The sequence below is a fragment of the Myxocyprinus asiaticus genome, chromosome 3, assembly GCF_019703515.2.
Source record: "Myxocyprinus asiaticus isolate MX2 ecotype Aquarium Trade chromosome 3, UBuf_Myxa_2, whole genome shotgun sequence".
NCBI classification, from domain to species: domain Eukaryota; kingdom Metazoa; phylum Chordata; class Actinopteri; order Cypriniformes; family Catostomidae; genus Myxocyprinus; species Myxocyprinus asiaticus.
The window spans coordinates 4,995,721-5,067,809 of NC_059346.1; the positions used below are offsets into that span (position 1 = coordinate 4,995,721).

General features: G+C 37.0%; 3 protein-coding genes and 1 long non-coding RNA gene across 6 annotated transcripts; 3 read left to right on the forward strand and 1 right to left on the reverse strand.

Moving 5' to 3' along the window:
- Window positions 1-5,771: 5,771 nt before the first annotated feature.
- Window positions 5,772-22,097, forward strand: smad4b (SMAD family member 4b). Of its 3 annotated transcripts, none has more exons than XM_051676271.1 (11): window positions 5,772-5,822; window positions 10,633-10,980; window positions 11,591-11,765; window positions 11,919-11,948; window positions 14,500-14,703; window positions 14,944-15,048; window positions 15,156-15,206; window positions 16,528-16,711; window positions 17,475-17,643; window positions 19,293-19,431; window positions 19,713-22,097. In XM_051676271.1, the coding sequence occupies exons 2-11, from the start codon at window positions 10,741-10,743 to the stop codon at window positions 19,922-19,924; spliced, it is 1,509 nt and encodes a 502-aa protein (XP_051532231.1). In that variant the 5' UTR covers window positions 5,772-5,822; window positions 10,633-10,740; the 3' UTR covers window positions 19,925-22,097. The 3 variants fall into 3 exon arrangements, with proteins under 3 accessions (XP_051532231.1, XP_051532241.1, XP_051532246.1); XM_051676281.1 differs by having other exon boundaries at window positions 19,323-19,431; XM_051676286.1 differs by lacking the exon at window positions 15,156-15,206.
- Window positions 9,503-22,097, forward strand: LOC127428163 (uncharacterized). Its single transcript, XR_007895038.1, has 2 exons — window positions 9,503-9,572; window positions 21,177-22,097. It is a non-coding gene; the product is annotated as an uncharacterized LOC127428163 (long non-coding RNA).
- A 3,267-nt stretch (window positions 22,098-25,364) lies between these two features.
- Window positions 25,365-37,121, reverse strand: LOC127428198 (RNA-binding E3 ubiquitin-protein ligase MEX3C-like). The gene is made up of 3 exons (XM_051676383.1): window positions 36,983-37,121; window positions 36,349-36,857; window positions 25,365-28,830 (listed from the first exon to the last, which is right to left on the reverse strand). Exons 2-3 carry the CDS (start codon window positions 36,827-36,829, stop codon window positions 27,689-27,691), a joined length of 1,623 nt encoding a protein of 540 aa, XP_051532343.1. The 5' UTR covers window positions 36,830-36,857; window positions 36,983-37,121; the 3' UTR covers window positions 25,365-27,688.
- A 4,404-nt stretch (window positions 37,122-41,525) lies between these two features.
- Window positions 41,526-71,116, forward strand: stpg2 (sperm-tail PG-rich repeat containing 2). The gene is made up of 13 exons (XM_051676370.1): window positions 41,526-41,628; window positions 43,610-43,719; window positions 43,789-43,938; window positions 44,588-44,752; window positions 48,260-48,375; window positions 48,733-48,844; window positions 51,065-51,169; window positions 52,503-52,662; window positions 52,834-52,997; window positions 67,495-67,587; window positions 68,880-69,048; window positions 69,977-70,092; window positions 70,982-71,116. Exons 1-13 carry the CDS (start codon window positions 41,526-41,528, stop codon window positions 71,114-71,116), a joined length of 1,698 nt encoding a protein of 565 aa, XP_051532330.1.
- The last annotated feature ends 973 nt before the right edge of the window (window positions 71,117-72,089 follow it).

Below are 72,089 nucleotides of genomic sequence, written 5' to 3' on the forward strand. Positions count from 1 at the left end.
TATCACGTAGTTGTTTGGCTCCTTTTTAAATCATAATGATAACAGAAATCACCCAAATGGCCCTGATCAAAAGTTTACATACCCTTGAATGTTTGGCCTTGTTACAGACACACAAAGTGACACACACAGGTTTAAATGACAATTAAAGGTTAATTTCCCACACCTGTGGCTTTTTAAATTGCAATTAGTGTCTGTGTGTAAATAGTCAATGAGTTTGTTAGCTCTCAGGTGGATGCACTGAACAGGCTAGATACTGAGCCATGGGGAGCAGAAAAGAACTGTCAAAAGACCTGCGTAACAAGGCAATGGAACTTTATAAAGATGGAAAAGGATATAAAAAGATATCCAAAGCCTTGAAAATGCCAATCAGTACTGTTCAATCACTTATTAAGAAGTGGAAAATTTAGGGATCTATTGATGCCAAGCCAAGGTCAGGTAGACCAAGAAAGATTTCAGCCACAACTGCCAGAAGAATTGTTCGGGATACAAAGAAAAACCCACAGGTAACCTCAGGAGAAATACAGGCTGCTCTGGAAAAAGACGGTGTGGTTATTTCAAGGAGCACAATAAGACAATACTTGAACAAAAATGAGCTGCATGGTCGAGTTGCCAGAAAGAAGCCTTTATGCACCAATGCCACAAAAAAGCCTGGTTACAATATGCCCGACAACACCTTGACACGCCTCACAGCTTCTGGCACACTGTAATTTGGAGTGACGAGACCAAAATAGAGCTTTATGGTCTCAACCATAAGCACTATGTTTGGAGAGGGGTCAACAAGGCCTATAGTGAAAAGAATACCATCCCCACTGTGAAGCATGGTGGTGGCTCACTGATGTTTTGGGGGTGTGTGAGCTCTAAAGGCACAGGGAATCTTGTGAAAATTGATGGCAAGATGAATGCAGCATGTTATCAGAAAATACTGGCAGACAGTTTGCATTCTTCTGCACGAAAGCTGCGCATGGGACGCTCTTGGACTTTCCAGCACGACAATGACCCTAAGCACAAGGCCAAGTTGACCCTCCAGTGGTTACAGCAGAAAAAGGTGAAGGCTCTGGAGTGGCCATCACAGTCTCCTGACCTTAATATCATCAAACCACTCTGGGGAGATCTCAAATGTGCGGTTCATGCAAGACGACCAAAGACTTTGCATGACCTGGAGGCATTTTGCCAAGACGAATGGGCAGCTATACCACCTGCAAGAATTTGGGGCCTCATAGACAACTATTACAAAAGACTGCACGCTGTCATTGATGCTAAAGGGGGCACTACACAGTATTAAGAACTAAGGGTATGCAGACTTTTGAACAGAGGTCATTTCATTTTTTTCTTTGTTGCCATGTTTTGTTTTATGATTGTGCCATTCTGTTATAACCTACAGTTGAATATGATTCCCATAAGAAATAAAAGAAATGTGTTTTGCCTGCTCACTCATGTTTTCTTTAAAAATGGTACATATATACCAATTCTCCAAGAGTATGCAAACTTTTGAGCACAACTGTATATATATATATATATATATATATATATATATATATATATATACTGTATATATATTGAAATCACTGCACCAAACTTTATTTCAGTAATCTTCCTTATAATATTTTGACTGTAGACATAGATTTGAGGATGTAGAGGCATGCATATAATACACATTCATATTTTTCTTTGTATTTATTATATAATTTATTTGTCTATTACAACATGTCATATTTCAAATTTGTCATATTTCAAATCTGATATACCTTTTTGCCATCAAAAAACAAATATAATAATTTTCTTATAGATTTAACACTTTTTTCTTTAAATTATAACAAAGTTTACTATTTAGTTTTTCAAGAGGAAACAATAATATTATATATAACACTTTGTAAAGTTTTTGTCATATACATTTCTGTCAGATACATATCAGAGTGCTAATGGCATATTTAACCCGTAAAGCCTAATGTATCAAATTTGATACACATAATTTCAACATAGTAATTTATTTACTTAAACATAGTGCTTTGAAACAACAATAGACTAGTCTTATAAAGCAAACATTTATTGTCAAATGTCAATAACTTTAATTATAAAGTTGCCTTGAACTTTTAAAATAAGCTATTTATCGATTAAAAACATTAAAACCATGTTTTTTTTTCTCTCAAATAACCACTAGATGGTGCCATAAACACGTGAAACTTACATACCATAGGTTGTTTGGCTCATCAGCTTGAACAGAGAGTGAAACAGGAGCTGTCAAACATTGTGTATCATATTTGATACACACGCCGTTATAGGGTTAACTCACAAAAAACAAACTCTTCTTTTTTCCTGAACGTGGAAGTGTTCCACGATTTGCCTGTTTTCAATTTCCGGTCTCCAGTGTTTTCACCCGCATCAGCTTATATTCATAGCGGGTAAAGTATTACATTTGTAGAAATTGTCAAAAACGTGTGGCTCTATAGTGCTGATAATTCACAGAATTGCAGAATATTCACCAAGATTTTTTTTTTTTTTTTTTTTACAGTGCCTTGCCTGAGTATGTAGATGTCATGAAGCGATGGTCCAATGTTTGTTAGTTATTTACTACACTGCGAGCCATCACGTTATAATCTAGCTGCAGCAAACACACGCAAGAGGCGTGCGTCGCAGTTCAAGAGTGTGTGTCAGCCGGGTGCAGTTTCAATCTCTCCCCCTTAGATTGTGTCACTTCATGAGACTCATAGAAGTGGCTTTGACCGCACAGAGAAATTTCGGAGTTTGTTTATTTACATGACCCGCTTCCTTATTATTTGTACTTTAATAAAGGATACATTAAAGATATAACACCAATTTATTTCACGATGACACTGCTTCTGTATTTACTTATTTTTTCATGCTCTCATACTTTGTGATTTACATCACCTTTTAGGCTGTTTGGAAAGTTTGGAGTGTGTCTGGACTGTGAGCTGTGTTTTATTCCTCTCCTCAAACAGGCGCGAGCTGCAGTGCTGCTCTCGCGTGCCATCATTAGAGTTTCATATGATCTCATGTTACGTTAAATTAGATCAAACGACTATTCGACAATGAAAATATTGTTGAAAATGTTTTATTGTCGATGTTGTCGATAATGTCGACTTGTCGTTTCAGCCCTAATTTTCATAGGCGTCATTTATGGGTGGGTTGGGTTGGACATGTCCCTACTACTTTTTGAAATAGCTTTCGCCAGATAGTGTCTAATGCAGAAGAAACAATGCCAGTTCTTGTGCAGGAGTTTCCATTTCGTTCGTGTGTGTTCTAATAAGTGACGATCCGGCGCTGGAATATGTTATTTTGAATGTTGAGTGCTCGTAGCGGCTGTTATAAGTGACATTGAGTGACAGCGGGGAGCGATGTTCTCTCGTGCATCCAGACGTGCGCTCTACTCACTCTGCAGTTGCACAGCGCACGTTCTTGTCCAGTTAAATTGCAAAGCAAAATGCAAACAAACATGTCCTGATTTATGATATACTACATCCACTGACGTACAGATGTAAACTTGGTTTATTAAAATAAAAAGTTATACTTTGGCGGGTTAGAACCGGGAACTCCTTGTACTATAGTCAAAAACTTTACCATGAGACATATCAGTCACCATATGTAAGCAATGGGTGATCCATGTGTTTATCAACAGGCTAACAAAATCCCAGGACTAACAGTTTGTTTTCAAACTAATTATGTGAAATATTTATTGGAGCGGTTGTCCGTGCACAACCTAATTAATATTCATGTGTTTTGTGACATCACAACCAGCATGTCCCCGCCACTTTTTAAAACAAAGTGACACCCATGCCAACCGTTCCTCTGCGTAACTTGCAATTTAATGTTTTAACCACAGATGTTGGTAGAGAGCCCAGAATTATGTAGTGTCCCTTTAAGGAAAGTGCTATTTGTCTTTAGATGACCCCTGTAAAGTCATCTTTTGTCTCTCGCAGGTTTGAAGCCGGGTCCATTTTTTGGCCTTCTGAAGAATGGGCAATCCGTGATGCTTAAGAGTGGCCGTATATTGACTGCAAACAAGGTGCTGGAGCCACCACTGAAGGGCTGTAAAGTGTGTATGTTTGGGGACTGCAGCGTAGTGCTGGGGGAGGGGTTTAAAAGGGCGTGACAGGGGGCGGATGTGCTGGTGCACGAGGCCACGCTGGAGGGCAGGCAGAGTGACAAGGCCGTCGAACATGGACACAGCACTCCCAGTATGGCCGCTGTGGTGGTGCATGCTGGTGCTGTATCCAGGAACGTAGTTTTTGGGGGGATGGGAGGAGGTAACCCCCCCCCAATAATCAAAACAAGCAAGTACAGCCCCCAATATTTATACCATGATCAATGGAAACATGTAAATGCTTCACATTGCAACCCCCCCCCAATGTTCAAGCCAAATCTTCACCCTTGACTGTATCACTTCAGTCAACGCTACAAACCCGAAACTCTGCGGCATGACGGGGAAGTCGAAGACGGAGCTCAAGAGACAGGCTGAGCTTGTGCTGCAGGGGTCAGGCATAGAGGTCATTCTCGCCAAAGTCTTTCTCACGCTGCCTATTGCTGTTACACTTATGAATGTATGACATGTATGAATATGTTTTACGGTTAAAGCGATAGTTCACCCCAAAATAAACAAATTTGACACCATTTATTCACCCTAATGTTGTTTTAAAACCCTTCCTTTCTTTCTTGGAACACAAAGGGAGCCTCAGTCACCATTCACTTTTATTGCATGGAAAAAGGATGCAAAAAACTTTATAGTGCCTAACATTTCCCTTTGTGTTACATGGAAGAAAGAAAGTCATTTTGGGTTTGGAACAAAACATTTTTGGGTGAACTATCCCTTTAAACACTTTAAACAAAGGACATTTTTTTTTAATAAATACATTTTGATCACATTGTAGATTGATACGGAGACAGGGGTGAATTTGTGAGCGCACATGTATGTGGCATTAAGTGTCTTAAATCATTCTTAAAAATAAATAAATAAATAAATAAAACAGACTGGTGCACCAATGGCTTTGGGTCGATAAGGCTTCATTTGCTAAGGTGCAAACTATTAACATCATATGCAATGAACCAGGGGTATTCTAGTTTTTAAAGGAATATTCCAGGTTTAATACAAGTTAAGCTCAATTGACAGTATTTGTGGCACAATGTCGATTACCACAAAAAATTCATTTCAACTCGTCCCTCATTTTCTTTAAAAAATAAAAATAAATCTCTGTTACAGTGAGGCACTTACAATGGAAAATGAAATACATTTTTGTGGTAATCAAGGTTATACCACAAATGCTGTCGAGGCTATTTTTACTAGTATGAAACAATATTAAGTGTGCACTTTATTTTTGATCCAAGTTTATGTTAAAATGTAAATACAAAATAAGTTTTACCAGTTTAATCAAATAATGAATGTTAAAAAATTGTGTGCTCTGTTGTATATTATTGTTGGAATATCTGTTATATATTTTGGCGGGAAAAAGGAGATCATCCAGGTATTCCGTGCATAGAGAAGATTAATACCATGCACGATGTGTATATATATTATATACAACAAAAATAGTACGAGTAGCATGGTACTGCATATGGTCTTCCTGCAGAGCGTATTTCTTTTGGGTAGAGTTTAGTAGGATTGTGTATTAGTATCCTATAACACATTTTCTTAGTATAAATGTATAAAAATAGACCTTGGTTGACCTTTTATCTCGCTCAAAATCAGCTTTACACTGATAGTTTAAGCATATGTGTGGGCGGGGCGTATTCACGCACACGGTGACGTCACCCAAGCGGTGATGTCACGCATCTTACGTAGAGACAATGCCCGTTCATTTGCACTATGCATCGTAAGTGTTTTTCTCTGTATGTTTCCCTTCATTTTTACTTAATATTTTAATATAGTACCAACGTAGTCACTTTATTAGTTTATTCCGTCTATATTTCTGAGAATATCTGTGTGAGTTAGCCTGTTAGCTTGTTGGATTCTTAGTGGAATCGCGTTTGTTTTGCCATAGAGTGAAATGTGATTTATTAACCTGTTATTCACACATTTGACTGTTAGAATGTGTGTTATAATGATTATAATTAATATCTTGTTCTCTTAATGTATGTATAGGTCAGGGTGAGTTCTTGGTTTGCTATGTGATTCCAGTATATTGGAAAATCGTTCATAGACTGATCAACAATTCGCCTTTAATATGAACAGAAATGAGAGGATTTAGAACAGAATTCACTAAACATCATCAGTACTAATGATATATGTCGTGTTATTTTTTTTTTTTTAGAAAATACAATTTACTTTTTTACCTTTATTTGCCATACTGGATCTGTAATTAATAATAATAATAATAATAATAATAATTAAAAAAAATAAATAAAAATAGATGATAAAATTTACTCCTAATATCTGTCTGTCCGTCCGTCCGTCTTTCTTTTTATTTTATTATCTATCTATCTATCTATCTATCTATCTATCTATCTATCTATCTGTCTGTCTGTCTGTCTTTTTATTTTATAATCTATCCATCTATCTGTCTGTCTGTCTTTTTATTTCATTATCTATCTATCTATCTATCTGTCTATCTATCTATCTGTCTGTCTGTCTGTCTTTTTATTTTATTATCTATCTATCTATCTATCTATCTATCTATCTATCTATCTATCTGTCTGTCTGTCTGTCTTTTTATTTTATATCTATCTATCTGCCTGTCTGTCTGTCTTTTTATTTTATAATCTATCCATCTATCTGTCTGTCTGTCTTTCTATTTCATTATCTATCTATCTATCTATCTATCTATCTATCTATCTATCTATCTGTCTGTCTGTCTGTCTGTCTGTCTTTTTATTTTATTATCTATCTATCTGTCTGTCTTTTTATTTTATATCTATCTATCTGCCTGTCTGTCTGTCTTTTTATTTTATAATATATATGTCTGTCTGTCTTTTTATTTTATAATATATATCTGTCTGTCTGTCTTTTTTATTTTATATCTATCTATCTATCTGTCTGTCTGTCTGTCTTTTATTTTATAATATATATCTGTCTGTCTGTCTTTTTATTTGATTATCTATCTGTCTGTCTGTCTATCGTCTGTCTGTCTTTTTATTTTATTATCTATCTATCTATCTATCTGTCTATCTATCTGTCTGTCTGTCTGTCTTTTTATTTTATAATATATATCTGTCTGTCTGTCTTTTTATTTTATTATCTATCTATCTATCTATCTATCTATCTATCTATCTGTCTGTCTGTCTGTCTTTTATTTTATAATATATATCTGTCTGTCTGTCTGTCTTTTTATTTTATTATCTATCTATCTATCTATCTATCTGTCTGTCTGTCTGTCTTTTATTTTATAATATATATCTGTCTGTCTGTCTGTCTTTTTATTTTATAATATATATCTGTCTGTCTGTCTGTCTTTTTATTTCATTATCTATCTATCTATCTGTCTGTCTGTCTTTTTATTTTATTATCTATCTATCTGTCTGTCTTTTTATTTTATATCTATCTATCTGCCTGTCTGTCTGTCTTTTTATTTTATAATATATATGTCTGTCTGTCTTTTTATTTTATAATATATATCTGTCTGTCTGTCTTTTTTATTTTATATCTATCTATCTATCTATCTATCTATCTGTCTGTCTGTCTGTCTGTCTTTTATTTTATAATATATATCTGTCTGTCTGTCTTTTTATTTGATTATCTATCTGTCTGTCTGTCTATCGTCTGTCTGTCTTTTTATTTTATTATCTATCTATCTGTCTGTCTGTCTGTCTTTTTATTTTATTATCTATCTATCTGTCTGTCTTTTTATTTTATATCTATCTATCTGCCTGTCTGTCTGTCTGTCTTTTTTATTTTATAATCTATCTGTCTGTCTATCGTCTGTCTGTCTTTTTATTTTATTATCTATCTGTCTGTCTGTCTGTCTCTTTATTTTATAATATATATCTGTCTGTCTGTCTTTTTATTTTATTATCTATCTATCTATCTATCTATCTATCTATCTGTCTGTCTGTCTGTCTTTTATTTTATAATATATATCTGTCTGTCTGTCTGTCTTTTTATTTTATTATCTATCTATCTATCTATCTATCTGTCTGTCTGTCTGTCTTTTATTTTATAATATATATCTGTCTGTCTGTCTGTCTTTTTATTTTATAATATATATCTGTCTGTCTGTCTGTCTTTTTATTTTATTATCTATCTATCTATCTGTCTGTCTGTCTGTCTGTCTCTTTATTTTATAATATATATCTGTCTGTCTGTCTTTTTATTTGATTATATATCTGTCTGTCTGTCTATCGTCTGTCTGTCTTTTTATTTTATATCTATCTATTTGTCTGTCTGTCTTTTTATTTTATAATATATATCTGTCTGTCTGTCTGTCTTTTTATTTTATTATCTATCTGTCTGTCTGTCTGTCTGTCTTTTTATTTTATTATCTATCTATCTATCTATCTGTCTGTCTTTTTTATTTTATATCTATCTATCTGTCTGTCTGTCTGTCTGTCTTTTTATTTTATAATCTATCTATCTATCTATCTATCTGTCTGTCTGTCTGTCTTTTTATTTGATTGTCTGTCTGTCTGTCTTTTTATTTTATAATATATATATATCTGTCTGTCTGTCTTTTTATTTGATTATCTATCTGTCTGTCTGTCTTTTTATTTTATTATCTATCTATCTATCTATCTGTCTGTCTATCTATCTATCTGTCTGTCTGTCTGTCTGTCTTTTTATTTTATAATATATATCTGTCTGTCTGTCTTTTTATTTTATAATATATATCTGTCTGTCTGTCTGTCTTTTTAATTTATAATCTATCTGTCTGTCTATCGTCTATCTGTCTTTTTATTTTATAATCTATCTATCTATCTATCTATCTGTCTGTCTGTCTGTTTTTTTATTTGATTATCTGTCTGTCTGTCTGTCTTTTTATTTTATAATATATATCTGTCTGTCTGTCTTTTTATTTGATTATCTATCTGTCTGTCTGTCTATCGTCTGTCTGTCTTTTTATTTTATTATCTATCTATCTATCTGTCTATCTATCTGTCTGTCTGTCTGTCTTTTTATTTTATAATATATATATCTGTCTGTCTGTCTTTTTATTTTATAATATATATCTGTCTATCTGTCTTTTTATTTTATTATCTATCTATCTATCTGTCTGTCTGTCTGTCTGTCTTTTTATTTTATAATATATATCTGTCTGTCTGTCTGTCTGTCGTTAAAGTCAGAAGTTTACATACACCTTAGCCAAATATATTTAAACTCAGTTTTTCACAATTCCTGACATTAAATCATAGAAAACATTCCCTGTCTTAGATCAGTTAGGATCACTACTTTATTTTAAGAATGTGAAATATCAGAATAATAGTAGATAGAATGATTTATTTCAGCTTTTATTCCTTTCATCACATTCCCAGTGGGTCAGAAGTTTACATACACTTTGTTAGTGTTTGGTAGCATTGCCTTTAAATTGTTTAACTTGGGTCAAACTTTTTGGGTATCCTTCCACAAGCTTCTCACAATAAGTTGCTGGAATTTTGGCCCATTCCTCCAGACAGAACTGGTGTAACTGAGTCAGGTTTGTAGGCCTCCTTGCTCGCACACGCTTTTTCAGTTCTGCTCACAAATTTTCTATCAGATTGAGGTCAGGACTTTGTTGTCCTTAAGCCATTTTCCACAAGTTTGGAGGTGTGCTTGTGGTCATTGTCCATTTGGAAGACCCATTTGCGACAAGCTTTAACATCCTGGCTGATGTCTTGAGATGTTGCTTCAATGTATCCACCTAATTTTCCTTCCTCATGATGCCATTTATTTTGTGAAGTGCACCAGTTCCTCCTGCAGCAAAGTACCCCAACAACATGATGCTGCCACCCCCATGCTTCACGGTTGGGATGGTGTTCTTCGGCTTGCAAGCCTCACCCTTTTTCCTTCAAACATAACGATGGTCATTATGGCCAAACAGTCTTTGTCCCCATTTGCACTTGCAAACTGTAGTCTGGCTTTTTTATGGCGGTTTTGGAGCAGTGGCTTCTGAGCAGTCTTTCAGGTTATGTCGATATAGGACTTGTCTTACTGTGGATATAGATACTTGTCTACCTGTTTCCTCCAGCATCTTCACAAGGTCATTTGCTGTTGTTCTGGGATTGATTTGCACTTTTTGCACCAAACTACGCTCGTCTCTAGGAGACAGAATGCGTCTCCTTCCTGAGCGGTATTATGGCTGCGTGATCCCATGGTGTTTATACTTGCGTACTATTGTTTGTAAAGATGAACGTGGTACATTCAGGCATTTGGAAATTGTTCCCAAGGATGAACCAGACTTGTGGAGGTCCACATTTATTTTTACTGAGGTCTTGGCTGATTTCTTTAGATTTTCCCATGATGTCAAGCAAAGAGGCAATGAGTTTGTATTTATCCACAGGTACACCTCCAATTGACTCAGAAGACCTATCAGAAGCTAATTGGCTAATTGCCAATAAACTTCTGACTTCAACTCTATCTTATCTGCCTGTCTGTCTGTCTGTCTCTCTTTATAATAAATGATCTATTTATTTTGTATAATTATCTATCTATCTATCTATAGTGCAAAATAATAAAAAAACACTTAGTGTTTACACTCTCTCTCTTTGTGTCTGTAGACTGGTTCAGACCTCATTTTGACATAAAGGTGTGAAGAACAATGGTCAGAAGATTTAAAGAACGTTGATGTGTTTATTCTCACCTGCGTTTGAGTCCATTGGTGCAGTATGTCTGTGTCCAGCACCCCCACCAGTAATGATGCCTGTCTGAGCATCGTCCACAGCCTCATGTGCCATCGACAGGGTGGAGTGAGCGAGTCTTTCGCTAAGAGAGCCATAGAGAGTTTGGTGAAGAAGCTGAAAGAGAAGAAAGATGAGTTAGACTCTTTGATCACTGCCATCACTACTAACGGAGCTCACCCAAGTAAATGTGTGACTATACAGCGCACGTTAGACGGCAGACTACAGGTCTGTATTCATGCAGTACATCTAGACAGTCATTTGTATTGGAACTGTACTTAAAGGAATAGCTCACCCAAAAATCATTATTCTCTCATTGTTTACTGACCCTTATGCCATCACAAACTCACATGACTTTCTTTTTTCGGTGGAACACAAAGAAAGATTTATTATGTGTTGTTGTCTGTACAATGCAAGTCAATGGGGTCCAAAATTTCAAAAACTCCAAAAAGGACATAAAGGAAGCATAAAGGTAACCCATATGACTCGAGTGGTTTAATCCATGTCTTTTGATGGTATATGATGGTTCTGGGTATATTCACTGTAAATCTTGACACCTGCAGTTATTAGAGTAAATAATGAGAGAATTATCATTTTTGTTGGGTGAACTATCCCAAATAAAGTGCCGCCCTACATGTTTTTTCCACGTTGAATATTCTGTTTCACTTGGAAATACGGTAAAATAAAATAAGTTGTGATTGCTGTTCCATGTTGACTTGTAATGTATCAAGAATGTTACATTTTAGAAAGTATTGCTCCGCCTCTCCCTATATTTTCATTTGTGACCCGAGTTTTGGTGTGATTATGAGTAAATATGTTTGTTTGTTTGTTTGTTCAGGTGGCTGGTCGTAAAGGATTTCCTCATGTGATATATACACGACTGTGGCGATGGCCAGACCTGCATAAGAACGAACTGAAACACGTGAAATACTGTCAGTTTGCCTTTGACCTCAAATGCGACAATGTGTGTGTGAACCCGTACCACTACGAGAGGGTAGTGTCTCCCAGCATTGGTGAATTGTTTTCTGTTTTCTCTGGATGTGATGTGAAACTATGTCTCACAAATATTAAAGGAATTTAGATGATATCATTAAGGGTGTACTTCTAACGCAAGCATGTGTTTTAATTCTTATAATTTTAATGGTCTCTCTGTCTTTGATATTCAGATCTGTCTGTACTGACACTAGGTGGCCCAGGTGAGTGCTGCTCATGCATGCTCTAGTATGAATTAATATTATACATGGCAATTTTAAATACTTGATTCTGATAGGTCTATTGTGGCATTCTGTGGTTAAACCTTATATATATATATATATATATATATATATATATATACACACACACACACACACACACACACACACACACACACACACACACATACATATATATATATATATATATATATATATACACACACACACACACACACACATACATATACATATATATATATACACACACACACACATACATATATATATATATATATATATATAATAACTGTATAATTGATTGTTGTCCCAGGCAAATGATTTTTACATAGTGCCCTTTGAAATCCATTTTATTTTTTTATTCTGTTTTAAATTTCTGTTTTCCATGAATTTTTTTCTGAATTGTGTGTTTTTAGTTTAAATAAATTTTAGCATCAAAAAACAGTCTAATTAAAATGAATTCATAGAATCTTAATTAAATTAGAAAAAAAAAAATATATATATATTTTTCAACATACCATTACATTAATTTTTATGAAATTAACTGCTTCTATACAGATCTTCAGCACAATCAAAAACACAATATTGGAGTTATTTATTTATTTTTTTAAATAAAGTGCCACTTAATAATTATAATTATTAATTAATTATTATTTAATTATTATTATTATTATTCATTTCTATATTGAATATTAAATTTAACTCCACAGTAGTAGTTTATTGCTGTCGCAATTTCTTCAGTTTCATGTGTCTAGCTAAATTGAGCTTTTATTTTGCCGGAAAGCCAAATGAATCAGCTTCACACCTCCGAATATGCAGTTTGCTTTATGGCTTAAATGTGCTTATTTAATCCTAAAACCCTGCGATTTAATTATATAAATAAATAGTCTGCATGTGCTGCCTGCTTTAAGCTTAATGCACATTCAGCTGTCTGTCACCTATTACAAACACAGAGCACACGTGATGCTAATGCTTATGATGAGGTGTTATGAGTGTATGAGTGTCCGGCCTCACGCATTCATTTTGAAGTGCACAGCACATTCAGACTGTATATTTAATTAAGTCTTAGCCTTTTGTGGTTCAATCATCACACTTGGAAATATCCCGATTTGAATTTGATTAATTGAGCATTAATACATTAATTTGATCCCAAATATATAAAATTCTGTGACATTCCGTGTTTAATAGTTAATTCTGTTTTTATGATTGGATTCCGTCCATGTTTTCCATATCGTGGAAATCTTAGGGCCCTAGTTATATAGCTGTGTTAGTTTCATGTCTTGTTTCATTCAGTGGTCTCTTTCTTTTCACATAATCAGTTTTTTTTGACAGTTCAGAGTCATATTTTTTGTCAATGTATCAAACTCCAACCCTTTAACCAAATATTCAAATATTTAAAAATATACATGCAATATTTTTGAAATATAGCATATAATGGATATACTGAAGTATTAGCTACTTTATAGAAGTCACTCTGTTGTAAATTCTTCACGTTTAGACAATTTAGGATATTGCGTTACATGTGGCCTGTTTTTAAGAAAATGGCGTATTCACAACGCAAGTTGCGCATTCTGACTAGAGCGTAACTTCAGATGCTCAGCTCTTTCAGCTCCTGCAGCTCAAGCAGGGAAATCCCCAACATACTATGACTGAATAGATTTTTTGTTATTTAAAGAAATAATAAATAACGGGGTCTGGGTAGCTCAGCGAGTATTGACGCTGACTACCACCCCTGGAGTCACGAATTCGAATCCAGGGTGTGCTGAGTGACTCCAGCCAGGTCTCCTAAGCAACCAAATTGGCCCGGTTGCTAGGGAGGGTAGAGTCACATGGGGTAACCTCCTCGTGGTCGCAATTAGTGGTTCTCGCTCTCAATGGGGTGCGTGGTAAGTTGTACGTGGATCGCGGAGAGTAGCATAAGCCTCCACACGCTGTGAGTCTCCGCGGTGTCATGCACAACGAGCCACGTGATAAGATGCGCGGATTTACAGTCTCAGAAGCGGAGGCAACTGAGACTTGTCCTCAGCCACCCAGATTGAGGTGAGTAAACCGCACCACCACGAGGACCTACTAAGTAGTGGAATTTGGGCATTCCAAATTGGGAATATAAATAGAAATAATAAATAAAAAACAGTTGTTACTACATTTGTAATATCTCGCAGTGCAATTTTTTTTCTTGTCATATTTTCATCAACAGTATGTTTTAATTGAATACATTTGATTGCACTGTCATGATGCGTTTATTTTTCGACTTGTCTTCGTTATCGTTGACAAAATAAAAAAAAAACTTCTGCCAATGAAAATTTTCACCAGTAATTTCGTTGACGAGATTAACACTGCACATAATTTACTCTTAAATCAATATTTCATATCCATTTATTTATTTATTTGTAATAAGCTGGACAATGTGCAGTCTGCCTCTCATCACCTTGGCAGGGTTTTATTTTGAGATAATGATTGGCTGACTCCACATTATTCCCAACATATTTAATTGCAGATTGCTGAAGAAATTTTGTTGTGTATGTATATGTAGGCCCTAGTGGAGAACCGATGGTGAAGGATGAATTTGAGGGTCATTCTGCTGCTGATGGAGGTCACAGTATTCAAACCATCCAGCACACTGCTGCCTGCTCAGCCCCACCTGACACTTTTAACAGCCCCGCCCTCTTGCCCCCAACTGACTCTGCAAGCTCTGCCTCCACCTCTGCTTTCACCAGTTTGGCCACCAGACCAACGAGTAAGTCATCAGACTAAAATGAATATCAGAGCCGTGTATTTTAGATACTTTGTGGATTCATAGCCTATATTCACTATAAATTACAATTTACGTGTGATTGCCAAAAATAGACCATAAGATTGGCCTTTAAACTTGCATGTAATGTGGGTAAAAGAGGTTTGTTGCATCCTTATTTGTGTCTGGTTTACAGATTATTTTGCTTCGATGAATGTATGATATTTATGATTTTGTTTCCATTAGATGCTCCCACCTCATGGCCAAGAGGAAGCAGTTTCCCTCCCAATATCCCCCATCAGAACGGCCACCTACAGCATCATCCACCACTGCCCCAAACCGGCCAGTACTGTGAGTGACTCCCACATTATAACTACTAATGCTCTTGTAAATACCATTACTGTCTGCTTGAAGTCAGTTTGACTGTTGCTGAAAGTTTTTCTCCCTCTCTATCTCAGGGTCAGTTCATAGTGAACTGGCTTTCCAACCTCCAATTTCCACCCATCCAGGTGAGGAATAAAAAGACTAGTATTCCACATACTATCTGAACAATATACTATGCAAGATTAGGGTCAAGCATCCCAAATCATGTGTTAAAATACTATGCCAATGGTGCACAGATGGCATACTATTTCTAGTTATTTCTGAAGTGTGTTTCCATCAGTGTTGGATAAATTACTAAAAAAGTAATCCACTACAAATTACTAATTCTCTAAAATTGTAATTAGATTACTGACTTTAGTGACTACTTCATAGAAAAAGTAATTACATTGCTGATTACTTTTAAGGCTACGTCCACATTAATCCGGATACATTTGAAAATGCCAATTCCGTTTTAAAACGCTTTCCATCCACACTGCCGTTTTCAAACATTTTCCAAAAGTTGCTCATCCACACTGAAACATCTGAAAAGGCTTAAATCCCCTTATTGCGCATGCAAAAAAAAGCTGAAATGCAATTGTCTTTGTGTTCACCGCCAGACAGCAATTCTGAGTAAACTTCACGTCGGCTTTGAAGGAATGCACCGTGTCCGTGTCACATGGTCCACACATCGATTTATTGCTCCAAAAATACTTTATTGTCTTACCATCTTCTTAATGTTTTACAAATTAACATTTATCTTTAGCACGCTTTCAAAGTGGACATCCGACACAACAATGGAGCTACAACATGAGCCTCTGTCTTGATTGTTTTGGTTTGAATGGATCACATGACTGCGACACATGACAACATATACGTCATCGTTTTCGAATATCTTCGTTTTCCCTGTCCACACTACAACATGAAGACGGCGTTTTCAAATGTATCCACTTGGGAGAGCGTTTTCGAAAAGCATGCTTTTTGGGCTAATATTGCGCACAACCCCTTGTGTTATGGAAGAAGAGGAGCTTTTAAGATTTGAAAATTGGCGAGTGGTATGAAGCCAAAGCCGCCACAGCAGTTTTAAATGTATGAACCTAAGATTTCTTTTTTCAGATGTGCATTTATGCATTGGGTGGGCACTTTTATCCAAAGTGAATTGCAATGCATTCAAGCTTTACATTTTTTTTGAAAACATGCATTCCCTGGGAATCTATCCCATGTCTTTGGTGCTGCTATAGCACAATGATCTACCAGTTGAGCTACAGGAACACTGTAGTATGTCCAAATAATGTCATAAGATCTTATTACATTCTCAAAAGTATGTACTTTCCCAGACCTGCAAATTAGGATGCAACCCAAGTTTGACATCATATCAGCATATTAAAATACTTATTTCAGTATTTTGAAATGTTATAAAGTGTAACATGCTCATTGATTTGTAATCTCTGTGATCTCTCTCTGTCTCAGCTCCAGATTACTGGTGCTCTATCCCGTACTTTGAGATGGATATTCAGGTAGGCGAGACGTTTAAGGTGCCATCCAGCTGTCCCATCGTAACGGTGGATGGTTATGTGGACCCATCAGGTGGAGATCACTTCTGTCTTGGGCAGCTGAGTAACGTTCACCGTATAGAGGCAATAGAGAGAGCCAGGTGTGCATGTACATCCATCTGTTCTGACTTTACTATATGTAGGACTTAAAGATTAAAGGGTTTAAAACAAGTTAAGCTCAAACTACAGCAGTTGTGGCATAATGTTGATTAACACAGAAATAAAACCTCTTACTAACTTTTCTGTGTAAAGTTATATCCAATTTTACAACTTTTTTGCCATGACGACGTACACTGTAAACCCTAAAACACCAAAACGAGGATTAGAACAACTTTACAGCTCAAATAAAACATTTTTAACACAAGAATAAATGTAATTTTGTAAAATTAAAAGCTTCAAAAGCTTTAAAAAAAGGGGCCTGGGTAGCTCAGTGGTAAAGACACTGGCTAGAGTCACAAGGGGTAACCTCCTCTTGATTGCTATAATGTGGTTCGCTCTCGGTGGGGTGCATGGTGAGTTGTGCGTGGATGCCACGGAGAATAGCGTGAAGCCTCCACATGCGCTATATCTCCGTGGTAACGCGCTCAACAAGCCACGTGATAAGATGCAACTGAGATTCGTCGTCCGCCACCCGGATTGAGGTCTCACTACGCCGCCACGATGACTTAGAGCACATTGGGAATTGGGCAGTCCAAATTGTGAGAAAAAGGGGAGAAAATCCCCCTCTTTTTTTTTTTTAAGAAAAAAGGGACTAATCAAATTTTTCTTGTTGTAATCAGCATTATACTGTAAATACTTTAAATTCAGCTTAATTTATATTGAACCCGGAATATTCCTCTAATCTATCCCTGTCTCTCTCTTCAGGCTTCACATTGGTAAAGGAGTTCAGCTGGAGTGTAAAGGAGAGGGGGATGTGTGGGTGCGCTGTCTCAGTGATCACGCTGTGTTTGTCCAGAGTTATTATCTGGACCGGGAAGCTGGACGAGCTCCGGGAGATGCTGTCCACAAAATTTACCCCAGTGCTTACATCAAGGTAACACAAATACAGACATCTTTCACCCCCGACATGCTGGTACAGTTATGCGATTACAGTGTACTACAGTAATATAGCACAAATGTACCATGGTAATCAAGTATTCTAAATTGAAGTGAGAGCATGCAAAAAATACAAATATTATATGCAAATGTGCCCCATCAGCACATGCATCATGTCTCCAACTTCATATCTTGTAAAAACCAATAAAAAATGATTTTTTGTAGTTAATCGCGATTAATCGCAGATTTTGAAAATGCTGAAATTTGACACTGTTTATACTTATTTTCTTGTCAAAATTCATTTATTTCCATCTTAGGAAAGAAAACAAAACAATATGTAGCAATATAATGTTTTATAAACATTTTCCAAACAAAGCCTTTCACAGTATAACGATGTAGTGTGCACTAGAAATACACTAAAATATCACCAATTCAAGTAACATTAAACGTTTCCCAAAGTCTAAGTGGGAGTTTGAGTAACTAAAAGAACTAGTTCCCACATAGGTTGCATATTTATTGCAATGGGCATTAAATCCCTTTAACTCTCATCCTCCACAATATTAATTCGCCGGTAGACTGTGGCTATCCGCTTTGTTACAGCAATTGTGAAGCTGCGTTTATGATTCGCGTCAGAGCGTCAACGCCAGCATCAAGCGCCACTTTGAACTCACTTTCAAAAGCGCTTGCTGACAAAAAAACGTCTAATTTGGTGTTTCAGCGATAGTTAAGATTTGGTGTGATTCTGTGGTAATTCAAATGTGCCTTACATAGGCAGAAAAATACTTGATTTCTATCACAAGTCCCAGCTGGGCTTGTTTTGTACATCAATTTGTGTTAAGAGCTCCTTTCTCCATCATTTTATCACTGACAGGGAAGTGTTGTCAGAGATTATTTAATTTACTGAGATAACAACCTCCGCGACAGCTCTGCCCATATCCCGCCGCGTTATGCTATTTTATGCTAAGCTTGTAGGCTATTTTGGTAGAAGGGCTCTGGTGCTGTTGCGTGTGCCTCAGTGTAATGACTTCTAGCGGACACATTACAAAGGTTCCGCCCTTCACACCAGTGTTTATTCTATATTAACGGTAAATGTGTTAATCACGATTAAGAAAAATTAACGCATTAAACTTTTTTAATTAATCGCATGCGTTAACGCGTTAATTCTGACAGCTCTAATATAAATATATTTATTATTATTGTTATTTATGAGATATTAATCTTGTATATATACACAAAATCCTCCATATGGTGAATATATAGGCTATAAAAAGCTTAATTTGGTAAATACTTAGAACATTGTAACGCAGCCAAGTCTTTGTCATTTCACAATAAGAGTCCCCGGTGTATTTTTGGCTTGTTTATAGTTAAACGTCCCTGGTTATGCACCACATCTTCATTTTTTCATAGTAAGGAAAGACAAAAAAAAAAGAAAAAGAAAAAAATACAAATTTGTTTTAACATTATATAAATTGATTGTTAAAAACTGTCAGCCAATTAATAGGTTATCGGCCTTTTCCACCACCTTAGTTATCGGCATCGGCAAAATCCACAATTAAATGTAATCGTTTAATAGCTCCACCCTCTACTGAATAAGTAGAAAGTTTGCATTTCAGATCTGATTTTAATTGCTCTGTGTTACTACGGCAGGTGTTTGATTTACGCCAGTGTCATCGGCAGATGCAGCAGCAGGCAGCTACGGCTCAAGCTGCAGCAGCTGCGCAGGCGGCTGCAGTGGCAGGAAATATCCCAGGCCCGGGGTCGGTGGGCGGCATTACTCCTGCTATCAGTGAGTCTCATTAACATTCAGTCATTCATAGGATCATATTACATCAGGTTTCTGCTATTTTTAATGCAACTAAATTGCTAATGAATAAAAATAACATTAATCATTTTATATAATATTATTGTTAATAGTGATATTTTCTAATAATTTACTAGTATTTTGTTTATATTTATTAATTAGTATTAATTAATAATTATTAATAATATTGATAACAGTGCACAATGCAGTGTGTGTTTAAAGGAAGATTTTGTAGGTTTAACACAATCTCCTCTGTCTATCCTTAGGTTTGTCTGCCGCGGAGGGTATCGGCGTGGATGACCTGCAGCGTCTCTGCATCTTGCGCATGAGTTTCGTGAAAGGCTGGGGACCAGATTACCCTCGCCAGAGTATCAAAGAGACGCCATGCTGGATCGAGATCCATTTACACTGGGCTTTACAGCTCCTGGATGAGGTTCTGCACACCATGGCTATAGCCGACCCGCAACCTCTGGACTAATGCTGAAACCCTCATAACCTTATTAGAATACATACAGCTCAAAACGACTCAACTGACCTTCCGCAGCAGCTGACAGATTTGTTACACCACCTCTGTTGGAACATTGAAACCAGCAGAACTACAAAACCAACACTAACTCTTGTTGTTTCAAACAGGACTGTTTATCAAAACACGGCAAAATTACACTTTTAAAAATTCTAACTAGACTATTACCTTTGATGATCGAACAAAATTCTAAAGAGTCAGGGCTCTCTTTGGGGTCAGAATGAAGAAGTTCAGAGACTTGCATTATTTTGTGTCATGAGTTTACTTCCATAAACATACAGAGGCCACGTACACACTGCAGCAAAATATGGTTGTCACTCCTCGTAATCCTGTTCTGTACACACATTGGCTTTAAGATATACAAGCGCAACAAATTTCCAATCTTGTAAATTTTGCGTAAAACCTTTCATATGTAAATTGCTTTCAATTCAACATGACAATGTATGTATGTTTTTTACGAATGATTTACACAGAAATTCATTCAGCTAGTGTTCTATGATAGTTTGTAACACCATTCTTGCATAAATGGATGCATTCACTGTTTACACAAGGAGAAAAAAAAAAAAAAGAATGTGAAATGTCATGGCCTGGGTAGCTCAGCGAGTGAAAACGCTGACTACCACCCCTTGAGTTCACTAGTTTGAATCCCAGGGTGTGCTGAGTGACTCCAGCCAGGTCTCCTAAGCAACCAAATTGGCCCGGTTGCTAGGGTGGGTAGAGTCACATGGGGTAACCTCCTCGTCGCTATAATGTGGTTCACTCTCGGTGGGGCGCGTGGCGAGTTGTGAGTGGATGCCGCGGAGAATAGCATGAAGCCTCCACACGCGCTATATCTCCGTGGTAACGCGCTCAACAAGCCACGTGATGAGATGCGCAGGTTGGCGGTCTCAGACGCGGAGGCAACTGAGATTCATCCTCCGCCACCCGGATTGAGGCGAGTCACTACGCCACCGCGAGGACTTAGAGCACATTGGGAATTGGGCATTCCAAATTGGGGAGACAATCCAAAAAAAAAAAAAGAATGTGAAATGTCATCACATTCCCAGTGGGTCAGAAGTTTACATACACTTTATTAGAATTTGGTAGCATTGCCTTTAAATTGTTTAACTTGGGTCAAATGTTTTGGGTAGCCTTCCACAAGCTTCTCACAATAAGTTGCTGAAATTTTGGCCCATTCCTCCAGACAGAACTGGTCTAACTGAGTCAGGTTTTAGGCCTCCTTGCTCGCACACACTTTTTCAGTTCTGCCCACAAATTTTCTATCGGATTGAGGTCAGGACTTTGTGATGACACTCCAATACCTTGACTTTGTTGTCCTTAAGCCATTTTGCACAACTTTGGAAGTATGCTTGGGGTCATTGTCCATTTGGAAGACCTATTTGCAACCGAGCTTTAACTTCCTGTCTGATGTCTTTAGATGTTGCTTTAGTTTATCCACATAAATTTCCTTCCTCATGATGCCATCTATTTTGTGAAGTGCAGCAGTCCCTCCTGCAGCAAAGAACCCCCACAACATGATGCTGTCACCCCCATGCTTCACGGTTGAGATGGTGTTCTTCGGCTTGCAAGCCTCACCCTTTATACTCCAAACATAACGATAGTAATTATGGCCAAACAGTTCAGTTTTTGTTTCATCAGACCAGAGGACATTTCTCCAAAAAGGAAGATCTTTGTCCCCATGTGCACTTACAAACTGTAGTCTGGCTTTTTTTTTTTTTTGGAGCAGTGGCTTCTTCCTTGCTGAGCAGTCTTTCAGGTTATGTCGATATAGGACTCGTTTTACTGTGGATATAGATACTTGTCTACCTGTTTCCTCCAGCATCTTCACAAGGTCCTTTGCTGTTGTTCTGGGATTGATTTGCACTTTTTGCATCAAACTACGTTCATCTCTAGGAGACAGAATGCATTTCCTTCCTGAGCAGTATGATGGCTGCGTGGTCCCGTGGTGTTTATATTTGCATACTGTTGTTTGTACAGATGAACGTGGTACCTTCAGGCATTTGGAAATTGCTCCCAAGGAAGAACCAGACTTGTGGAGATCCACAATTTTTTTTTTAGGTCTTGGCTGATTTCTTTTGATTTTCCTATGTCAAGCAAAGTCACACTGAGTTTGAAGGTAGGCCTTAAACTACATCCACAGGTACACCTCCAATTCAGTACACCTCCTATCACAAGCTAATTGGCTAATTGTCCAATGGCTTGACATAATTTCTGGAACTTTCCAAGCTGCTTAAAGGCACAGTTAACTTAGTGTATGTAAACTTCTGACCCACTGGAATTGAGATATAGTCATATAAAAGTGAAACAATCTGTCTGTACACAATTGTTGGAAAAATTTCTTGTGCCATGCACAAAGTATATGTCCTAAACGACTTGCAAAAACTGTAGTATGTTAATATGAAATCTGTGGAGTGGTTAAAACATTAGTTTTAAAGACTTCAACCTAAGTGTATGTAAACTTCTGACTTCAACTGTATTGTCACATACACAGTGTACACAAGAATGGTTTTACGAACAATTTACACATATGTTTACCTCATGTTTCATGAATGACACACAAATTTTGTTTGTTTAACCAAATTCATTTCTGAAAAATTCAGGTTGCGACAACTGCATTTACGCTGTTGGACATTTACTTAAATGCACCAATTGTTTAACTAACAATTTGCAAAGAAAATTACTCTGCTTGTGCACATGGAATGGTTAAAATGTGGCTGTCTCTCCCAAAACTTTGTAGTGTGTGTGTGGCCAGAATATTGTCCTTTGTGTTTTTATACTCATAATGTTCACTCATTTGTATCAAGCACTTAGTTACTTCATATCGCCTGTAAAGACTGTTTTGTATCCTTGTACTGATTCAGGGGCTCCGTCTCAATATTATGAGTCACTACTCTAGCCTCTAGTGCTGCTTCACTCAGATATCAGACAGATGAGAGCAGTCACAGACGGATTGAATTAGATATCTTTAATACAGAGTTACTGATTGTTATTTTACTAACAAAACAGTTTTGTACTGTATTTCTTTCCGTGTATGATTTTTTTTGACAGACGGAACAACCTGTGATTATTATCATATCAAACAGTAGGCAACAGTAGTATAGAATGGCATACTACTATACTAATAAATTTTTGCAGAATGTATCTGTTAAAAGTATGCAAATTTTCTGCACGGTATACCCGGATGACCTAGTTCTACATTTGTACAAATGTTTAGTATACAATGAACACACTGCACTGATTTGAATAATACAAAAAATAAAAATAACTGTTTAATCTTCAACATATAACTGAGCTCGCAGAATTAAACATGCAACGTAGTAAGGTCATGTGACAGCCAGTGTTGTGTGTAATTTAATTACAAAGTAATCAGGTACTGTAATCTAATTACTTTTGTAGTCAGAAGTAGTGTAATGCATTACATTTTAAATTATTGTAATCTGATTACAGTTACTAACTTTCAATTACTTATAAGTACATGATAAGGTTATTCTCATTTCTTTTTTTTTATCCCCAATTTGGAATGCCCAATTCCCACTATTTGGTAGGTCCTTGTGGTGGCGCGGTTACTCACCTCAATCCGGGTGGCGGAGGACAAGTCTCAGTTGCGTCTGCTTCTGAGACAGTCAATCTGTGTATCTTATCATGTGGCTTGTTGTGCACGACACCGTGGAGACTCACAGCATGTGGAGGCTCATGCTACTCTCCACAATCAACGCACAACTTACCATGCGCCCCATTGAGAGCGAGAACCACTAATCGTGACTACCAGGAGGTTACTCCATGTGACTCTACCCTCCCTAGCAACCAGGTCAATTTGGTTGCTTAGGAGACCTGGCTGGAGTCACTCGGCACACCCTGGATTCAAACTCGTGACTCCAGGGTAGGTAGTCAGCGTCAATACTCGCTGAGCTACCCAGGCCCCCAGGTTATTCTTTTTTCTAATATATTGTTTATGTAAAATACATGAATAATGGCCCCATAACAATTCATTGTGAAGGAGAAATGCGAGGCGCTGAGTGTATGAATGTAACAATGAACATTATTATTTTAGAAATACAGACATTATTTTGATTTTTTTGTATGGAAAACTGTTTCACATTGAAGTCAAAATATTAGGGTCTCTAGTTTCATCTGATATGCCATTTTTTAAATTATCGCGAAATGCCACACTGCTAAACATAACGTACACTAATATGTACTTTAGCGCATCGTTTCCTCAGAAATCCTATATTCACTGTGCATTATCACATTAAGAATCAATGGGCTCATCCAAAAGCTGAAAAATGTTGCTTTCAGAGGCTTTATATGGAGTTAGGATGAAAATAAGGTACATTTTGAACTGTTCCGAGACCAGTGCAGACAGACAGCACACTGGAGGTTAAATCGTTCACTACTTAGGGAGCATCCTATAGCTATCTATGCAACTAAGTGCATTCAATCCAAACTTCCTATCAAAAGTTCAGTTTCAGGCTGCAGATGATGTTTGGACCACTCAACATGTTTGGCAGACATGGGACAATGGTAACCAGTACATAGATTCAGAATTTATAATGTATAATTTTATTTTAACATGATTGGCAGTGATTGGATGATGCTGGACATTACTTTGAATCAGAATTATTTATGCTAATTTCTGATGTCTGTAACATCTCAAAAACATGAATAACCAACATTCCTGGAAATGTAAAGAGTTTGATTTTAAAAAACAATCTAAGTTTCTATAGCTTGGTATTATGTCCCACTGTCCACATATGTTGCCATCAGTTTTTAGGAAAACGATTTGCTCTAGAATTATTTATATATTTTTTAATTAGGTGCTACTAGTTACAAATCAAAAAGGCAAACGGAAAATGCACACAGCAATCAAGCTCGGGTCTCAGGAGGTTAAGCATTTGTTATTGCATTCTGCTTACACGAGTATTCCTGTGTGTCGACAGAGAAGTGTGTGGACATGTGAAAGACGAGTTAAACTGGTTGTTCTGGCTGGGGGAAGAAGACTTTCAATATCTGTTTCTTCAAATATTAGAGCTTTATCCATATTTTAATACTCTTTTATCTGTTAATGTACATCAACGTCATGGACCTTATCTGCTCAACAGAATTGTCAATATTACCACAACTGCACCATACTATCCCAGTACTGTATATATGAGAATACAGTAATTATATTTTATTACCTTCAGTCACAAGTGTCATTTAACACTAGAATGCAAAACTTTCTCTCTGAAACAAAGGGCCATTTGACCACTAAGTGTCTTGTTACAACATTGACAATGAACACAAAATTAATAAACATATATATCTCAAATTGTGCAGCTTGTTGAGGAGAGTTGATACTTTTAGAAAAAAAACTAGAAGTTAAAACTCATCACATACACACAGAACACTTAGTGAATTACATTTTAAATGAAACAATTTATTAAGGAACTTCAATATCAGAAAAATAAAAATCTTAATTTTTTTTTTTTTTACAGCAAATATATAATATCAGTGCTTTGGCCACAGGACAGTAAGGCCATTTATCATAAAATCTATTTTAAACTTTAAGAATAAAACTTATTTGCCTTAATGTCCCTGCATATATATACATAATAAAAGAACAGTAAAATGATCAAATACAGAAACATTGTAGCAGTGTGATGGTAAAAATCTGTTTGATAAACAAAAATTCCAAGTAATGTTTAACATAGGACTTTTATATTGATCATAATATGGTAGTATGCAAACCTAATGCAGCGTATACACTGTATATATGTATTGGATCCTTGGCTTTTTTGTCTCAGATTAGAAATCGTTAGATATTAAGAATGTGCAGGTGTGCGTATTCCTGCTCTATAGTACCTATTGTCAGTTCTCTACAAGCTAATACTTATGCAAACAGCAGCCAACTGCTCACCAAATAGTCTTATATTTAATCTTGATATATATATATATATATATATATATATATATATATATATATATATATGAAATATAAACTCCAGAAATACTACAAAATTGTAAAAAAAAAAAAAAAAAAATTAAATCTTGAGAGGTTATGGATCACTGATGCCTTAAATTTTCTCTGAATTTAGTGTTTAGTGAGTTTAGTTCTCAGAGATTACGAAAAAAAAAGTCGACAGTAGCCGTGTCCAAACCTGCACTTTAAGAAATTACCGTAAATCTTTTCATTCTCTGACACAAATAACTCAGCTGGACCCGTTCAGTTAAGGCAATGAGAAGAGTTGTTCAAAGAACACATACCAAAACAGTAATGCGCCTCATTCATGAAAAAATTATTCGTAAAATCATTCTAATATAAATTGTCACATTGAATCGAATACGACATTTGTCCTTATCAAACACGAGCAGAATTTCTGTGTAAATCATTCATAAAACCAATGTAATGTAGTTCTAGATTACGTAAATCGTAGCATTAAATTAAATGCGACAATTTACGCAAGAATGGTTCTATGAACCATTTAAACAGAAATTTGTTTACCTCGTGTTTCATAAATGAGGCCCAAAGTTCTGTTTTCATGGAAGTGACAACCATATTCCACAACCGAATTCACTCGCAAAAAATTCAGGTCGTAACGGAATTTTCGTTAAATATGAACGATTGTAATCTCTCAATCGGTTCTAACGAAAATGATCGTATTGAATTCAATGCAACTATTTATAAGAACGGATGATCGATTTACACAGAAATTTGTTCTGCTCCAATTTCAGGAATGAGGCCCAATTTACAGTAAATAAGAATTACTTTACATACAATTTGCGATGAAATTAATTCTGTTTGCATTTCGTGAATGAGGCTAAATTATTTTGCTATAGAGATGTGCAGTCATTTTATGACCTCCAAGTTTTGTAATGATTATGGAGATGTTTAAAGTACAGGCATCAGGGTCGGAAGATGAAAGTCAGGAGGACATCTGTCTCTCTCATTGGACCTCAAGCTTCTCTGCTCTAGTGTGGGAGAAACAGAAACTAGAGGCCACAGATGCTTGTACAGAGTCGTGTCTAGATGTTAACTCTTGTTCTGCAAAGTCTTGCAAGACTAAGGCCAAGTCCACACTAACATGTTTAAGTATGAAACATGTTTTCAGTTTACAACGTCACCGTTTCCAAAGTATGTGGTAATGGAGAGCGTTTTCGGAGGAGGAAAACGGCATTCTTGTGCAAATGAAAGGCATAAACAGCTAAATTAATGCACTTTCAAAAGAAAACGTATTGGTGTGGAAGTGGCCTTACATGCAACATCCATACACGGTATACCTGGAGTCCTGCAGAAACCCTACACCTAACCTCGGTAGTGACAAATGCAAATCTTGTGAGAGTTTCAGGGAACGAGGTTTACTATCTAAACACAAACCTTTTACAGAGTTTTGCAGCAACACTGCCAGCCCATACCACTGTTATGTAACGCTGACATGGAATCAGGCACATGTATAATGTAAACACAGAATCGATACCTTGGAAACGAGAAAACAAAGAGAACATGTAGATGAAGGTAGACAAGCGCGACTTAACCCCTGCGCAACTTTAATATTTATCTAAACCTGCATTTCCCAGTTCGATAAACATAATTAAAGGAAATAGCATCAATGTAAAAAATAAACAAGTTTACTTGTGATCCCAATTTATCATTAGTTTTCACCCTTCTCTGGTGTACGTTGACGGCTTCTCTCTCTTGTATGTTACTCAGATGTTTTGAGCCACAAACAGATGGGAAAGACTCTATGCGATCTGCAAGATGGAACTGGAACACTTGGGACAGAGAAGGTTCGCCCCACCCAGGACAAGTGCCGCCACGTTGTCTCCGCTGCCGCAACGTACACACATAGGAACGTGGCTGCGTTTGGAGTAGGTGCGCACGTTCGGCGGGGAACTGGAGCCTGTGCTGTCGCTAGACGGGGAGAATGCGGAACCAAAGGCTGGGAGGCTCTGGGAATTCTCCTGCATCAACCGAACCAGCGGATGATCCAAAGCCTTGGGAAGAGATGGAGACATACGGGCAAGGAGGGAAGGAGAAAGCCGTGGTGTAGCTGGCAAACTGGTGCCTCCACGCTCGAAGGTGCTCCACAAGGTCTGCTGCTGATTGGAGGATGGAGCAGTCACTGACAGCCCGTCGTATCCTGCAGACTCTTCGGATCCCAGGGGTATCTGGGTATCACCAAACCAGAGGGTGGCACCACCACTGCTGGGGCTGAGATCCGCCTTTCCGCTACCTTTGCCACTGTAGTAAGACTCGCTGGAGTTGCTTCCGAGGGAGCTGGAACTGTCGTTGCGGTACCCTGCGCCGCTGATGCGGAAGCTGCCATAGTTAGCGTTGAAGTTTGACACACCGCTGGAGAAGAGCCAGGCTCCGTTGCTGCCCGACTCAAAGCCGACATCCTTGCCGTTGTAGTGGAAGTCGTTGTCATCTACGATAGTATCCATGCTCCCGGCGGTACGTAGAGCGATGTGGGCCTCAATTTCCTCCCGTGCTCGGTCTACGTTCTCAGGCATGCCGGACACCTCAAACACCGGTTCTTTATCACGGCTTGGCGTGACTATGTAGGTGTGGGTCTGTTGCTGAATCCTCTTAATAGTTGCTCCTTTTGGTCCAACCACAAGCCCAACCATTCGATACGGCACTCTGACCTGGATGGTGGTCTGGCCTGGATGGCTAGAAGGGATACTGCTGAGCCCCGGGGCTGGTGACAGCTTGTTGCGTGATGCTCGGATAAGGGAGAAATGTTCGGCCGCCGATAGAATCTCGCGTTTGGCCAAGACGACATCCTCCTTCCTTCCGGTCACTACGAACACTGGCTCCTCTCCTCTCACGGGAGTTTTAATGTAGGTGTTGGTCTTCGCTCTTAAAGCCTTGATCTTACAACCTACAGTGAACGGAGAGACAAGTCAATCAACCAATCAATCAATCAATCAATCAATCAATCAATCACAATGATAGACAAGTGATCTCATCTGAGAAGTAATTAGAGATCTTATTGGGGCATACAGAAAATGGGCACCAAAGAGGAAACAATGTAGAACATTTGGATACCAGTAGTTGATAATTACATTATAGAAAATAACCAATATGATGGCTGATATTATAAATATATACAAGTGATAGACCAACACAGGTCAGGCAAGTTAATCCGCCAAAATCTGCCTATTCTGAAATTGTCATTATGAAGCTGTCATTCCAAAATCTAAAGACAGTCTTGTCAATAGATATATGCACCTTTTGTGTTTTTAAGATACATTTTTTGCGAATTTTGTGGAAACACTGTGTAAAAAAGGTGTTCCTGGAAAATTCTGCAATTTTGTGAACATCTTATTTATTTGTCTTTAGATATCAGTATATCAGAGAAAAAACAAAAAAACATTGGTGAACCACTAATCTCTACAGTTTTGTTTGAGTCATTCAGTGACAACTCAACCAGAGGTCCGGTCCCCAACTCAAAAGTGTGTTTTTTGATCTATTTTAGTAGTTTTTTAGTTTTGTTTTGTACTGGGAAAAGATCAACATAAATGATGATGAAAGCCAAATATTAAATTCCATGGTTCAATATTTACAGAGTAATCCATTATTTTCATAATCCATAAAATTTTTGCCTATTATTTTGGAGCAAAACTACAGGTTAAAAAACATTACTATAAAAATGTGCCAGCACCATTATTGTATTTTTACATAGAGATAGGTTGGTCTGTTATTAAAATCTGTTCTTTTTTTGTTGTTTTTCCAATGTTAAAGTGCCAATAACTCGGCAGAAGTATTAAAGACATATTAATGTCCTTTCTGATTCTGAACAAAGTTTCCTTATTGTACCTTAATTTTTAAGGCTCTATATGGTTATATCCTAGATGTGTGTGTGTGTGTGAGTGTGTGTGTATATATATATATATAGTACATACACTGATCAGCCACAACATTAAAACCACTTGCCTAATATTGTGTAGGTCCCCCTCGTGCCGGCAAAACAACACCAACTGAGATGCGGATCTCAGAATAGCATTGAAATGATAATTCTTTTCACCACAATTGTACAGAGTGGTTATCTGAGTTACCGTAGACTTTGTCAGTTCAAACCAGTCTGGCCATTCTCTGTTGACCTCTCTCATCAACAAGGCATTTCCGTCGGGGGCCTGGGTAGCTCAGTGGTAAAGACGCTGGCTACCACCTCTGGAGTTCGAATCCCAGGGAGTGCTGAGTGACTCCAGCCGGGTCTCCTAAGCAACCAAATTGGCCCAGTTGCTAGGGAGGGTAGAGTCACACGGGGTAACCTCCTCATGATCGCTATAATGTGGTTCGCTCTCGGTGGGGCGCTTGGTGAGTTGTGCGTGGACGCCACGGTGGATGGCGTGAAGCCTCCACACACCCTATATCTCTGCGGTAACGCGCTCAACAAGCCACGTGATAAGGTATGGGTAGACGGTCTCGGACGCGGAGGCAACTGAGATTTGTCTTCTGCCACCCGGATTGAGGCGAGTCACTACGACACCATGAGGATTTAGCGCACATTGAGAATTGGGCATTCCAAATTGGGAGAAAAAGGGGAGGAGGAAGAAGGGAAAAAAAAAAAAAAAAAGGCATTTCCATCCACAGAACTGCCGCTCACTGGATGTTTTTTGTTTTTAGCCATTCTTTTTTTGGCCATTTACATCATTCTGAGTAAATCCTAGAGACTGTTGTGCGTGAAAATCCCTGAAGATCGCAGTTACAGAAATACTCAAACCAGCCCATCTGATACCAACAATCATCCATGCGATTATCTAATCAGCCAATTGTGTGGCAGCAGTGCAGTGCATAAAATCATGCAGATACGGGTCAGGAGCTTCAGTTAATGTTCACATCAACCATCAGAATGGGGAAAAAAATTTTATTTCAGTGATTTGGACCGTGGCATAATTGTTGGTGCCAGACGGGCTGGTTTGAGTATTTCTGTAACCGCTGATCTCCTGGGATTTTCACACACAACAGTCTCTAGAATTTACTCAGAATGGTGCCAAAAACAAAAAACATTCAGTGAGCAGCAGTTCTGTGGACGGAAATGCCTTGTTGATGAGAGAGGTCAACAGAGAATGGCCAGACTGAGAGAGAGAGAGAGAGAGAGAGAGAGAGAGAGAGAGAGAGAGAGAGAGAGAGAGAGAGAGAGAGATACAGCTCTGGAAATAATTAAGAGACCACTGCAAAATTATCAGTTTTTCTGGATTTACTATTTATAGATACAGGTGCATCTCAATAAATTAGAATGTCGTGGAAAAGTTCATTTATTTCAGTAATTCAACTCAAATTGTGAAACTCATGTATTAGATAAATTCAATGCACACAGACTGAAGTAGTTTAAGTCTTTGGTTCTTTTAATTGTGATGATTTTGGCTCACATTTAACAAAAACCCACCAATTCACTATCTCAAAAAATTAGAATATGGTGACATGCCAATCAGCTAATCAACTCAAAACACCTGCAAAGGTTTCCTGAGCCTTCAAAATGGTCTCTCAGTTTGGTTCACTAGGCTACACAATCATGGGGAAGACTGCTGATCTGACAGTTGTCCAGAAGACAAACATTGACACCCTTCACAAGGAGGGTAAGCCACAAACATTCATTGCCAAAGAAGCTGGCTGTTCACAGAGTGCTGTATCCAAGCATGTTAACAGAAAGTTGAGTGGAAGGAAAAAGTGTGGAAGAAAAAGATGCACAACCAACCGAGAGAACCGCAGCCTTATGATTGTCCAGCAAAATCGATTCAAGAATTTGGGTGAACTTCACAAGGAATGGACTGAGGCTGGGGTCAAGGCATCAAGACACAGACATGTCAAGGAATTTGGCTACAGTTGTCGTATTCCTCTTGTTAAGCCACTCCTGAACCACAGTCAACGTCAGAGGCGTCTTACCTGGGCTAAGGAGAAGAAGAACTGGACTGTTGCCCAGTGGTCCAAAGTCCTCTTTTCAGATGAGAGCAAGTTTTGTATTTCATTTGGAAACCAAGGTCCTAGAGTCTGGAGGAAGGGTGGAGAAGCTCATAGCCCAAGTTGCTTGAAGTCCAGTGTTAAGTTTCCACAGTCTGTGATGATTTGGGGTGCAATGTCATCTGCTGGTGTTGGTCCATTGTGTTTTTTGAAAACCAAAGTCACTGCACCCGTTTACCAAGAAATTTTGGAGCACTTCATGCTTCCTTCTGCTGACCAGCTTTTTAAAGATGCTGATTTCATTTTCCAGCAGGATTTGGCACCTGCCCACACTGCCAAAAGCACCAAAAGTTGGTTAAATGACCATGGTGTTGGTGTGCTTGACTGGCCAGCAAACTCACCAGACCTGAACCCCATAGAGAATCTATGGGGTATTGTCAAGAGGAAAATGAGAAACAAGAGACCAAAAAATGCAGATGAGCTGAAGGCCACTGTCAAAGAAACATGGGCTTCCATACCACCTCAGCAGTGCCACAGACTGATCACCTCCATGCCACGCCGAATTGAGGCAGTAATTAAAGCAAAAGGAGCCCCTACCAAGTATTGAGTACATATACAGTAAATGAACATACTTTCCAGAAGGCCAACAATTCACTAAAAACAATTTTTTTATTGGTCTTATGATGTATTCTAATTTTTTGAGATAGTGAATTGGTGGGTTTTTGTTAAATGTGAGCCAAAATCATCACAATTAAAAGAACCAGAGACTTAAACTACTTCAGTCTGTGTGCATTGAATTTATTTAATACACGAGTTTCACAATTTAAGTTGAATTACTGAAATAAATGAACTTTTCCATGACATTCTAATTTATTGAGATGCACCTGTATGTGTTTGAGTAAGGAATGAAATGTCCCTCATTTTGTTTTATTCTTTAAAGTACTGACAACATGAATCTTCCCGATTTCAGCCTTGCTGAAGCACCCCCAGATCATCACCGATCCTCCACCTGGTCGTCTAATAGTTAGACGGAGACCTGGAGAGGCCTACAAGCCACAGTGTCTCGCACCCACTGTGAAATTTGGTGGAGGATTGGTGATGATCTGGGGGTGCTTCAGCAATGCTGGAATCAGGCAGATTCTTCTTTGTGAAGGACGCATGAATCAAGCCACGTACAAGGTTATCATGGAAGAAAACTTGCTTCCTTCTGCTCTGACAATGTTCCCCAACTCTGAGGATTGGTTTTTCCAGCAGGACAATGCTCCATGCCACACAGCCAGGTCAATCAAGGTGTGGATGGAGGAGCACCGGATCAAGACCCTGTCATGGCCAGCCCAATCTCCAGACCTGAACCCCATTGAAAACCTCTGGAATGTGATCAAGAGGAAGATGGATGGCCACAAGCCTCAAACAAAGCCGAGCTGCTTGAATTTTTGCGCCAGGAGTGGCATAAAGTCACCCAACAGCAATGTGAAAGACTGGTAGAGAGTTATTCCACCAAATATTGATTTCTGAACTCTTCCTAAGTTATACATTAGTATTGTGTTGTTTAAAAATGAATATGAACTTGTTTTCTTTGTATTATTCAGGGTCTGAAAACACAGCATCTTTTTTGTTATTTTGACCAGTTGTCATTTTCTGCAAATAAATGCTCTAAATGACAATATTTTTATTTGGAATTTGGGAGAAATGTTGTCAGTACTTTATAGAATAATTTTTTATTTTTTTTTTTTCATATTACTCAACCACATACCTATAAATAGTTTTTCCAAAGCTGTAAATAAATATATATATATATATATATATATATATATATATATATATATATATGTGTGTGTGTGTGTGTGTGTGTGTGTGTGTGTGTGTGTGTGTGTTTGTAAATATTTCTCCATGCATTTAATATTTTGGCTTTCATCATCATTTATGTTAATTTTCTTCAGAAAAAGTATTAACAAAATAAATTGCAGTCGGGGGGAAGTTTCTGAAATTTGGTTGATTTGACACAGAATAACCCTTGTATGTTTGATTGTTAAAAAAAATGCATTCACAACTAAGCTCCGACTAAGACTAGACTTGCTTCCAGAAATTGTGCCTCAAAACACAACAATATACATCCTTTATCACTTCACTGATAACCCTGTTACTTCCAAGTCAAAGAACATAAAATCCTGTACTGCCTACTGTTCAAAATACATCATACACTTTGGAAGTGAGTTTGTTTACGTGACAGTGGGGATCATTGCTTCACAGTTAGTGCATAGTTCCAATAAAGGAACGTCATTACAGATAAGTAGGGCAGCTATATACATGACACCAGTTCAATGAGGTCAATGAATACTTATACTGTAAAACCTATTTTCATCAAGTTTTGAATTTAGGGATGCACTGATATAGAAACTTTGTCGAATAGCAATAGCCAATAATTATGTTCATGACGACCAATAACAGATATGATGGCAGATGTTAGAATCTATAGTGTTTTAAAACAATGTAGTTCACACTGAAGCTCCAATCTAGAATATTACATTATTTAATGTAACATCAGGCATCAAGACATTATTATGTATAGTAGATAAGAAGGATAACTGTTTAGTACTTTTGAAATCTGCTATAAGACAGAATGCTTTTTGAACTGGGAAAAAGCTATGAAATTATCTGCTTGCAATATTGATCTAATTAAACAGATCCAATAATTAATGAAAAATGTAAATATTGGTCAGTACCAATTTGATGCATCAATATATTGGCTATGTTTTTTACTCACAAAGCTGACATCCTTACGTCTTGTTTTACTTCACATGAAAGTATTTAAAGCAGAGTACACCTAAAAAATGCAAATTTCCAGTTAAAGGTTTGGACACACCTGCTCATTTTTTATTCTATTTTCTACCTTTTAGTATAATAGTAAAGCGATTACAACTATTAAATACCACAAATATAAGTATGGGAATAATTGAGTGATCAAAAAAGTTAAATCACTGCAACTCGTATATTGTAGTTTCTTCAAAGTAGCCACCCTTTGTGTAGATTACTTTTTAATCAGTATTAAAGGAGTTGCCATGTATGCTGGCACTTGTTGGATGTTTTTTCTTCACTATCCAATCCAACTCATCCAATATTAAAAAATAAATAAGTGATGCACCGATGTGTCAGCCTACGATAATTATTGGCCAATTACTGACCAAATTAACACCATCAGCGTATCGGTCATAAGCATGAAAACACCGATATGAAAAAAACAATGGTTTATTTATAATTATGTAAATGTATTGCATTGTGCAATAAATAATATTTTTTTTATATTGGTATAACAAGAAACACCTACCAATATAAATGTAATTCGAAAAAAGCATGTCGAATGTTCATATGCTTGATATGAATTTTTAATGTTCTATCATAATATGTCAAGTGTGAGTTCCATTTAGGCACACACAGATGTATCGACTGTCGATATTTATCGGCCAATTATTATTATTATTTGGCTTTTCTCCCCTTTTTCTCCCAATTTGGAATTCCCAATGTGCTTTTAAGTCCTCATGGTCGCGTAGTGACCTCAATCCGGGTGGCGGAGGGCGAATCCCAGTTGCCTCCGGGTCTGAGACCGTCAACCCGCGCATCTTATCACGTAGCTTGTTGAGCGCATTGCTTAAGTGAGCACCGTGTGAGCAAGCGGCACCCTCTAGCGGTCTGGACTGCATTATCCAATATATCTATTATACTACTATAATACAGAATTTAAAAGGGGGGGGATTGTTCCTTTGGTTAAAACCTTTTATTTTTCTATGATGTATTTGACATTTCCATATGCATATATACTTATGTACATATGCACAGTATGAATATGTAATGTTCTATTATACAGTATACAGTACAAACATGTTAAATGTGAGATCTGTTGTTTTGAACGGCAAAAACAGAAGTGCAAAAATGTTTTAGAAGTACAAAATAAAACATTTTCATATCATGTTTTGATATTTATTATTTTTTTTTTTTTTTACCTGTTTACCTTCTATTCATCTTTAATTGTGGCTGTCTTTAAAACTTTAAAATGTTCAATGGAAATTATTTATTGGTAGAACAGAAAAAAAAGCTTTTGTAAATTTTTAAAGCATAATTCCTAAGTAAAACAATGATTTGATGACAAAATAAGGTATCAAAATATCGGTATCGGTTATTGTATCAGCAAAAATGTTTCATATCGGTGCATCCATAAAATACATATTGTTTTGTAATAAAAATTCACAAGTAACCACAGTTTATTTTTGTCAACCAAATGAATTTAAATAATTTGAGCACTTGATCAAAAAACTTTCGGTTAAGTTAACTGGAACACCAGTCAACGGAGTCCAAACTTTTGACTGGTAGTGTATCATGACTTTTAGCTTATTATTAATTTCCATGATTTTTACTGGCATTGACAACTCAATTTTAAATGCTAGATAAGATACTGCACAATATTATAAAAAATTCCATACAAATGAGCAAACAAACCCACCCTGTCGGCCAACTATTTCTGCCACATGTTCAGATGTTGGCACCATCACACACTCAGTAGTGTTGACACTCTTCCTCCTGCTGTTGAGTGAAGAAGTTTCACCCTCCTGCATCATCATCATCAACATCATCATCCTCCCCTGATCCTGGTGGCCCTGAGACTCGCCCAGCCCGTCCTGGTAGAGCCCGCCCGACCCTGGGGCCTCCATGTCGGTGAGTTCTAGAGCCAAGGCCCTGGCCCTCAGCTGGTCCAGATCACCATCATGTCTGATAATGTTGTTGTTGATGGTCTCATCTTCTGAGCCAGTTTGGGACAACGGCTGGAGGTCCAAAACCGCACCCAGTACACCCAGATGAGACGAATCATGTGGTTCCAGTTGATACTCATCATCTAGTAGGCTCAACCCGCTCAGGCTCTGTACCAGTACCGGGAGATCCGGTTCGGTATCGTCAGACTCCAGAAGTTGAGTGTTACTGGGCATGCTCGACCAACAACGTGTCCTGCTTTTACTGCAGAGAATAAGTAAACAAACAAAAGTGCTACACTAATGAGTTTTGTGCGGTTTGGTTACTGTATTAAAGTGTACTTAATCGGAGTGTGTGATCCATAAAGTGTGAAATGTGTTTAAACTTACAGCTGATGTTTACGGCAGCAGGCGCTGCGGTTCCGTGACCCTGTTCTGCTGGATCTCTTTGTTGACGGTTCTTCGGGGATTCTAGTACAGGTGCATGAACAGCTGATCTCACCACACCGCGCCCCGGCTGGCGTGGAGGAACACTCAAGCCCCGTAAACACCAGCAGCGACTTAAACGCTTGATGTCGCTAGTCTCTGTACTATGAAGTCGCTAGTGGGCGTTCAAGTATGAAGGTAAATCAGTAGCAAAAATCGAGAGCTTGCATATTTGGATTTGAAGAACGTGTACAATAAATATGTGTACTTGCAGGGTTGGGGAGTAACGGAATACATGTAACGGAATTAAGTATTTCAAATACAAAATATAAGTAACTGTATTCCACTACAGTTACAATTTAAATCATCGGTAATTAGAATACAGTTACATTCAAAAAGTATTTTGATTACTGAAGAGATTACTTTGCACTTTATTGTAAATTGTTTGATTTAATATTTAGTCCTTTCAGATGGAAAACATTTATACATATAAATGATGCAATCCAAAGTGCATTTGAACAGCGGTGAAACACTTTCTTATGATGTGTTACATTCATACGAGCAGACAGAGAAGTACGTTTGAAGTACGTTTGGAGCAGAAGAATTAGAAATAAACCTTGTTTAAATTGTCAGCTTTACGCTAAGCTAAAATGCTATTTCTAGTCATTTTACATGCACGTTACCAGGCACGGTCATATTTTTTAGCAAGAAAATTCTCGTTTGATCATAATTTCTTTTTTTCTAGTAAGACCTTTGATGTTAGGGCAAAAATTGTATTCTTGATAATAATTATTGGATTGTTTTCCTGTAAAAATATCTAAAAGTCTTTAAAACAAGATCAATTTGATTTATCTTGTTTTAGAAACAACACTGCATAAATTTAGGTTTTTCAGAGAATGTATTTTCAACATGTGTATTTTGTCTTACTGTACTGGCAGAGTTTTTATAGTCAAAACACGTGAAAAAATCTACCAGTGATGAAGAAGTAATCCAAAGTATTTAGAATACGTTACTGACCTTGAGTAATCTAACGAAATACATTACAAATTATACAGCACATTTTACAGCATGTGCATGCATGTGAATAATTTCACTTGCCTTTTCAGCAGATTCATTCAATGTGAACTGCCAAGGAGCAAAGAAAAGACGTTTTGCACATTTAAAAAATGTTTTTGGTAACATTATTAACCAGCTTTGTTTCATTGATGTCTGTTCTAATGAATCTGACACAGTTTAAGAGCAATTTTAACAGTTTCACAGGGTAAGATGGTTACCTATGTTGATGTGGGACATTGGTTTGAATATGAACTGGTGATTACACTTGTTGGAGCAGTAATTCGCAAGTGGAATTATTTTATTTGCAAAATTTAGGCATCAAAGGCTGAAATGTCTCAATAATTGGCCTATACACTTAAATTACATTTATTTATTTATGAAAAACAATAGTTTGATAAAACGATTGATAACTTTTTGTTGGTCTAGTGGCAGTGTGTCTGTTAACCCTGTATATCGACCTGGGTTCAAATCTCCTGTGAACATTTGTATTTAATTTACATTGTCATAACATCAATCTTTACTTTTCAAAGGTTATGTGCATGACAATGTGGTATGTTTATAACTACCAATGACACTGCCAAAAGATGATCTTTCAGAACAGCACAGTAGTGTAGTCTAGAGCATACGCAGGCATACGCCGTATGCCCACCTATCTTTCTTAGGATTTTGCGTATGCCCACCTAAAACACGTGATGATACGTATGTCCGCCAGAACAATGAGTAAGCTTTTGACCCGGAACTTTTGCAATCTACTAACGTGATGCCACAGCACCATTGAGCGAGTGTTTTCTTTTTTTTTTTTTATGTGTACAGAGATTCTTTCTAAACGTGCACGGAGCTGCGGGAGCGCAACTGATCCATCCATCCATCCATCGTATGTGTGTGTGTGTGTGTGTGTGTATATATCGTTGTCTGTCTTAGTTGACAAATAGCAGTTCCCTGTCTACCAATCACTATGGGCGATTTAAAAGAGCACGCTAATAAAACATGATGTCATCCATAGCAATGAGGTCAACTCTGCCTTACACTTATCTTAAGATTTCCTTACTAAAACTTGCTCTTAGCAGTTTGCAAAAACTCCTAGCTAGGAACTCTTTGGAGAACTCCTAGTGGTAAGATAAAATTCTTTGTGAAACGGGCCCTGACTCACAGTAGCACCATCTTAGATTTTTTGCCTACTGGTGGCTAAGGGACCCTCTGAAAAGTCCACACATAAAACGTGATAAACCTCTAGAGGGGGTGGGGTGAGGGATGTTCTGAAAACATCAGAAAATTTTTATTGTCTACTGAAATTTCTTGGAAAGATATTTTTTCCAATGTTTTGCCAGCGTAACCAGTGTGGCCCGCTTCCAGAACGAATGAGTCATGAGAGCCGTGTTAAGAGTCAGTCATTGAATCGTAAATTCTGATACATTACAAAGCACATTCATTTACGAGTCACAATCGAAACAATGGAAGTTAATGAGAATGATTCATTCACTAAAAAAGATTCCTTCTAAACCGCCGATTCGATCATGAATGAAACACTACTAGTATTTTAGGCCTCAAGAAAAGCAGAAAAGATTGGACGTAAGGATGAAATGATGAAAAACAGTACATAAAATACGGATCCACATGCACCATTCTAAATTACGAACCACGTATACTGTGTTGCATGTTCCAAAGTGTTTGCAAATGACACTGTGAAACTCATGAGACAAACAACGTACAATGATAAGATGATTGACTTGCACGTCAAAGAATCAGGGTTGACAAACCAAAAAACAATCAAACTGTGGTGTGGCCGGTAAGCCATGCATATTTTACATATTCATGTTAAAAACAAGTACCGCTAACATTTCTTGACAGTGGAGTATGATTTACGACTATGTATTGAGTATTAAACCACGGATTAACATTATGTGCTCTCAGAAATAGGCTAATTTATACTTCTGTGTCCAACCTACGCTGTAGGCTACGTGTAGCTACTGCGGTTACGGCATTGAGTGTAGCCTGACATGCACCTCTTCAAAAATGTAACTGCATGTCGACAAAGACCACAACAGTTGTGACTGGTCCGAGAGATGGCCTAGGACTGTATGTTTTTTGTGTCAGCATGCGTATGTATAACTTTAGTTATAACATTTAAATATAATCTTATGTCAAAGTTGTTAATACACATTTCTTTCTTAAATAATTTTGTGTTGACTTGGTTACCCCTGATGTATATGATCAAATATATGTATTATTTGCTGAAATGTTTAACTTTAAATACATATTAAAGATACATTTCATATATTGAGAATATGATATATTTAGTGTATATTATTATTATTATTATTATTATTATTATGTCAATTTGAGAGTTTATTAAATGAATGAATATTATTTAAAGGAATTAACACAAAATACATATTTAATCATGTTTTATATTTATTTTAGTGTTGTTTTTTTTATTTTATTTTAGTCAAAAATATGAATGAGGGGACGATTTTTTCATTTTTAATCTTAAAGGTGCACTCAGTAACTTTTGTCTTTGTGTCATCTTGGACTTACAGTGACACCTAGCGGCTTGGATGCAGCATCATTTAAAATCAATAGTTTTGAGTTTCAGATGCCATTGTAGAAATGTAGTATTCACAGTCAGCCATGATTACTTTAATCAATGAGTGAAAGTGTCAACTAACAGGACGGTTACTGAGATTAAGTGAGTTGCATTCAGCTGGTCATGTGATGCTAACATGGCAGCCCCCATGTGCGGACCCTCTCCATGTAGAATAAAACAGCTTTTATAAGGTTACTGATATGACTAGAGTTTTCATTTTAATGTGAGTGCTCATGATTTCATACATATATTGCAAAATTACAATTAATGTCTTTAGGAGTTAAACCTTTTTAATGCTGAAAAAATGACTGAGTGCACCTTTAATATTCGAAGAAAGCAACATGATGAAAAGACATAATGGAAAAAAAAATGTATACCTCTTTTTTTTTGTCAGTGCTTTTTGATGTGGTGATTAGGGTTAGTCATTTTTATTGTTTATTATCCTATTATATTTTATTTTACTGTTGTATCATTTACAAATATAAAGTTCAGTTTTGTATCATGTTCAGTCTTATTATTCATTTTTTTAATACATTAAATTTACTCTACATAGTTTTGTGTTTTTTCTTTCGTTCTTTTTCAATCCACTGATCTCTTTTTGACCGCGTGTCAGTGTCCAGGCAACGAATTAGCTCATGCATATTAAGTGGCTAGATGCTTCAGGAAGTTGTGAACGTCTGAACGTCTCCATTACTTAATTAATATTAATGAGCAGAGAGTAGCGTCCAGGCAACGCCGAGACGCGCTCCAGTTACTGGAGTTTGTGACTGAGGGAGACGCTTCATTGCCCTCATGTTAGTAGTAGGTTAACTACATCAATTTAATGTGCTCGCTTTTACTACATTTAAAAATTAATAATTAATAAGCATGTATGATCGAGCGCCCAGGATCACACATAAAACATCAAGCAGCACCTCGCCTGAAATTGGACCAGGATCCTATAATATCAGCAGTTCTCAGAGCAAAAGAGGTGAGTTTTTTATTTTCTTTTTTCTTTTTTTTCTTTCTTTCTTTCTTTCTTTATTTTTTTATTAATGAAAGCTGGTAATTTTAAAAACTTTAACACCAGTTTTACATTTGCAACAAGTTTTTTTTTTTTTTTTTTTTTTTTTTTTTTGTGATGTCTCAGCAGATTTAAAAATAGCTTATTCCCAAAAACAAGCTTCTAGGGTTCTTGAGTTACTATTTAGTACAAAGAGATGAAAAAAAGTTCTTAATGTTACATTACAAGTTCTTCAGATCAGTGTTTTTTTTCTGGGTGTGTAATGGGTAAGAGTATGTAGATGGTTTCCCTGTTAAATCAGGCTGTAAAACCTCTTTTTCTTGTGGAATTTTTATTTTTAAGAGTTTTGGCACATTTTTCAGTGTGATCATGTACTAGTGCATTCATACACTTATGAGCCAAAACATTGTGACCATCTGCCTAATATGTTGTTGGTCTTCCGCATGCCGGCAAAACAGCACCGACCCACTGAGGCATGGACTCTACAAGACCCCTGAAGGTGTCCTGTGGTATCTGGCACCAAGACATTAGCAGCAGATCCTTCAGGTCCTGTAAGTTACGAGGTGGAGCCGCCGTGGATCGGACTTGTTGGTCCAGCACATCCCACAGATGCTCAATTGGATTGAGATCTAGGGAATTTGGAGGCCACAGCAACAACTTGAACTCCTTATCATGTTCCTCAAACCATTCCCGAACAATGTGTGCATTGTGGCAGGGCGCATTATCCTGCTGAAAGAGGCCACAGCCATCAGAGAATAGCATTGCCATGAAGGGGTGTACCTGGTCTGCAACAATGTTTAGGTAAGTGGCACGTGTCAAAGTAACATCCGCATGAATAGCCGGACCCAGGGTTTCCCAGCAGAACATTGCCCAGAGTATCACACTCCCTCCACCAGCTTGTCATCTTCCCACAGTGCATTCTGGTGCCATCACTTCCCCAGTTAAATGGAACAAAAGTACACGGCCGTCCATGTGATGTAAAAGAAAATGTGACTCATCGGACCAGGTGACCTTCTTCCACTGCTCCAAGGTCCAGTTCCGATGCTCGCGTGCCCATTGTAGGCTCTTTCAATGGTGGACAGGGGTCATCATGGGCACTCTGGCTGGTCTGCGGCTACGCAGCCCCATACGCAGCAGGATGCAATGCACTGTGTGTTGTGACACATTCCTCCCGTAACCATCATTAAAATATTCTGTGACTTGTGCCACAGTAGATCTTCTGTAGGTTCGGACCAGACGGGATAGCGTTTGTTGCCCTCGCGCATCGATCATCCTTGGGCGCCCAACACCCTGTCGCCGATTTGTGGTTTGTCCCTCCTCGGACCACTGTCTGTCAGTGCACTTGCACTGACCCAGTTGTCTGGCCATAACAATTTGGCCCTTGTCAAAGTCGCTCAGGTGTTTCCATTTCTCCTGCATTCAACACGTTGACTAGGAGAACTGATTGTTCGCTTACCATCTAATCTACCCAGACCTTGACATGTGGCCTTGTTAGGAGATGATAATGTTTTGACTCATCGGTGTATAACAACAATAGTAAGTTGTGGACTCTATGTGTGACTTTGAGGCCTTAGGTTTACAGAAAGTACCATGGTATAACCAAAGTTTTGGACATGTAACCATTGGTAATACCACAGTGAAAAAAAAATATTTTATGGTAAAGTAAATATAGCAGAAAAGATTAAATACTTTCTACACAAAGAAAAGTTATGATGTAAAATGAACATGAAATACTGAGTACATGCTGTAATTAAAGCGAACCTGAAGTTTACATTTTCATTCAATTTGCTATGCTGATGAAAATTATAAAAATTAAAATAAAAGCTTTTTCCATGAGTGGTTTGGACCCCAGTGTACAATATAACCCTAACCCTGAGACAGTCGCTGTACCATTGTATTGCCAAAGTACTTTTTTGTTAGAGTTATTATTTGTTGATCTGTTTTCTAGATGCCTACGCCCCGTTCCTCTCATTATCCAATAGAGAGTCTGGGTTCCTGAGGTCGGGCAGTAATGTTCTCTCTCCTGGCCCGGGACAGTACAACAGTGACATCACCAGAGTAAGCCATCATTTTTACATCCCTCATGTGACGTGATCTTATCATCAACTCGTAACTGTGTTGTTGCAGAGTCACATTTTGGGAGGACAGAGTCTTCAGAACCGATCAAAGCGGTTTGAGGATGTGGTCTCGTACGTGCCAGGTCCAGGGGCGTACAATGTTTCGCTCGATGCTTCAACTGCAAGAAAAAAAAATTATAATCCAGAGAAGAGCCTGAAGGTGGGACTTTATTAACCTCAAGATAAAGTGGCAACAGCTGCTTGTGAGATAGTTTGGACATCGACCACTGTAGAATATTATTGTTATGCAGGGGCGTAGATTCCGGGGGGGATGGGGTGGAGGTAACCCCCCCTAATAATCAAAACAAGCAAGTACAAGATTATTTTTATGACATAAAACACATTGCACCCCCAAATTCTCATCACATTATCATTACTGTAATACAGTAAAAAAAAAATACAATTATTTATATATATATATTTATTTTATATTTATTTAAATATATATATTTTTTGCATAATGAGAATGAAATATCTTTGCATTCCAGTAATGTGAATGATATTTTTTCATATTACAGTAGGCTACTGAGAATTGGTCCCAAAAGAATTGGTCCTTGAGTCTTAGAAAGGTGCTATATAAATTAAACATATTATTATAAAATAAATTTCATATTTGTTTTTGTGTTCGGTAAAGACATGAAAACGTATCATGGTTTGTGTGTTAGCAGACCTGTTTGTCTATTGTTGCGACTTCGTTGAAGATTAAATAAAATTGTATGTGACATTTTTGCAGATAAATCCAAAGGCGTCACATACTTTGTTGTACAACTGTGTGTTTATTTGATTATATCGCATTTTAATGTCTGCAGGGTGTTTTTAAAGAGGTGAAGGTGCAGCTGAATCCCGAGGCTCCGTCCATCCCGTCTCCTGGACAGGCGTTTGGATATGAAGAAAATACTCGAGGTGTTCTGCACAGATACAAACCCCCCACCAGAGACCAGACCCTCGGCCCAGCCTTCTACAATCTTGTACCGGTTAGACAGATTGCGAACAGAATATATGTGAATGGATGTTCATGTAGAGGTGTAAAAGTACAGAAGAATTATACCAAAAATATAAGTAATGTGTTACAATTTTACTCAGTTAGAAGTCAATGCATCTTGCCAAAAATGGACTTGATGATTCTTAGAAACAGACTTTTTTAAGGAAAGATTTAAATCATGATTATCTGCCAAATATTTACTTTGTACTTTGAAGGTCTAAATGAAATTACAAGGAGTAAAATAATGCAATTTTTGCCTTGGAAAAGTTTTTAATTGGAGTAAGTGTACAAGTATTCAGTTTCAGTAACACTTGACTGAAATACTATTACTATTACTAAAAAATACTTAAAATGAAAGTGTGCCATTTTTGCGCCATTAGTCACAAAATGGAATTGAAAAATGTTTTTTGTTTTCAAACAGGTTATGCAAACACCCACCTCAATATCCATTGGTCAGACAAATGCTCTAAACTCAAGCCATTTGTTTAGGCAATAATGGTATATCCAGATGGTCAGGATGCTCAATCAAACAAAGCAATGTTTTGTAAGCGCCACAAAGACACAATATTAAGACTTTTCAGGGAAATCAACCTGTGAATGGCTTACTTGCAGTATAATGCCCTGTAAAGGCAAAAACACATTAAGGGGCCGTTCAGACCAAATGCATAAAGCTAGACGCAAGTAACGAACAGGACATAACGCCTGTGTCACGAGACAGGTTTTTAAAAGCTGAAGTTCTTTTTAACTTCATATGGCATCTAAAAATGCTGTGCTTCGCAACAGCAAGACGCGGTGAAACGGTCAAAAACGTCCATGTTGTGGATGTTTACGTGGAAAAAAGAAATTCCCTACACTTTAAAGGAAAAACAAAGAATTTACTTATACTTCCCTGCAGAGGTAAAACCACCCTAGTCTCATAGAATAAACGTTACTATAACTACATTTTTGCACATATAGATATCGAAACACTTTTACTATAATGCATCATTTGAAAAACGACACATTTTAAAGCTTGATCAGCTTCCGCGGTAGCTCATCTGATATTGTGTTGGACTTAAGACTCGGAGAACAGAGGTTCGAGTCCAGCCAAGCATGTGAGTTGACACATGAGATGAAAGTGTCATAGAAGCGACACGAAATTATGTGGTTGCTACAGAAAATGTGCTTTTCATGCTGCATTTGCTTTTAGGACACTATCGGTTATGTTTAGGTGTTGGTTTTGGGTAAGGATGTCTGTTTTTTTACCTCTCATTTGCTTTTATGATACTATCAGTTAGGTTTAGGTTAAAGTTTTGGGTTAGGGAGGTATGTTTTACTCATTAAAAAAAAAACGTAGAAAGCTTGTCTGATTACCACACCATTTCACTCGCTTTTGGCGCCCCCGCTGGGCATTTTACTGGGAAACTGCAGTTAAACATGTAAAGAGGCACGTAATTTCATTTTGCACAAATTTTGCCACGGTCACGTAATGTTTATGAGATCAGGCTGGGTAGAACACAGTTAGGGGCCGTTCAGACTGAAAGTGTACCTGTGGTTAAGAAAAATCGCATGTGTCTTGAGACGCGTTTTTAAAAGTTTAAGTTCTTTTTGACTTTATACGACATCTACAAAACACTGCGCTCCTGTGTGAGGCGCAGTACACTGGTCAAAAATGTCCATATAGTGCATTTTAACATAGAAAAAAGAAATTCCCTACATTTTAAGGAAAAACAACCTGTGAGTGATTTACTTGTACATCCCTGCAGAGGTAAAACACAGTTACGGTCTGTTCAGACTGAATTCATTATTGAGCTCTTTTTAACTTGATGTACTGTCTAAAAAAGAAGCACCCGTGCATGGGATGCTGAAACAACAGAAATTTGCAGCAAAACTTTCAGTAACGTCCGCATATGCGCATACGGACTCAAAAACATGTTCGTGTGAATGGCTTCTGATGACACATTTTGTCAAAATGTAGAAATAACCAAACAATGACACACTTCAGCTTTAAGTATATACAATTACACAAATACTTTACACACCCGTGTTCAGCTGGCTACCATTTCATGTGTGTGAGAGAGGGGTCAGATGTGTACATTAACAACAGACTGTCAGCTGCCCCCCTGCTCCGCCTCATTAGTGCTGGGGCTATTTTCATTACTAATGATCGGTGCATTATTTAAAAAAAGTCACAAAGCCCAGCGCTCATCCATTTTACTGTCAGGAGCGTAAACCCTCCGTAATTATTCTTTACGTTATATTTCACTATTCACTTACAATAATGCAGCATATGCTGGATTCAGCTCTAATCAAATCATCTTTCATTTTCCATTGAACTGCCAACTTCCTGTAGAGGGGGAGGAACCCTTTATCAGAGACAGAGCCATCCATCACAGGCCATCTCTCTCTCTTTGTCTCAGCTTTCACTCTTTGATTAGACATTTTTCTTATTTTCAGGTCCTTTAAGAAAGCATACAGAAACATCTAGAACAAGGGCTACATTCTACGCTAGCACTTTCCACCACTCATAATTAAATTTCTCATGACCATTTCCACCCGCCTATGCGTTTGATGATAATTTAAATTAATGTCAATGTTTGATTTGAAGGAATTCATTTTTTCATATTTAATTTTGCACTATTTTGGTACTGTGTTGAGTCACCAGCACTTAAAGGAATATTCCGGGTTCAGTACAAGTTAAGCTCAGTCGACAGCATTTGTGGCATAATATTGAATACCACTAAAATTAAGTTCAATTCGTCCCTCCTGTTCTTTAAAAAAAAAAGCAAAAATCGAGGTAACAGTGAGGCACTTACAATGGAAGTGAACGGGACCAATTTTTAGAGGGTTTAAAGGCAGAAATGTGAAGCTTATATTTTATAAAAGCACTTACATTAATTCTTCTGTTAAAAATCATGTATTATTTGAGCTGTAAAGTTGTTTAAATCATTGTTTTAGGGTTTTAGGTTTGTTAACATTACATCGTCATGGCAACGAAGTTGTAAAATTGGCTATAACTTTACACAGAAAAGGTTAGTAAGTGACTTTATCACACTAAAATGATGTTCACATGCATAAAGTTTACGTCTTGTGGCTATACTTTTGAAGTAGTGAGTATTTTAACATTTACCTATTGGCCCCCATTCACTTCCATTGTAAGTGTCTCACTGGAACCTCGATTTTTGCTTTTTTTAAAGAAAAGGAGGTGCAAGTCAAAATTAATATTTGTGGTATCCAATATTATGCCACAAATGCTGTCGATTGAGCTTAATTTTTATTGTATCCAGAATACTTTACTGTCCGATGTAAAATCTGGGTTCTGAAGTAAAACCGTTCAGAATCACTGCAGTTAAGTATGCGTTAAATATGTGCCCTTTAAAACAAAAGTCTGCATTATCATTTTCTATAAACAAAATTTCTGAAAAATGAGAACTGATGCATTGCTTATCAGTTCCACTCAGCAGCAAAGGGTGAACAAAGCGAATCATAAAAAAGTATCAATGTCTTTGGTGTTTGGCAGGAAGAGCTGTCCTTCTCACAGAGGTATAAAGGTGTACACTTCGGTAAGATGACGGGACGGAGAGAGCCGGTAAAGACTGGAGAAGGACCTGGACCGGGACAATATGAAATACAGGAGTGAGTTTAACTGACACGTAAACACCGTTTACACCTGGTATTAACGTGTCTAAAATGCCACTCCTTTCAAAGCATTTTGAATGGAGGGTCTCTGATTTTGTCTGCATACATCAATCACTTCATTGTATGATTATTGCATAATTATAAAGCTCAAAAAAGTTCAAAAGGTGCAATAAAAGTTGGTGCACTATTATCCTTATTATTCTACTTGCATTCAACCTAAACACAACTATTATTGCATATTGCACACAAAATAGGAGAGCACTTTATTTGTTTGACAAGCTCTAATCCGCATCTTCCGAGACAATGTGTGTGTGTGTGTGTGTGTGTGTGTGTGTGTGTGTGTGTGTGTATCAGGGATCGAACTGCCCGCTATGAAAACGTGAATCTCCGGCGAGAGCAAAGAGGTCGCTCAGAGCTTGTCATCCCTCGATACCATGAGCTGGTCCCTCTACAGGAGGAGAAGAAGGTAAACACCTCCATCACTTCCATCCTTTAGTTTATCAGTTAAATAGATGAAGGTTATTAGTTTATTAGTCATGTTAAACAAAAGACACTAAGTTTCACATAAAAATCATAATCTTTAATTAAACGAAAATATTTTAAAAGAGAAAGATGTCATTACATTGTTTACAAGCAGTGTTGGGTGAATTATTCAAAATAGTTATCCACTACAAATTGCTAATTACTTCTCTAAAATTGTAATTAGATATAAATCGTTACTTCACTTTTAAGTTGCTTTCTAAAAGAATTTTCACAGAAAAGTTTTTTTTCCGCTCAAAGGATTCATGAAACACGACCAGAACAAAGTTTTGTGTAAAATGTTTGTAAAGCCGTTCTGATGTAAATTCTAGGATTCATGAAAGTTTTTGTTCAGGCAAACTAACATGACTACATTTTTTTTTGTTGGATTTTTTCCCCTTTTTCACCCAATTTGGAATGCCCAATTCCCAGTGCGCTTTTAAGTCCTCATGGTCATGTAGTGATTCGCCTCAATCCAGGTGGCGGAGGATGAATCCTAGTTGCCTCTGCGTCTGATACCATCAACCCGCGTATCTCATCACGTGGCTTGTTGAGTGTGTTGCCACGGAGACATAGTGCGTGTGGAGGCTTAAAAAGAGGTTTATTGTTTTCTTTTTAAAATGTGTATTTATATAACTGAAAATGTTCTTATTTATTTCTTCAAAGTATGTTTTATTCCCAACTCTGCTTTATACATTTTATATCGTTTTTCTAGCAGAAGTGCTTGGCACTGGGCGAAAACTTCATGAAAAGACGCAGTTTGTGTTTGATTTTGTCGTACAAAATTAATGCACTCTAACGTGACTGGTTGGACAGTTTTTTCATTTGATATGAGCTCTGTAATTTAGGTTTCATAATAAAGTATAGGCATTGATAAATCCTGTTCAGTTGATAATGTATGGTCAATGCTAATGCTGTTAAACCTATAAATAAACACATCACGGGAAGATGCGTACACAATACAACTGGAAATAAAAATGGAAAAAGCCCACACATTGTCTTAGCTCGAAAATATTTATTAGTTTACAGCATTTTGGTCAAAAAAACAGAACTAGAGAAGGTTATTGGTAGTGGACATCCTCCTGCCGGTGTGAACTGAACGTTTTTTACACTAAAGCTTCATGTCAAGCCATTTTTATTGACCTCTTGGACTGTTTGATTCACAAAAGAAACTCAAAATAAACCACAAAAGAAAATATTACAAATTAATGCACTTTGTTCATAAAAACAATTTCATTACTGTTCCGCATAGATGTAAACAACATTTACTAGTGAGTCTGGTGCCTTCCTTATATGGCATTTTCATGGGTGTGAATTATGATAATTGTGAATGAATGTGCACATGCCCCCATATTATATCTGGGGTGCACGCAGTGTTTGTGACTCCAGAGGAATGCTTTCGGGAAGTTCCATTTTACATGGAAATCACTCATAATTTATTTACGAAAGTTTCATGAATGATGCCCAAAGATTTTTCCTCCTCCTTCATTTTCATTTTCCCTTCAACTCTCACAGAAACGAAGACATGTACAGTACATATGAACATAATTCATGTTTTAAATGGTTTCTACATAAATAACGTGTAAATAAATGCGTGTAACCCAAGTAATGCACTTAAAAGTACTTAACTTTTTTTAAAGCTAGTATCTGTAATTGGATTACAAGAATTTAAAATGTTATGCACTACACTACTTTTTCCTTTCAAAAGTAATTTAATTATAGTAACTGATTACTTTGCATCAGATTACACCCAACACTGTTTACAAGTAATTTATTTGCAGAGGGGAAAAATAATTTCTGTGGACATTTCTATAGTATGTAATTTCAGTACCATGTACAGTCTTCCTTTTATTTTGAGGAGCTTAGCAAATTGAGAGGGAAGTGTGAGCGTACAATCAGCTGTAGTATTCTTTGCCATTCTGAGAACTGCATTTTAAGATAGTGTTAATTATTTTAACTGCCATTTTTACAACCCTGGGCGTTTTACTTTTCAATCTCAAGAGTTGTCTGTATCCATTCTTAAAAGAAAGGCTGAAGCCTGGATGTGAGAGTTCTGACTTGCCTGTAGAGGGCACTATTGCAACAAGACTCTCGAGCTAAAGGCTGGAATGTATATCAATTCTGCTGAAAGTAGGTTTTGTTCTTCATAGTGTGTGAATATCTATAGGGTATCCCTGGTCCAGGACAATACCACATAAAGGGTCAGTTTGAGATGCCAAAAAACCCACATGGAGTTCCTGTGAATAGTCCACCCTTCTTGTCTCAAGCTCAGGCAAGTACACATTCATTTATTTTATGATAATCATATACTGTACCTGCTAATAGCAGTTACAGTACATGATAACTGCTATTAGGGGCAGTGGTGGCTCAGCGGTTAAGGCTCTGGGTTACTGATCAGAAGGTTGGGGGTTCAAGATGCCACTGTTGGGCCCTTGAGCAAGGCCCTTGACCCTATCTGCTCCAGGGGCGCTGTATCATGGCTGACCCTGCACTCTGACCCCAGCTTAGCTGGGATATGTGAAAAAAAGAATTTCACTGTATATGTGCCAATGTATAATGTGTGATAAATAAATATAATAAAAAAATAAATAAATAAATAAATTAATAACTGCTCTTCTGAATATAAAATCACTTCAACTCTCTTAAAGGAATATTCTGGGTTCAATACAAGTGAAGCTCAACTGACAGCATTTGTGTCGTAATGCTGATTACAAAACAAATTATTTTAACTCGTCCCTCCTTTTCCTTAAAAAAAAAAACCAAGAGGTCACAGTGAGGCACTTACAATGGAAGTGAATGATGTCAATTTTTGGAGGGGTTAAAGGCAGAAATGTGAAGCTTTTAATTTTATAAAAGCACTTACATTAATTCTTCTGTTAAAACTTGTGTATTTTCTGAGCTGAAAAGTTGTTTACATCTTTGTTTTTACAGTTGTTTTAGAGTTATAGGGTTTACGGTGTTACGTCTTTATGGCACCGAAGTTGTACATTTGAATATAAACTTTACAAAGAAATGGTTGTCATGTTTTCACTAAATTCATGTTAACACTCATATTGTTTATGTCTTGTGGCTATACTTTTGAAACAGTGGGTATTTTAACATTTACTGATTGGCCCCCATTCACTTCCATTGTAAGATTTTTGCTTTTTTAAAGAAAAGTGGGAAGTCGAAATTAATTTTTGTGGTAATCAACATTATGACACAAATGCTGATCAAATTTTCTTGATACACATTCCTGGTCTTTTTTTGCACATCAGTGCACATTGTTCAAAATATTTATTTTTTTATCTTTGTGATCTTTCATCAAAATTGAATAACTTGCACCGCATTTGAAACCATGTACCTTATCCGCTGATTTCACCAAGGCTGTAGGAACTACATGATAATGTTAATCAATAGCCAAATAGCTTTCAAAGTAACTTGTTTTGCAAACTAACATTCAGGTCTGGGTCCATTTTGATATGTAACACCCACTTTCCATTATATCAAGTCTCGCCCTGCGTTTTTACTCATTGCACTTGTAAGAACATCACATTTTGTTGGTAAAGTGGGTCGTGAATACCCTTTCATGTTGACTGATCTCATCTCTTTGCTGGTTCTCACAGCGGTTTAGTCCGGTCAAGGATGAAACGCCCCCTGTGGGTGCGTACGATGACCCGCGCTCTGCTCTGGAGACTTTGATGAAAGGAAGAGGAGTGAAAAAGAGTCCTTTTGGCCTGACAGCTGTACGCTTTCTTCCAGAACACCAATCGAAAACCACACCAGGTTTGTCCCCGTGCGATTCTGGGTGTGAATGTCTGTTTGTGCCGCATTCTGTATCCTAAATGTCTAGCTGTATCTATAGAGAGTAGAATTATTAATTGTATAGATAGAATATTAGTAACTAAAAACCATTAGTAACTGCAACTCAATCTTTTTTTTTTTTTTTTTTGGCAGGTCCTGGTGCTTATAATGTGTTTGACTATGGCCTGGCGCAGGAGAGTTTGAAGAAAGCCTATCTAGAGAGCACAAGGAAAGGCGCCTTCGGCTCTGTCGTACCACGCCGGCTTTTCATCCCCAATAAAGAGGAGATGAGCAGGCCGGGGCCGGCGCAGTACAAGGTGAGCAGTTCCTCAAGCCCAGCAAGTGTGCACTCATTGCCTATTGTCCACTAATCTGCCAGTGCACTTGGGAGCTTATTCACATTTTTCTGAGAGCTTCATCCAATGAATTGAATTAATCATTAATAAACCCCCTTGAACTCGTTATTATTCCACTTTCACTAAATGTCAGTTTTGCCATGTAATTTCTCAAGTGGCCCGAAAAACCTTCCACCAATATACCATAGTTACAAGAATAAGTAGTGCTTGCAAAGGTAAGCATTACTGTTACAATTGCTTAATTTTTACTAGTCCCTCACTATTTGTGCTATGGATTTGATACCTCAAATCATGTAACATGCTGATGAGAGATGTGATATTACTAAGTATATAGACACATTTTACCTACTGGTGATAAAATTGGTGAAAGATTTTTCCTTAGGCTTACATTGAAGGAGGGACCCTTATCTAGCGACAAGAAGATGCCTAGAAACCACCCTTTGAACTGCCCAAAACACCCCATTTACCACCTAGAAATGCCCTAGCAACCACCTGAGCAATCACATGGCAATGCCTGGCAACCACACTGCAAACAATCATCTTCTTACAGAGTATTTTTGCCTTGTTTTCCAGTAAAATTATATAGCCTAAACATTCTTAAAATAAGATAAATTTACTTGAGAAGCAAAATGACAGATATTTTTATTAGGGCTGTCAATCGATTAAAATTTTTAATTAAATTAATTACATGGTATGACGATTAATTAATCACAATTAATCGCATGCATAAATATTTGCTTAGAAAGCTATATATAATGATTAAACAATTATAAATAGTTTCAGTTGAAGTCAGAAGTTTACATACACTTAGGTTGAAGTCATTAAAACCACTCCACAGATTTAATATTAGCAAACTTTAGTTTTGGCAAGTCGTTTAGGACATTAATTTTTCCAACAATTGTTACAGACAGATTGTTTCACTTTTGATTGACTATCACAATTCCAGTGGGTCAGAAATGTACATACACTAAGTTAACTGTGCCTTTAAGCAGCTTGGAAAATTCCAGAAAATGATGTCAAGCCTTTAGACAATTAGCCAATTAGCTTCTGATAGGAGGTGTACTGAATTGGAGGTGTACCTGTGGATGAATTTTAAGGTCTACCTTCAAACTCAGTGCCTCTTTGCTTGACATCATGGGAAAATAAAAAGAAATCAGCCAAGACCTCAGAAAAACAAATTGTGGACCTCCTGTTCATCCTTGGGAGCAATTTCCAAACGCCTGAAGGAACCACGTTCATCTTTACAAACAATAGTACACAAGTATAAACACCATGGGACCACGCAGAAATCATACCGCTCAGGAGGGAGACGCATTCTGTCTTCTAGAGATGAATGTAGTTTGGTGCTAAAAGTGCAAATCAATCCCAGAACAACAGCAAAGGACCTTGTGAAGATGCTGGAGGAAACAGGTAGAAAAGTATCTATATCCACAGTAGAATGAGTCCTATATCGACATAACCTGAAAGGCTGCTCAGCAAGGAAGAAGCCAATGCTCCAGAACTGCCATAAAAAAGCCAGACTACAGTTTGCAAATGCACATGGGGACAAAGATCGTACTTTTTGGAGAAATTTACTCTGGTCTGATGAAACAAAAATGGAACTTTTTGGCCATAATGACCATCGTTATGTTAGGAGGAAAAAGGGTGAGGCTTGCAAGCCAAAGAACACCATCCCAACCGTGAAGCATGGGGGTGGCAGCATCATGTTGTTGAGGTGCTTTGCTGCAGGCGGGACTGGTGCACTTCACAAAATAGATGGCATCATGAGGAAGGAAAGTTATGTGGATATATTGAAGCAACATCTTAAGACATCAGACAGGAATTTAAAGCTCGGTCACAAATGGGTCTTCCAAATGGACAGTGACCACAAGCACACCTCCAAAGTTGTGGCAAAATGGCTTAAGGACAACAAAGTCCTGACCTCAATCTGATAGAAAATTTGTGGGCAGAACTGAAAAAGCATGTGCGAGCAAGGAGGCCTACAAACCTGACTCATTTACACCAGTTCTGTCTGGAGGAATGGGCCAAAATTCCAGCAACTTATTGTGAGAAGCTTGTGGAAGGTTACTCAAAATGTTTGACCCAAGTTAAACAATTTAACCCTCTGGGGTCTGAGGGTGTTATGGGCCCTGGAGAAGTTTTGACATGCCTTGACATTTGTGCTTTTTTCAGTTGCTTAAAAACATATTAATGGCTAAAGTCTGATAACACTGTATTCGGCACAAACTGGGCTACAATAGTATGTGTACAACATGCATGTACATGTTTGTATTTTTTGGAAAATAACGTTTATGCATGGTTTTTGAAAAAACAAAAATTTTAAGTCACTGAAATAAGGCCATATAACACATACTAAACATTTGTTCACAATGCTACAAAATGATATGAAAACCATCCTGATCACTCATTCATACAAAACAATATAGTCATTTAACTTTTGTAAGACACTTTTAGTGTTAGAAAGGTCATATGCGAGGAGGCGTGGATGATCATGAATATTGATGTGATTCACACCTGAGGAGACAAAGACCCCTCCCCTGAGAGAGAATGAATGTGAGGAGACTTAATGATTGAATGTATTGTTTGTAGCTTATTCACAAAATCAAGTTTAAGTTAAAAGAAGTAATCTGATTATACATTTTCTTTACATAAAGACTTTACTTAAAAACTTTAGACCTACACTACCGTTTAATAGTTTTAGATCAGTAAGATTTTTAATGTTTTTAAAAGAAGTCTCTTCTGCTCACCAAGGCTGCATTAACAGTGATATTGTGAAATATTTTTACAATTTAAAATAACTTTTCTATTTGAATATATTGTAAAATGCAATTTATTCCTGTGATCAAAGCTGAATTTTCAGCATCATTACTGCAGTCTTCAGTGTCACATGATCCTTCAGAAATCATTCTAATATGCTGATTTTCTAATATGGGCATATTTACAGCACATTTTACACATTTACACCTGAACAGATATTTGCAAGCACAAGCTTCGTTGATGATAATGAGGCAGCATAAACACTAGTTAAAATATAATCTAAACATTCATATTATTTTTATATCATATTACATATCATATTTATATCATACAGCATACAATTTAAATACCTGCTTTAGCCGAAACAACATTTAAATGAAACTAAAACTTGCCTATTAGGACATATTTCAAATTTCAGTACTCTGAATCCTGGCTGGCAAGTCTGGAAATAGTCCAACTAGTAAAATATGTACGTTTCTATAAAATAGCACGTCAACTAATATGTAAGTAAAACTAAATGACTTACTCATCCGAAATTGTATCCTCGGCTGGATCAAGACGCTCTTCAAAATGCAAACGTTCCTCGTCGGATTCCCGCTCTTCTTCTGAGCAAAATGTGAACTCTTCGTCACTATCCAGGACCATCTGAAGAGCTTCCTCACCTGTGTAGCGTGCCATCTTCCAAACGCGCAGGAAAGTGAATGAACTTAATGCTTTTTTAGGCATTGTTGGGGGCGTTTACCATTTGCATTGATCGCCTCAGCACATCACTGTATGAATAGCGCGCTCTGCTGGTGGGTGTGATCTCATTAGCGATAATTAGCTGAGCCAGGAGAAACTGTACATCGCTTTGTTTTATACAGATTACATTGCAGGAGAATATTTGTTTTAAATTTGAATTGTTTTATTTAAAAGTAGACATTTTAAGCTTTCTTTAGACATATGTTTCATGTTTGTGTGATAAATATTCGCGGAGTTTCAGTTCATTTTTGTGACGTGTTTCAGAAAGATGCTCACGGAGACAGAGACGGCTGAAAGCGCACCCTGTTTATTTTCTTTATTTTACAAAAGCACAAGGTTTTGTTGTTATTGTGAGTGTACACAAATAAATGTAGACCCTTTATAGTCTCTAATGATGTCTTACACTTATCTGTATGCCCAAAAATGATGGAGTATTTTAAGTTGTTTCTGCTGTTATGAGGAAAAAATCCAGCAGGACGTGCTGGCGTCCGTCGACCCCAGAGGGTTAAAGGCAATGCTACCAAACACTAACAAAGTGCATGTAAACTTCTGACCCACTGGGAATACGATGAAAAAAATAAAAGCTGAAATAAATCATTCTATCTACTATTATTCTGACATTTCACATTCTTAAAATAAAGTAGTGATCCTAACTGACCTCAGACAGGGAATGTTTTCTATGATTTAATGTCAGGAATTGTGAAAAACTGAGTTTAAATGTATTTGGCTAAGGTATATGTAAACTTCTGTCTTCAAATATATATTTAAAGAATTATAAATAAAATATATATATATTTAAAAAAATAATAATACAGAAAATTAAAATACATTACATTATTTAGGCACACATGTAAAGCATTAAAAAAGACAATACAAAAAGTGGCTTTAGAATGCAATATGTTCAATAGTATGGAAATAAATATAAGCCTATCAATGGCCTACAGTTTATAGCAATCCATTTTGCAATTGAACTCCTCAATCAGTCCAAGATTTATTATAAGTGCTTGTCTAAAGACGCGTCAATGTTCACCTGCGTCAGACAGACGCTTTTGGACCATCTTGGTTGCATTGCGTTATAAACATACCGTTTTTAGGTCGATGTGTCAAGTTAAATGAAGTTTGAAACTTACAAAAACACGTCTTGAGATCCCTGCCTTCGGATTTGCGGCCCATCAAGCTGTGTTTGAATGCAAGAATGTGTTCTCATCTTGTGCTGTCTGCTGTCGGTGAGTGTGGTTTGTTCTCTGTCTGTCTGAGCTGCACTTTGCCCAGTTTTGCTTACTGCCCCCTGGAGAAAACAGGTGGTACTTCAAGTTTGAATTGCTTATTTGGAAGGAATATTCCTTATTACAGTCCGGGGACATGATTAATTGCGTTCATTTTTTTAACGTGTTATTTTTTATATAATTAATCGCACTGAATTAACGTGTTAAATCAACAGCCCTAATTTTTATGGAAGCAAATTAATGACAAATGTCTTGAAACAAAAAAGCACACTGAATTGCACTACTTGAAAAAAAAATGCAATGCATTAACAGTGCTTGAATTTTTTGGGGATGCAATTTCATATGGGTGTATATTTACGCTGTGAATATTTCAACTGAAAACATTTCACACAAAATCTAATCAAAATTTCATAGTTTCTCTTCTTTTCAGAGAAATCGAACAAAATGTAGTAACGTTTATGCTTATAACAAGAAAAAGCTATTTGCCAGTGGGATGAGAAAAAACCTTTATTCAAAGGGCAAATAGTTTTTTCATTTTTTTAAGCATAAAATACTCTAAATGTTGTTAGATTTCACTGTAAAGAATAATTAATATCTTAAGCCATTCTTCTTCTCAAGTAATTTTTTTGGTAACACTTTCTGAAGTCCATATTCATAATGCATTGTAAAGGCATTGTAATGCATTAATAATGTCTCGTAATACACCTTATAATATGTTATAACTTCTCATAAATAATTGCAACCACAATAATAATACATTATAATACTTACCTATTCATAGTTATACCTAATGCATTATAACACAAGCAACATCTAATTTTATCTGCAAAAGTTATAATGTATTATTTATATTTGTAATATATATAATAGGTATGCTTTAAGTAAAGTGAAAAAAGCAATGTCTTCTTATAAACATCCATATGATATTTTTTTAAGTGGTTATAAGACATGCTGGAAGTTATATACAGTACACATGCACAAAATACAAAATAACACACATTCAATGTAAATTGTTATACAGGTGCATCTCAATAAATTAGAATGTCGTGGAAAAGTTCATTTATTTCAGTAATTCAACTCAAATTGTGAAACTCGTGTATTAAATAAATTCAATGCACACAGACTGAAGTAGTTTAAGTCTTTGGTTCTTTTAATTGTGATGATTTTGGCTCACATTTAACAAAAACCCACCAATTCACTATCTCAAAAAATTAGAATATGGTGACATGCCAATCAGCTAATCAACTCAAAACACCTGCAAAGGTTTCCTGAGCCTTCAAAATGGTCTCTCAGTTTGGTTCACTAGGCTACACAATCATGGGGAAGACTGCTGATTTGACAGTTGTCCAGAAGACAATCACTGACACCCTTCACAAGGAGGGTAAGCCACAAACATTCATTGCCAAAGAAGCTGGCTGTTCACAGAGTGCTGTATCCAAGCATGTTAACAGAAAGTTGAGTGGAAGGAAAAAGTGTGGAAGAAAAAGATGCACAACCAACCGAGAGAACCGCAGCCTTATGAGGATTGTCAAGCAAAATCGATTCAAGAATTTGGGTGAACTTCACAAGGAATGGACTGAGGCTGGGGTCAAGGCATCAAGAGCCACCACACACAGGCATGTCAAGGAATTTGGCTACAGTTGTCGTATTCCTCTTGTTAAGCCACTCCTGAACCACAGACAACGTCAGAGGCGTCTTACCTGGGCTAAGGAGAAGAAGAACTGGACTGTTGCCCAGTGGTCCAAAGTCCTCTTTTCAGATGAGAGCAAGTTTTGTTTTTCATTTGGAAACCAAGGTCCTAGAGTCTGGAGGAAGGGTGGAGAAGCTCATAGCCCAAGTTGCTTGAAGTCCAGTGTTAAGTTTCCACAGTCTGTGATGATTTGGGGTGCAATGTCATCTGCTGGTGTTGGTCCATTGTGTTTTTTGAAAACCAAAGTCACTGCACCCGTTTACCAAGAAATTTTGGAGCACTTCAGGCTTCCTTCTGCTGACCAGCTTTTTAAAGATGCTGATTTCATTTTCCAGCAGGATTTGGCACCTGCCCACACTGCCAAAAGCACCAAAAGTTAGTTAAATGACCATGGTGTTGGTGTGCTTGACTGGCCAGCAAACTCACCAGACCTTTTGTATTGTCAAGAGGAAAATGAGAAACAAGAGACCAAAAAATGCAGATGAGCTGAAGGCCACTGTCAAAGAAACCTGGGCTTCCATACCACCTCAGCAGTGCCACAAACTGATCACCTCCATGCCACGCCGAATTGAGGCAGTAATTAAAGCAAAAGGAGCCCCTACCAAGTATTGAGTACATATACAGTAAATGAACATACTTTCCAGAAGGCCAACAATTCACAAAAAATGTTTTTTTTTATTGGTCTTATGATGTATTCTAATTTTTTGAGATAGTGAATTGGTGGGTTTTTGTTAAATGTGAGCCAAAATCATCACAATTAAAAGAACCAAAGACTTAAACTACTTCAGTCTGTGTGCATTGAATTTATTTAATACACGAGTTTCACAATTTGAGTTGAATTACTGAAATAAATGAACTTTTCCACGACATTCTAATTTATTGAGATGCACCTGTATATTATGAAAAACACTTGTAAAGTTACAAGGTTTAAATACATCAGAAACTCTCTCCTGAGAAAAAAATATGTATGTTGATCACACATATAGCAAATCTTCTTGGGTGTAAACACACCCAAAGAAAACCACAAAAAAGAAAAAAAAAAAGAAAAAAAAAAAAAGTCAAACTAATTCTATACTGGACTCTGTTCAATAAACTTTATTGTTTTTGCATTTTATTTAGAGACTTATTTTTTAAACATAGCTTCCATTGTATAAGTTTGACTTATAATGTATTATATTAATATAATGTATTACAACTGTAGTCATAATGATTTATGAGAAGTTATAACTTGACATTATGAATGCAGTAGAATGCATGTATAATGCCTTTGCAATGCATTATAAATATGGGCTTCATAGAAAGTGTTACCATTTTTTTGTTTGTTGTTGTTGTTTTTGGGATTTTTAGATATTTTAACTGAAAAACAAGACAAAAGTTTTGCAGTGCACCCACGTCATCCAAGCACTGTGGTAGTGAGTTTAGCATAGGAAAGAACCAATTTCATTTTCTTCAGAAAAGTGTGACTAAAACTCTATTTACCTCTGGTTAAATTTTCATAAGGGAAAGAGATAAGAATACACAACAGTGTGTATTGTGGCTGGTAAATTCCTCCCCTACTGCAGTATTTCACTGTTTTTCTTGAAAACTTCCTTCAGTTCCATTCTGGGAGTCCTATTGGCCTGCTTCCTGAACCAAACCGACCCCAATTTATGTCTTTTGAGAATTCTCCCCTCCTTGTTTTTCTTGTACATGCCCTCTGCCTGCACAGATGTAGACCTTCAATAGCGCTGAGCGTCCTGTGACCCTGATGATTTTCGAACACTTTGTTGTGCCTTTCAGACAATGGCCCTGTTCCAAAATCAAGTGAACTGTCTCACTGCCTACTCCCTATCGTCTAAGCTCCGTTTTCAGTTCCCTAACATCATCATTTTCTAAAGTATGTGATAATGAAGAGCGTTTTCGAAATGTTCCATTTTAGTGAGGAAAAACGTATTAGTGTGGATGTGGCCTAAGTCAGCATCTTAAAGGCCAAGGTACACTTAGGTTTTCTGGTTGCCGTTACGCAAATTTCGTCATCAGCACAGTATATGTAAATGCAACCCACGACGTCGGCACATACGCCTGCCATTGACTGTGCTAAAAGAGTATCACACAGCAGTTGTAATGTGTTGTTGGCTCGTGGTCAAAAGGGTTTACTTTAAAAAAGGCTAAGCGCCCGACAGTGCACGAGATGGACCAGCACGCGGAAAAAAGAAATAGCCTTAACTGCCATGGAACCTCATAAGTGACTGTTTTGGAATGCTCTACATACACAGCAACCCTCATGCCACACAAATAGCGTCCCGCGTGGCAGAGTTATTTTCGTAAACTAAAACTAAGATGAAAAAATAAATATTGCAAAGTAAATGAAAAACTAAAACTAAACAAAACTAACAACAGTTATTTAAAAATTAACTGAAATAAAATATAGTTTTCGTAATCATTGAGCAGCACTCACTCATCACATAGCAGAATAATTTGACCCGTGAGGCTGTGAAGGTGAAGACCTGCATATGGCGATGTGGCGTGACAGGGAAATAAGTGATGGCTGGTAGGAAAGGACAGAGCCCTGTATGGGACTATTTCGAGTTTGATTATGAAACTGGAAAAAGTTAATGGATTGTCATGTGCAGTCATATGATTTGTGGTGCTGAAATTAAAGAAAACAATTCCTTAAACCTGAAAGTGCATTTGCAAAGCAACCATCGCGAGGAGTACAAATTATTCATGGCTAAAGATGTGGAAAGGAAGAGCAGACTCTGACATTGTGTTTCCAAAGATCTGAGATTTGGACGAAAAGTTCACATGACTATAGGAAACACAAAAACGCAAACTTTTTGTTTGTTGAGACTGATATGTCCACCTGATTGTGTGATTCTGCAGCGTTTAAACATTTAATGCTGCTCTTGACCCCAATTTCATCACTCCAAGTGCTGCACAAATTATTTCCATGATTATGCTAACAATGCAAACGGTAACTCAGCGTGTAAAGGACATACTGAGAGTTGCACAAAGTAACTATGTGTAGCTGGATGGAGTAAAAATTTTAGATTTAATTTTAGATGTAAATAACTCTGGAAGTGTCAACCCTTGTGTGTCAATAAAAAAGAGGTACTTAGAGGTCCTTTGAGGACAACAATATCCATGTCAAAAAACTGCCATAATAATAATAATAATGCCATATATTAATATTATTTTCCACTTTCAGTTAGTAAATTTGTTTAACCAACATCAGTCCTGATCATAACTACCAAATATTCATTAATTTTCAGGATTTTATCCCTTTAAATGCCAGTTTGTTTACATAATGCCACTGTTGTTTTTTATGATAAAAAATATATATATATATTTTCCATATACTAAATGCAAAGGGTAATTTTTTTGGGGGGGGGGGATTATCACAGTCTGGGATATGTCAATGATTAGCAACAACATTGATTTTGAGGCATTATTATTTTTGTGCAGTGTCAGATAAAAAAAAACCAAAACTCACACTCAGGACCTTAGAGGACAAAAATGTCCGCATCAAAAAACTGCCATAAAAATATTATATATTAATATTATTTTCCACTTTCACTGACTTAGATTTTTGAACCAACATCAGCCCTGATCATAACTACCAAATATCCATTCATTTTCAGGATTTTAACTCTTTATATTCCAGTTTGTTTGTATAATGCCACTGTTGTTTTTTACACACACACACACACACACACACACACACACACACACACACACATACAAATTTCTTAATACACATACAAAACACACTCTGACATCCAAAACCAACACCCCCACAAAATTTTAGCGGCATCATTTATTTAATTGGCCTGCAGTGCTCTATAATACAGCAAACAGAAAATAGGGGAAAAGCTTGTATTTTCTCCATAGGCTAAACATGAGACAAAATGGCGCCATCTGGTGGAAAATATTAAAAATTAAAATTTTGAAGGCAGGGCTCCAGAATGAAAGTATAATATCATAGAATTCATGATTTTATGCTTTAATGGCACTGGGATCAAATATGGCAGTTTTAATGGGTTTCAGTGGGGACATTTTTGTCCTTAAGGTCCTGAGTGTAACTATTTTGTGTACACAGTGTATTATAGATGTATTATAGGAACTAAGGTTGAAATATCAAAATACCCCCCAAAATACACACCTTTGGCAAAATTTATGCCGTTGGCATTAACACAGCCAAATGATTGAAAAAACAAAAATGGAAAAGACAAAAATGTCCCGAAGGTCGCACAAGGGTTAATTCCTTAACTATAATTACTAAAACTTAAACTGAAAAAAAAAAAAAAAAAAAAAAATAAATATATATATATATATATATATATATATATATATATATATATATATATATAAATAGATGTGTCCTCAAAATAAAAACAAATCTGTAACTAGCAAAACCATTAATGAAACTAACTAAAACTAAACTGAAATTTATAGCAAATTTAAATATGGTATTAAAATAAAAACTATGCAAAATGATAATAACCTTGGAAGACTCGACACACTATTGGTTTCAATAGAACTTTTGGAACAGTCTTCTTGTCAAAACATGCCTGCGATGCTTGAACATGCTGCCTATGTAGGCAGCTCACTAGGTTTTGGAACAGAGCTAATTTGTTTTTAATATTTCAACTGAAAATCACAACTGAAAGAAACTGTTCTAACATCTTTGAAACAGGGGATCTATGTACTGTAAGTTAATATTAGTGTTAACAGTTGGTTTGCCAAAGAATACTAAATGTAGGATACAGAGTGAAAGGTTATAATAAATCTCATGTCATGGATCATACTTATATAGTGGATGTGTGTCTAAACTAACTTCTGCATCTGAGAGACAACTGAATACTAGTTAGTTTGCAGTTACGTCTCAGTGTGTGCTGAAACCGGGGACATCATTGTATGTTCAGAATTGCAAGCTACCACTCTTTCTGCAGTATTCTGCAAGGGTACTGTGCACAGTATGCACATTTTCGGTATACATGAAATACCTAGATAATCAACAGTATTTGCACAAATGTGTAAATCCATTATATTGTGTAGGGGGGTTAAAATGACAATTTTCGCCTATGATTTTGGAGCAAAACTACAGGTAAAAAACAAAATAACCGTAGTAAGGTGTCAGCATCATTGTTTTATTTTGACACAGAGACTGGTAGGTATATTAATAAAATCAGTAGATTTCACCACCAATTGGGACACACACACACACACACACACACACTTTTTTGTGTTATTATTCTCAAGTTTGACTGCCTATAAGTCCAGAAGTATTAAATACATCTTAATATATTTTAAATTCTCATTCAGAACAAACTTTCCTTCTTGAATCTTCATTTTTAATGCCCTATATGGTTAAATCCCGGAGATATGCGGCTCTCAATGTGGCTCCATCCATAAATTGATAAATGTTAAAGGATTAGTTCACCCAACAATAAAAATTCAGTCATTGTTTACTTACCCCTGTGTTGCTATAACCCTATAGGCTAGGCATAGAAATGCATAAATTTCTTCGACTACAAACTCTTCAGACATGGGCTGGGTTTCCCGAAGCACTAAGTAGGGCATTATAGCACTTAAGTAGTACTTAATCTCTAAGGCGCGTTTCCCAAAAGCATCGTTTTCTATGTAGTTCGTAAAAACTTTCGGAAATTAACGAGAGCTTTGAACATATCCTAAGTCCATTAAGTGCAACTTAAACACATCTTTCTGTCATCTTTCACAGTTTATCAAAGACAATGGGACATTTAACATATTTTGATAATTGGAAAGCCATTGTAAACTATTTCAGAGGATAAAAAAAGTGTTGAAAAAATCGCTATGAAATCAATAGGTGGTCTCCGCAGTCTCCGCATGCGACGTGATCTAAATTACACATAATACAGTATAATGTTATATTAGCCGCCTTTTATAAGCAAAACTGTAATGGCAGTAGAAAGACGATATTTTTTTATTAAACAGATTATTTAAGAAGACATACGTGAGTATTGTGACCATGCATATTAAAACTTAGAAAATATGCCTAATAAATAATTCAAATTTGGTTAACATAGGAGATTAGAGTGAGAGTGTGCAATGAGAGATTCCCTCTCTCTCTTCCTCCTCCTCTTCTTCCTTCCTCCAATGGATGTTTCAAATCTGCTCGCCTGTAGTCTTTTTACAAGGCAGTAACAAACTGCATGATGCATAATGGCAGTAAGGCTACAAGTAGCCCACATAGTGCCTCACACTCTAACCAGACGATTTATTAATATTTAGACAGGTCTATGAGTAGTTCAGTACTGATGCCTATCATTTTAATCCTGTTCTGTATGCATTTGTTCAGTTTCCAGCCAAAAGAACAAAACTTTAGGCTACGTGAGAGCCCCTTATGATTCACATACCATGCATTTATTGCGTCACTTTCATTAATCTCTATGATTGAGCATTAATACATCTGAAACTCAGTCTTACTAAAACCATCATTATTTCTATAATTAAATTCTTTAATAGTTAATACATTTCAGCACCTCGACAAGGTTACAAACAGCTTCTATATTTGTTAGTATTTCCATATTATTTTCAAGTTGAGAAGACAATCTTCTGGACAAACTGACCAAAGTGATCAGCACCAATTTGGACTGGACAGCTTCTGTAACGAAGCACTTAAGTTCTACTTTATAACGAGCAATCTATGTGCTGGTTTGGGAAACAGGCGTTACTCCTTCGTGAAATAATGTGCGACGTTAGTTAAGATGATCGTAAAAGCTTAAGTTGCAACGTTATCGGGAAACCCAGACATGTTTAGTAAGTTCTGTTCTCTGGTTCGTGTGCAGCTGTGTTGTGTTCTGTTGTCACTATCGCGGTGGAGGATCTGTTTTCAGATAAACAAGACAAGTTTTCGCTTGGATGCCACAATGTTGTAAGGAGGCTGCGTGAACTGTTGCTCTTGTGCCTTATCATGAACACACACAGGAGATCAACGGTCAGTCCACAGTTTCACTAAATAATACAATAGATCTTATTTTGTTTCTCACCAAACCTTATCGTATGCTTTCATAACAATCAGATTAATCAGTAATCTGATTACCATAGAAAATATACCTTTTATCGCGTGTCGTTTGCTGCCAGTTTAGGACACAGTGTGACAGTGGCTGCCTGTAGTCTCATTTACAGTATGTTTCGATTTGATTGAGGACTTTATTAAAAAGAAAATAAGGCTGGGCATAGAAATGCATCAATTCTTCGACTACAAACTCTTCAGACATGTTTAGTAAGTTCTGTTCTCTGTTTTGTGTGCAGCTGTGTTGTGTTCTGTTGTCACTATCGCTGTAGAGGACCTGTTTTTAAATAAACAAAACGAGTTTGCCCCAGTGTCGCGATTGTGCTGCGTGAACTGTTGCTGTTCATGAACGCGAACAGGAGATCAGCGGTTGGTCCACAATTTAATTAAATAACACATTCAATTTTGGTTTGTTTCTCACCAAACCTTATTGTATTTTTCATAACAATCATGAGTCTCATGGAATAATTTTTTAGACTTCTGAATTATATTTTGTGTTCTTTTGAAGCTTGAAGAGGTGGTCACCATAAACTGCCATTGTATGACATCACTGAGCACAAAATTTGTTTACATATTCTCCCTTTGTTTTAAGAAAAAGAAAGTCATATAGAGTTATAACAACACAAGGGTGAGTAAACAATGAATTAATTTTCATTTTTGGATGAACTATCCCTTTAAATATCACTAGAAATGTCATTTTATTTATTGACATAAAAACAATAATGCAATGCACTCATCTTGATCTTCCATTTTCAGTGCGACAAATATAATAATGCAATAATGCGAAAGCAATAACCGCAAATTTTACCATCTCCTCTGTAACACATTATTTGATCGCACTGCTGAAAGTCAAGACATTTTTACACAAAATTAAACTAATACGGAGTAAACAATACTTTCTAAAGAGAACACACAGCCATGACTCAAAGGTGTCCAAAGGTTACCAACCAGTAATGATCATTTCTTTAATAAAATTACAATAATTTTCTGTCTATTTGTTTGTTTCAGGTGGAAAAGACAAAGGAACATTTGTACAAGAAACAGAGTACAGCTGCTTTTAAATCTGCAACCGACAGACTTGCGGGTTCCCTGCTTTCCAAAGTAAGACACACAATCCTCACACATTTATAATTATGTTAGACTTAACCCACAGTAAAGAAAAATAATAATACTGTAAATAGTATCTCTTAGAAAGCTAGGCCAAGGCCATTCAAAAGTTGCCATGCATTTTTTTTATAAATTGCAAAACAATCATCATATTATAGTAAATGTGTTACCAGTGCCAACCAAAAGATTTCAGTATGAACTCTACATACTCTTTTTGTATATCAACAATGGTCTCATATGTGTTTATTGCTCCTAATGAATTTTAGGAGAAACATCTGAGACAAAGTTTGTTACTTCAGATAAACATAACTGAGAACTCTAAATCTCCTAAACTGTGAAAGAGCAACCTATGACCAATCAAATTCGGACTGAATTCACACTCTATGATGAATTCTTGAATTGTGACTGGGAATGATATGTCGGCCCAGAATTCAAAGTCAAACACAGCCTGTTCCAGAATGTCAGACATTTGGAGTGTATGTGTGTGTTTTTGGATATGCTTGAATTCAAAGAGAATGCACTGAGAGTTGTTTCACTCCATGGAGGGTTTAGATTAAATCCCATCCATATCTAAAATCAGTAATTACACAAAGTGCGATATGAGAATACTGAAGTGTCCGTACGTAGGAGTGTGTAATGCAGGGACTGTTTGACTCATCACAGCATCTCAGATTCATATGCTGCAAATATTTCATTATGAGCTCACCGCCTCTCCTCTCGTCTGCTGTTGGAGTTTTTATTAGACGGGTCTCCATGTCCTCACAATTTGACACCAAAATACACACAGCAGTCTGGGTGAATCTCACAGAAACATGTGCAAATCATATTCCATCCCAAAATTAAAAGATAAAAACAAGAATGTATGTGTTGCATGAAGGAAATTAAGGCTATTTTTGAACCATTAGTAATTTTTGCATTGGGACATTATTTTCATTACAAAAAAGCACACTTTGTATGGCTTTACATACATGTCACATCCCGAATGATGAAAAAAAAAAAAAACTACTTTTCTAAAACTACTAAGTCTGACTGTTCAGAGAGAGATGCGTTCCATTGATTATGTGTATGTGTGTGTGTGTGTGTGTGTGTGGGGGGGGGGGGGGGTTCTACACCCCTACTCATTGTACATGTTCTTTGTTGCAACGCTCCTTGTCGGCAGAAATGAAACTTACCATAAATGTGAGAATGGGTTAAAATTTGTCATCGCATGTTATAACTGCAACCAAAACTGTTGCACTGTACAACAGTGCCCTGCTGTGGTTATTTATTGGATTTTCTTTTGGCAGGATACTCCTTCGCCGGGCTCGTATAACGTGTGTGAATCGTTTGAGAAGATTCATGGCCTCCATCACTACAGCGAGCCACGGAACGAGAAAGCATGGAAACGTCAGAACAGCTTCCTGTCTGCGGCGCCCAGAAGCCCTACCTTCCTCCACTATGATCCTGAAACCCCAGGTGACTAACTTTTGGGGTGTTCAAATATTTTCTTCTATCCCAGCTTAATATGCAGAGACAACTATAAGTAAGCAATTCATAGGTTAATTTTTTTGAAAAATGTGCCAAATGAACCATTGGCGTGAGTTGGGTGCAGGACTATCTGACTGTTTGAATAACTGCAGATGAGGGACGTATTCAGAAAGCTGTTTTTGAAAACATTGTTTATTTTTGCAATTCCGTTCGGTGGCGCTAGTGTCGCAGAAATCAGCTTTAATGCATTTGTGGCCTGCTGTTGATTGCCACAGAGATACTGTACATTTCGACTCCTTCAGTTTGTGAAACAATGGCAATGTGGCATTGTGTTTAGCTGTCCCCTTCTGCATATCGCGGGACTGTTTCACGGCCCCATTCAGTTTATCGTGGCCCCCTTCATCTTATAGTGGCCCACTTTGGCATATCGCAGCCCCGTTTCGCGGCCGGCCCACCAGGAAAAGTCCCAGTTCTCCCAATGGCCAGTCCGCCTCTGTACATGCATAACAGGAGATTTATGTCATTTTTTGTGAAAGTCATGATAATACCCACCACAGTGTCATTTCCAGCACATCTCAAATTCTGGATTGTGTTTAATAGAATTCTGTGGTGGAAATGACAGTGCTAGAAATGTCATTGTTTTTATATATATATATATATATATATATATATATATATATATATATATATATATATAAACACACAGTATTAATTGAAATAGTTTATTTCACTCTTTGTTTAGATTATCACATTTTTGAAGCATGTAATAATTTGCATTTTTAAAATGGATTTTCATAGTTTAATATTAAAAGTTGAATATTGACATTGTGCCCAAAGCTGAAGAAACAGCCAGTTATGTCACATCTCTTTCCAGTCTTTCACCAGCACAGTTATTGTTTTCTTTGTGGTTTTTTAGGTCCAGGACATTACAGTCCAGATATTAAGTCCGGCCCTAAACTTGCACTGATTGGCTCAAAAGAAGATCGCTTCAAAAGCCCTAAAGAAATCACCCCAGGACCCGGAGCATATGAGGTATGTGTGTATATATATATATATATATATATATATATATATATATATACAGTACTGTACAAAAGTCTTAGGCCCATAAGATGCTTCACAAAAGCATTTGTCTTAAGATGGTTATTTATATCTTCAGCTTTAGTGTGTCAATAGGAAATATAAATGTTAGACTCCCAAACATTACTTTTGCAAATAGAAAAGATTAGACTAGAAGAACAGGGAGCCCTGCAACAGATGTCATGGCCCCCACAGATCCCCCCACTGAACATCGTGTCAGTCTGAGATTAACATAAAGAGACAGAAGCAATTGAGACTAAATAGATAGAAGAACTGTGGCGAATTCTCCAAGAAGCTTTGAACATCCTATCTGCCAACAACCAAGAAAAACTGTGTCCAGGTGTAAGTAGGAGAATTGGGGCTGTTTTAAAGGCAAAGGTGGTCACACCGAATATTGATTTAGCTTTTTTATGTTTACTGGACTTTGTATGACATTAAGTGATAAATGAAATCTATTTATGTCATTATTTTTGAAGACATCCTCACTATGCAACATTTTTCACAAGTGCCTAAAACTTTTGCACAGTACTGTATATGAAAGGAAAACTGTACAGTTTTCCGATCATTATTGCAAAATAGTAGCTTTGACTGTCTGATTGTACATTATCCCACTTATTACATGTCAACATTGATTTAAGCTGAAATTATTTCATTATGTGAGAAGAAAGAGAGTGCACAGTGATATGAAAGACATGAACAAGAGTAGCTATAGTTGCCTGGGACATTTAGTTTAGTGAGTGTTATACAAAAATATTTGATATGAAGTTTAAGGAACTGATGTGGAAACATAAATATACTGTACACTGAAACTTGTGTCAAATTCTGCACATGTGTGTTGTAGTTTAGTCCAGTCGTCATGGACACAGTTCTGAAAGGCACCTTCAACGTGACGCTTCAAAACCCTTTGACATCCAGCACTAGATCTTTGCCTTCACGGAAATCTCTGAGAAAACCCTCTGCCCACAGCGGTGCCTGACTCAGGTCAATGGTCAGTGGCCTCTCGGACTCCACTGTCACTCTTTATGAAGGTTTAGTCTCAGTAAATAAGATGAATCTTGAGTCTTCTCTTCTCAGTAACATACAGTATAATGGGGCTAACAGCAGTGTTACACACACACACGCACACACGCGCGTGCGCCATATGAACAGCGTGAGCTTTGATGTCATATTCTCTGTGAATGACTGATTGGTCAGCTGACAACAAAGATGGTCAAATAAAACATGCAACTTATTTTCTAATTTACATATGCTAATTAGTCCATTTAATAATTACATGTCTGTCTGGTGCATGACTAATAATAACAAAAGCTCAGCTGTTTCTCTCTCTTAGGGGCTGAAGAGATCTGGCCCTTTCAATTTTTGAATTTGGTATGCTTTATTGGCATGACACTTTTGCATTTCTACACAAACTATACATTTTTATATTGCCAAAGCATTCTTTTCTAAAGAAATAAATATTGCTCAGAGACTTACATGAGTTCTAAGCTGTGCTTCATTGTAGGTTCAACTAAAAGTATAACAGTCCCACTTTATATTAGGTGTCTTTAACTACTATGTAATAGCATTAAAATACATACAATACAGTGTACTTATTGTGTAACTAGTTGTTGTTCTGCAAAACTCCCGCAAGATTCACATTTGCTGCTACAGAGGTTGAGGTATGGGTAGGTTAAGCAGTAGGGTTAGGGGTTAGGATTAGGGTTGGGGTAGGTTTAGGGTTAGGGGTTAAGGCTAACAGTGTAACTAGAGGAGTAATTAAATGCAGGTACTTTATAAGTACATTGTATCAAATGCTTTAGTACATAGTAATTAAGACGCATAATGTAAAGTGGGTCCAATATAACTTTGTCTCAGATGTTTCTCCTAAAATTTCTTAGGAGCCACAAATGATAATATGGATGTATAAAATTAGGTGGATAGTGTATCTTAGATCATTTTTAAATGTTTGA

What these genes read in the sequence shown, in the direction of transcription:
- smad4b (XM_051676271.1), top strand. Translation starts at nt 10,741, where the DNA reads ATGTCTGTGTCCAGCACCCCCACCAGTAATGATGCCTGTCTGAGCATC. An exon ending in ACTGACACTAGGTGGCCCAG is followed by an intron (nt 11,949 to 14,499) that starts GTGAGTGCTGCT and finishes ATGTATATGTAG; the next exon opens with GCCCTAGTGGAGAACCGATG. An exon ending in CGGCATTACTCCTGCTATCA is followed by an intron (nt 19,432 to 19,712) that starts GTGAGTCTCATT and finishes GTCTATCCTTAG; the next exon opens with GTTTGTCTGCCGCGGAGGGT.
- LOC127428198 (XM_051676383.1), bottom strand. Translation starts at nt 36,829, where the DNA reads ATGCCCAGTAACACTCAACTTCTGGAGTCTGACGATACCGAACCGGAT. An exon ending in AGAAATAGTTGGCCGACAGG is followed by an intron (nt 28,831 to 36,348) that starts GTGGGTTTGTTT and finishes CGTTCACTGTAG; the next exon opens with GTTGTAAGATCAAGGCTTTA.
- stpg2 (XM_051676370.1), top strand. Translation starts at nt 41,526, where the DNA reads ATGTATGATCGAGCGCCCAGGATCACACATAAAACATCAAGCAGCACC. An exon ending in ACAACAGTGACATCACCAGA is followed by an intron (nt 43,720 to 43,788) that starts GTAAGCCATCAT and finishes GTGTTGTTGCAG; the next exon opens with AGTCACATTTTGGGAGGACA. An exon ending in CTCTACAGGAGGAGAAGAAG is followed by an intron (nt 48,845 to 51,064) that starts GTAAACACCTCC and finishes GAATATCTATAG; the next exon opens with GGTATCCCTGGTCCAGGACA.